Source organism: Balaenoptera physalus (genome assembly GCF_965194825.1).
Source record: "Balaenoptera physalus genome assembly, chromosome: 4".
In the NCBI taxonomy this organism is placed as follows: Eukaryota; Metazoa; Chordata; class Mammalia; order Artiodactyla; family Balaenopteridae; genus Balaenoptera; species Balaenoptera physalus.
Genome location: NC_138891.1, coordinates 114509434 through 114581522, shown reverse-complemented (window position 1 = coordinate 114581522; position 72089 = coordinate 114509434). Strand labels below are relative to the sequence as shown.

Genomic DNA, 72089 nt, shown 5'->3' with positions numbered 1-72089 from the left:
TCTCATTAACATCACAAGTGTACTTCATACTGTTAAATTCAGGGGTGATTTCTCAATCCTTTTCCTACTTGTCCTATCAGTAGAATAATCTGATGTGCACTGGAGAGTCCTGGTTTATACTTTTTTTCTTAGTGTAATCAAGTATCTACAGGTACACCTTATTTTGTTGCTTTTCACTTTATTGCACTTTACAGGCACTGTGTTTTTTGCAAATTGAAGGTTTGTAGCAACCTTGTGTTGAACAAGTCTATAGAAGCCCTTTTTCCAACAGCATTTGCTCACTTTGTGTCTCTGTGTCACATTTTGGTAATTCTGCAATATTTAATTTTTTTTTCGTTATTATATTTGTTATGGTGACCTGTAATCAGTGATCTTTGATGTTACTATTGTAATTATTTTGGGGTGCCCATATAAAACATTAAACTTAATTAATGAATGTTATGCTCTGACTGCTCTACTGATCAGCTGTTCCTCCATCTTTTTCCCTCTCCTCAGGCCTCCCTATTTATTGAGACACAGTAATAATCAAATTATGAAAATTAATAACCCTACAATGGTCTCTAAGTGTTCAAGTGAAAGAAAGAGTCCTACGTCTCTCACTTTAAATCAAAAGCTAGAAATAATTAAGCTTGGTGAGGAAGACAGTCAAAAGCCAAGACAGGCTAAAAGCTAGGCCTCTTGCACCAAACAGTTAGCCAAGTTGTGAATGCAAAGGAAAGGTTTTTCAAGGAAATTAAAAGTGCTACTCCAGTGAACACCTGAATGATAAGAAAGCAAAACAGCCTTATTGTTTTGGCTGTTTTGAGAAAGAAAAGAAGAGAAAGTTTTAGTGGTCTAGATAGAAGATCAAACCAGCCATAACATTCCCTTAAGTCACAATCAAGTCCAGAGCAAGGCCCTAAATCTCTTCAATTCTATGAAAGCTGAGAGAAGTGAGGAAGCTGCAGAAGAAAAGTTTGAAGCTAGCAGAGGTTGGTTCATGAGTTTTAAGAAAAGCCATGTCCATAACATAAAAATGCAAGGTGAAGTAGCAAATCAGATGTAGAAGCTGCAAGTTATCCAGAAGATCTAGCTAAGATAATTAATAAAGGTGGCTACACTAAACAACAGATTTTCAACATAGATGAAACAGGCTTCTACTGGAAGAAGATACCATCTAAGACTTTCATAGCTAGAGAGGAGAAGTCAATGCCTGGCTTCCAAGCTTCCAAGGACAGGCTAATGTTCTTGGTAGGAACTAATGCAGCTGGTGACTTTAAGTTGAAGTCAATGCTCATTTATCTTTCTGAAAGACCTAGGGCCCTTAAGAATTATGCTAAATCTACTCTGTCTGTGCTCTATAGATGTAACAACAAAGCTGGATGATAGTATACCTCTTTACAACATGGTTTACTGAATCTTCTAAGCCCACTGTTGACACCTACTGCTCAGAAAAATATGACTGCTCATTGACAATGCACCTGGTCACCCAAGAGTTCTGATGGAGATGTACAAGAAAATTAATGTTGTTTTATGCCTGCTAACACAACATCCATTCTTTAGCTTATGGATCAAGGGGTAATTTTGACTTTCAAGTATTATTATTTAAGAAATACACTTTATAAGGCTATAGCTACCATACATAGTAATTCCTCTGAAGGATCTGGGCAAAGTAAATTGAAAAACCTTCTGGAAAGGATTCACCATTCTAGATGCTAGTAAGAACATTGGTGGTTCATGGGGAGATGTCAAAATATCAACATTAAGAGGATTTAATAGGAGTTGATTATAACTCTCAGATAACTTTGAGGAGTTCAAGACCTCAGTGGAGAAAGTAACTACGGATGTGGTGGAAATAGCAAGAAAACTAGAATTAGAAATGGAGCCTAATAATGTGGCTAAATTGCTGCAATCTCATGGTAAAACTTTAATGGATGAGAAGTTGAAAAACTTCCTTTTGCATTAGCAAAGAAAGTGGTTTCTTGAGACGGAATCTACTCTTGGTGAAGATGCTGTGAAGATAGTTGAAATGACAACAAAGGATTTGTAATATACATAAGTCTAGTTAATAAAGCAGTGGCAGGGTTTGAGTGGATTGACTTCAGTTTTGAAAGAAGGTCTACTGCGGGTAAAATGCAATCAACCAGCTTTGCGTACTATGGAAAAATTATTTGTGAAAGGTAAAATCAATTGATTCCACAAACTTCACCATTGTCTTATTTTAAAAAATCACCACAGTCACCCCAACTTTCAGCAACTACCACCCTGATCCGTCAGCAGCATCAACATCAAGACAAGATCTTCCACCATCAAAAAGATTACAACTTACTGAAGACTCAGAAAATGGTTAGCAATTTTTTAAAAAATAAAGTATTTTTAAATTAAGGTATGTCTTTTTTTTAGACGTAATGCTATCTCACACTTAATAGACTTAGAGTGTTGTGTAAACACAACTTTTATATGCACCAGGAAACCAAAAATATTGTGTGACTCTATTGCAATATTTGCTTTATTGTGGTAGTGTAGAACCGAACCCACAGTATCTCTGAGGTAAACTTGTAATTTTATCCTCAAAGCAACCTGATTTTGATGTTAATTGTATAGTCATCCTACTTGATAGCAGCATTAGACAGAGTTGATTGATTTTTTTCATCCTCCAAACATTTTCTTCACTTGACTTACATTCTTCTGACTTTCCTACTTTCTTAATAGACACTCCTCAGTCTCATTTATTCATCCCTCCTCTTCTCCACAACCTCCTAATGGAGGAATCTTGGGCTCTGTAATTGGATTTCTTCTCTTCCAGTAGGTAGCCACTGTTGAAATAGTTAATGTAATTACACTGAAAATGAAATGATAAAGTACTTAGACAATGATTTATCACATAAGGGAGTCATTTCTCTTTGATGATTTTCCCTTTGTAAATGAGACTAAAGCAAATGGATTTTAAAAATATATATTTCAAAGGGTTTGCAAAAGTGTCAAAAATTATTTCTGCTTTATTTCTTTTCTGTCTTCCATCTTGGCTCACCTTCTCATTTCCATTCATAAAAATAAATATTTCTAACACTGTAGTGGTCAAAAATTAAAAATACTCTGTTCAAACAAATGGAAGTATAAGATCAAGCTCTAACCTGACCAGTCCTCCAAGAGTGTAATTACTGATACTAAATTTCACTGTAAGTTTCTTCTAATAATGGATAAGCAAAAGGCTTAAAAGAAAAAAAAAAAAGCTATATATGTATCTGTAAAATGCAGATTGGTGCTTTGAATATTATGTATAATCTGCAACCTCATTCTCTCTAACCAGAGATTTTCACATAATGAAAAGAAAATTGGTAGAGCATTGATTGCTCCAATTCTAAAGCAAGTACTTTTTTTCTTTTGTTTATTTTGTTGGTGAAAGGATAAGGGAGGCTTTAAGAGAGAGGCATGTTGGAAAGCAACCCTTGAATATAAATGTAAATTACAACATTCCCACAAATTGTAACATATCATTATCTCGCCCATTCTTTAAAGAAAGAAAAACAAGGCTAATAATCATCCAGTTACATATTGCAATACAAGAGTTTTGGGTTTTTTATTAGACTATTATATTCACTCATTTATGAATCAAGATGTTTGGAGCTGGAGTGGCCCCTTCTGACCTTTTGGATGTCCTAATGAGAAGGTTGCTACTCATTACTGGACAAGTCTATTGTCAGTAGGCTACTCCTTGTCTACATCTTTTGTATTGCTGTTTCTCTGTATTTGGATAGTACAAGTCTTGCTTCATTTCTTTACTGACTTGAGTCTATTCAGATACCAAATAATTTCATCTGAAATTGAAAGACAGAAGTCCAATATTCATTCCTTCATAAATGTCACCAACACAGATCAGAATATCACATGGATTAGATGCTTCTTAATTCGTAACTGTGGTCCGTTAGCACAAGGACTGAACTCTCTTTATATACATTAAATCTTGCTCCTTCAGTCGTATGTGATGTTTAGCTGATCTGTCAAAGTCTTTCTTTTATCACATTCCCACTGTCTATTTTTCGTACAAAACCTCATTGTTGAGCTTCTTTTTTATTGATGCAAAGAAATCTTACATGCAATTTCCATCCCATTAACTGTTTGAAGGAGATAATCCACATTCTAATGGTGCTGAACAGTAAACCACAGCCAATTCTGAGTTGCTGTCTGATCTTTTGTTGAACTGTCTTTTGACCCTCTTTGACATATCAGCCATCTTTCTCTTGAGAGCCTCCACTATTTGCCTAAAAAGATACCGGGCTAGTTGTAACCTGTTTGAAAGGAGAAATAGCTGCTGTGTTCAAATTATTTGCTATAAAAAGAGGTACTTTCAAATAGGATTTCAGTGGCTAACTCAAGTATTATGAATGTGAAATATCTGTGCTTATTACCAAACTTGTTGTTAATCGAGATGTTATAGATGTCATTAAAAATAGGGAAATTTTAATATTGATGTCTCAGTTTTGAAATCAGAGAGTCCTACCCTAGGTTTATAATTTAATACCTCTAAGTCATATGTGGATATATGTGGGCAGCTTCTTCATCTATCAACATATCATCATTCTATCATCATAGAATGGATATAAGAGGAAAATTAGTTAAGGTATGTAGAGCTGAAAGCTTGACACAGTAGGACTCCCAGTGACATTGTATTTATTATCAGTAACTAAAATTCCAGGTCAGGGGACCCTAATACTGTCTTTCAGAAGTTCAGTGTGGACAGCATTTTAATTGCTGCAAGTATTATTCTTTGTCATTGTCCTTTCTATTTGACCAGTTTTTATGATGGTATTGATTTATCCTGGGATGAAAAGTATTGCTAACATGACGGTGTGGGCCACCCAGGCTGTGACTTTGTAATTGTCTCTGTGCAAACAGGGACTTCTTGGCTTCTGCTACCATCCTCTCCATATGTATTTCTGCTCATATTTCTGATGTAAGAACACTTGCATACATCTGTAGCCAACATTTTATATTGTTCAAAGTAAATTTCCAATTATACCATCTTATACTGCCATAAATATATAATATGCTTGATCATCCAAGTATTTTTTTCCTCTTATAGAGCTAAACCTCAAATTGCATAATACGGTAGATCTCAGTTCAAATATTCTGCTGACTTCGACTGCCACCATGAAATATCTGAATTCACAGGCACATTGCCTTTTTTTAAAATAAATTTGTTTTATTTTTGGCTGTGTTGGGTCTTTGTTGCTGTGCGTGGGCTTTCTCTAGTTGTGGTGAGCAGGGGCTACTCTTCATTGCAGTACACGGGCTTCTCATTGTGGTGGCTTCTCTTGTTGCAGAGCATGGGCTCTAGGTACGTGGGCTTCAGTAGTTGTGCTGCACAGGCTTCAGTAGTTGTGGCTTGCAATCTCTACAGCGCAAGCTCAGTAGTTGTGGCTCGCAGGCTCTAGAGCACAGGCTCAGTAGTTGTGGCGCACGGGTTTTAGTTGCTCCCCAGCATGTGGGATCTTCCGGGACCAGGGCTTGAACCCATGTCCCTGTGTTGGCAGGTGGATTCTTAACCACTGTGCCACCAGGGAAGTCCAGTCTTTTGTTTTTTAACAAAAGGTAAATTACAGGTTAAATGAGTCCATTCCTAAGTAAATATATTTTATAGTTTTAGATCTCAAATCACCTACCTAATATTGTTTAGCAATTGAAAATACATTCAAGGTATATCAGAGAATTAGTTCTTTCTTTGTATTGCTGCCAAAGTTTCAGTTAGTAGTTCATGACATCACTAACACCTAAAACTGTGTGGAACATATGGAGTCAGGATGTGGTTAGAAAGAACAGAAGCAAAATAAACCAATTACAAAGCTAGTCTTGAGCTCCATTTACATTTGAAAAATTAAGTACTTTACCAGCAGACTTCTGAAATCACTGAGTAACCTTGCAGAGCTGAAGCTTTCAAAGGAGCAAATAAATAAGAAGATGGGCAAAGAGGAAACATAAAAGAAAAAAAATGTGAGAATTTCCAGGGAAGCAATAGACACAGTAAAAGCCAAGGATAAAATGTGCCTTTAAAAGGCATCTTGAGATTAAGATTAAGAAGTTGTCTATAAATAAAAATGTTTTCAAAAGGTGGAAGAACATTAAATATCTGATTTATTTCTTCACATTTCAAATGTATCTGCTGCTGTGAAGACAAACAAAGTTTATAATCAAAAACTGGAAATTTCAGATCTAAAAAGGAACTTAACAACTAAACAGTTTAGACCCTTTTGACAAATGAGAACTTTAATTATTAAAAATGGAAGTTACTTACTTAGGCCATGGAAGCCATTGTCAGTTCTCCAAGATTCTCTATGACTTCCTTCCTTCTAACTTCTAATCCTACCCCCCCATAGTGAGGCCAAACAAACTGAAATGTCAGAGTTTGGAGCAGAAAAAGGTTTATTGCAGGATCATGCAAGGAGACAGGTGGCTCATGCCCTAAAAACTGCGAACTCCGGAGGGTTTCAGCAAAGCATTTTTAAAAGCCAGGTGAGGGAGGGGGGTTGCAGGGTATGTGATCAGCTCATGCACAATTCTCTGATTGGCTGTTGCTGAGGTAACAGGGTGGTGTCAGAGAGTGGTGTCACATTATAAGTCCTTAGGCTCCAGGAAGCCTGGGGCTATGTGCTCATGGTCATCAAGTAGTTAACATCTTCCATTTGGTGGTGGTAAGGGGTTTTCCCATTTGTAAAACAACTCAGGAAATGTGCATCAGCTACTGTTACCTAGGTAACTCAGAGAGGAGCTAAAGCAGAGGATATGGGGAAAGGACCTGTCCCAGGAAGGCCCCATAGGGTTCTGCTCAGTTACAATGCCACATTCCCCTGGTTATAACAGTAGTCCAAATGTGACTCAGGAAGAATCAATCAGATATGTCCTGGGCTTTCACTTTGGACATTGAAAGAAGGAAGTTTTTCCTCCTGGGTTGCAGTCTTGGAGCTGTTAACACCCCTAAGTACCCAATCACAGGAGGTAACCCACCAGCAGTAAAGAGATAAGGCTAACACATTGACTTTTTGTTTTGGGATTTTTTTTTAGCCTTTGTGTTCTGTTATGCTTGAAATCAGAGTCACCCTGACTTGCAAATGTAAGAGCTGTTTATTTCCCTTTTGATTTGTGCAATTTTGGATTGAGTTTCTGTCACTCAACAAAGCATCTTATCTAAATGTGTGTCTATTTGCAAGTACATTCTGAACAGCATTTTTATAGCTACAAATATGTTGTCTTTGGCACCTTTCTTCTGACTCACTTTATAATAGCACTGATCTATTCTGAGATGACTCTGTGCCCATATAAGTGTTTCCAGCTAGTTTGAGAACATAGGTTTCCTAAGGTCATTATCCTTTCATTGCAGAGCACATAGTCTCTTCCTTCATGTTGTAGGGTGTTTCAGGAAAGAGTGGGTGCAAGAGTATGGTCACATCCCAGGTTTCAGGCAAGTCCCTGGGATGGCTTCTTGGCTTTGTGCAGGAAAGAATTTAGGAGCAAGCCATAGTAAAGTAAAAGAACGTTTATTCAGGGAGATACACACTCCATAGACAGAGGGTGGGCCATCTCAGAAGTAAAGAGAGGCCCCACTGTACTGGGTTGTCTGTTTTTAGAGGGGTGGGTAATTTCATAGGCTAATGAGTGGGAGGATTATTCCAACTATTTGGAGAAGGGCAGAGATTTCGAGGAATTGGGCCACCACCCACTCTTTGGCCTTTTATGGTTGGCCTCAGAACTGTCATGGCACTGGTGGGTGTATCATTTAGCTTGCTGATGTATTACAATGAGCGTATACTGAGGCTCAAGGTCTAGTGGAAGTCGATCATCTGCCATCTTGGACCTAGTTTGTTCTAACCAGTTTATGTCGTGTCCTCAATGGCTATCATTCTTTTAAAGGTTGTGCCCTGTCCCCTTCCTATCTCAAAGGGAGGAAATCTTTTTCTTCTATACTTCTAGTTACCTGGCTGGCCTATGAATCATACTGATCTCAATGAAAAATCAATCAGTCCATCTAAGAAAGAAATGGAAAACTTTCTTCAAGCGAAAATGAGGATTATAACCCAGGAACAGCTTCTCAGAAAGCTCCGAGAACTGTTCCACCTGTTAGAGGTCAAAGTACAATTATATAAGCTTTTGAGACAGAGGGCTATACATTAAATGACGTATCATTGGCAGTTTACACAATCTAGATCTACACATACAAAACAGTATTGGTCATGGGTCACTATGGCCCCTTACAAAATTAAGAATGACAGTTATCTCCTAAGGAGTTGTGATCCTTCATGAGATTAAGAAGGAATGTTATCTCCTAAGGGGGTCTAGTTAATGCAGATGCACAATACACACTAAAAGGGGGGGTGGGGTGGGGGGGGGTGGAGGATGCCCAAACTGGCAAAGAAAATTTTTATGTTTAACTTTTTCTTGTCTTGCTATAAAATATGAATTTTATTTCATCGTTGACAAAAGGCACATGAACAAGAGAGGGGAAAAAAGTTTTAATTATATGCATATACAGGAGACTTTCACAAAGAAATGAGACTCAAGGAGATGATCAGGTGGTTGAGTTTTATATAACATATTAGGCTAAACAAAGAAAAAGGAGGTTTTGGCTTCTGGATGAGGGAGGCAAGTTATTGAAACTCAGCAGAGCCGTGGGGTACAAATCCTTTCCATGTCTGCTGTTTCTTGTTTGTAGGAAAGAGGCTTTATTCAGCCTCCTTGACCTTCCCTGAGTTCCAAAGGGCAGATTCAAATAATTGCTAATCAGAAAAGTGAGGGAATGCAGAAAAAAAGGAAGAGCAATCAAGAAACAATAGTGCCAGTGCCGTGATAAAGCAGGGTCCTGGTTCCTCCTCAAGGAATATACATAACAATATCTTTGAGTTCTTCTGCAGGAACTAAGGCCCCCCACCCAAGTGGAGGAAGGTAACTTCAGGCTGAGCACAAGAGTCCTGGAGTACCAACCTGTCACCTCACCACTAACCAATCAGAAGAAAGTCTGCACACAGTGGAAGATAACAAAGACTCTGACACCTTCCCCAAATGATTAACTGCAATTAACTCCCCCTTTTTCCCTTTAAAAATTTTCAAGGTTGAGCAGAATCTTTGGAATTGGTTCTTGAACACGAGCCCACCTTCTCCCCAGGTGCTGACCTCCTGAGTAAAGCAACCTTTCCTTTCTAACCAACACTTGTCTCTTGAGTATTGACTTTTGAGCAGCAATTAGCTGAACTTGGGTCTGGTAACATTATGGGAAGGTGAAGGAAGGAATGTATGATAGATGAGGGATGTCTTGTAATGCAGACAGGAGTTTCTCAAGTGTTAAGAATTGTTTCAGGAGTAGGTCTCTTCCTGACAAAGAGACAGTTTTACAAATGTAAATTTCCTTTACAAAAGGAAAATTTTATATTTTTAGTCAGTTAGGGAGAGATAAAAAACTTTTTCTACATCTGCTCATTCTCCATTGCCTTTAGCTCAAAATAATCCTTATGCCAAAATGACATATTTTGGTGTGGCATAGTCTGGTGCCCTTCAACATCTGAAATTCATAAAACTCTCGAGAACCCTTCCTTGTCAATCTCAAAAGTTGAAATTGGTCAAAGACCCAAAATTCTAGCTTGGTACTAGGTTTTTTCAAGCAGACAATTTCTTATGCAGGTTTTCTTGGTTAATCTTCTCAACAGCCTTAATATATATTATAGATTGATCATCTCCATTTTAAATGTAGAATACCAAGATTAAATAAGTGAAAAAGTTAAAATTGACATTAAAAAAATCTTTCCCTTCCACTATAGCATATATAGGTCTATAATTTCTACTTTTCTATGACATTGTAGGAAAGGAAAAAGAAATCTTTTTACTTTACCCTTCTTAGGTTCTCTGGCTAGGTTCTTATAAATTAGAGTGGTAATGATAGATTAAGAAGAGAAAAACAGAAATGCATTAACATGTGCATCATGCTGTACATATGGGAGCACTCAGTGATGAGTAGACCTTGCACTTTTATACCATTTTAGGCTAAACAAAGGAAAAAAGTTTGGGCTTCAGGGGAGGGGGGTGGGGGGAGTAAATCATGAGAAGATGACCAGAAAAAGTATAAAAGTATAAACAAGTGTCATTTAGTATGATTTGTTATGCAGATTTAAGTCATTGCCTTCTCCATGGATGAATTGTTAAGGGTTCTCCTCTTTCTGGTATGGGAGAAGACATCTTTACAAATGGAAAATCCCTTTACAAAAAGAAAACTTGTGTCCTGTTTTTAGAGCTTTTTCCCGCATCTGCTGATTCTCAATGGCCTTTAGCTCAAAAGAAATGCCAAAGAGGTGTATTTGGAATAGAATAGCATATTCCGGTACCCCTCAGTATGATATATAAATATGAATATGATTTTATAATTGAATCTGGTTATGTATCTTCATCATCTAAAAGACTCATTATAATTGCATTTATACTTAATTCCCCCCCTTTCTATCAGTAAGTTGCTTAAAAGTTCTACCACATTAAGTCTTTTCATTGTTAGGTGAAACAGCACTGGACTCTCAGGTGCTGCATTGTTTAATTATATCTCCTAAAATTCTAAATTAAAACCTGTCTCTTTCTGAAATGTGATTCTATTTTCTCAATACCCTATATGTTATATTCCACTAACATAAGTTTAAAGATATATCAGACTAGGGATAATTTTTAGCTATCTGCTCTTAACTCAAATTTATCTCCCAGAGAGATATACTAATTTTTTTATTCTATCAATTTGTATCCATTCCATTGTTTGTATATACAAGACCAATTTTATAATGTGTATATACATATATGTATATATATGTAGTATATAAATATATATTATGAGACACTTTTTTAGTGTAGAGTTTTATCACATAAACAAGATACAAAGAATTTTCTATAAGCAGATATCACTTTTCAGTTGTTATTCATCTGAAAAATTATGAAATAAATGTTACTTATCTACAAAACATACCATTTTTTAACAGCCCATAGTTTGTAATAGTGAACAAGTATTTACTGCACAACCTCTAGGAATCATCAAATTTTACTAGGAATTTGAGGTGACTTTCTCAAATCAATGTATGGCTTGTGCTGACTAATAACTCAGTTCTCAGCCCTGAAGTAAATGTTTCTGTTTTCTAAATAGAGAAAGTGAGTACACTGATCATTGGCATTTGAAATAACTTTGTTGTCATTAACTTTCTCCCTTAGATTAACATCCCTGTCATTATTTTTCTAAAACAGAACTAAACTAAGTCCTCTTTGAAAGGCCAAAATCTAATGTCTACATGATTAGACTTAAAGTCATATTCAGTTTAACTACTCTATTCTAATTCTAATGAAAGACCTCTTTGGATTTGTTTGTTTGTTTTTATTTTAACCCATGCAGTAACAGCAGGTGGTTAAGTATAAAATATTTTTAGATCTTCTACCACCAATGTTATTTAATAAGAATTAAGAAAAATTAAGGGAGAAATTCCAGAAATATTGTTAATAAGATGTATATAAACACCTAGAAATTTTAAGTCAAATGTTATAACTATCATTTCAAATTAACAGTGAAGCTTATAAGAAAATTCGGAAAATATCCTAGGATTATAAGTAGAAAAAAAGTGTTGAAAATCACAGCACTAAATCTGGTGGGAAGACTGATGGTCTGTGTCAGTCCGGGTCATCTTTGGGCTTCTGCAAGATGGAAGTTTGGACTCAAGATTACCTACAAAAATTCCATACTCCCCCTCAATTCTTCTAAGTGCTCACTCTCAGTAAAAACTATAATTAATAAAAAAGGAAGGAAGGAAGGAAGGAAGGAAGGAAGGAAGGAAGGAAGGAAGGAAGAAAGAAAGAAAGAAAGAAAGAAAGAAAGAAAGAAAGAAAGAAAGAAAGGGAGGAAGATGACAAGGAAGTTGTCACTCTTGGCCTGGGTTCATAAAGGAAAAAAAAGTCTCAACTAGGATGCCATAATCAGAGATTCAGCCTAAGAATCAGACTAAGGATTCAGACTTAGAATTTATGTAATCTACATAGTCAAGAAATTCCCCCAAGACAGTAAGCCAAAAAAAAAAAAAAGTTCCAATCTGGTGATAGCTCAAAGGCACTTAGCAGAAACAAAGACAAAACTCTTTGGAGAAACATGACTTCAATGCAAACTTCAAGAATTCTAATAAATAAAGTTCCACTTAAGAAGCGTATACATTCTTTTAGTCCCAGACACTGTGCTTGATATTGGGGATGTACAGTAAACAAAGCAGACCACAAATCAGTCCTCATGGAATATACTGGTCTTTTATTTTAAAACAATTAATCTAGATTTTGTGTCCAAAATAGATTGGAGAGAACCAAAATAAGAGGAGAAATTAATCAGGGTCTACTGTAATAACCCAAAAAAGAGAAGACAGTGGCAGGACCAGATTAGAGATAGTGAAATTTTAGAAAATATTTTGAATATAGAGACAATAGGATATCCCTCCTCTGTTGAGCATGGGACACCAGAAAAAGAGAGAAATTCTTTAAAGATGAAGTCAAGATTTTTGATTTGAACAATAGGTCACAAAGGATTAAGTCACAATTAACTTGAGACATGGAGGAAAGGGAGAAAAGTAGATTTAAGAGGAATAAAACTGAATTTCAGAAATATGTATTACATTTGAGATGCTGAGTGTTATGCAAGTAAATATGTTGAATGAGCATTTGGATATGTGAATTTAGAATTAGGTGAAGAGGTACAGGCTGGAGATGGAAATTTGGACTCATCAGTGTATGAATGATATTTAAAGTCTGAACACGACCATCTGGGAAGTAAATAAAGGTATAAAAGACTCAGCCTGATAAGTAGCCAGGAAAGTGGGAAAAAGATCAGATTTTGGAGACTTGTAGGGAAGAGGAATTGATCAATTACAGCTAATCTTGCTGATAAGCCAAGTAAAAATGAGGACTGAGAACAAATCATTGGATTTAGCAATGTGAAAGTAATTGATGACCTTCATAAGAGCTGATTCTTTAGACTGCCGGGGGAGAAAGCCTTTTCATAATATAATCTAAAGAAAACTGAAGACAAAATAAGAAATTAAATGTAGACAACTTTTTAAAAACTTTTACCAAAATGAGAAATGGGACAGTAGTTGAAGAGAATTGTGGGTCAAAGAGACCCTTTCTTATAATGAGATAAATTATAGAACACTTCTATGTTGATAGAAATGATTTTATAGTTAAAGAAAAACTGATTAATCCATAGGAAATGGAGCAATTACTAAGGCCATATTCTTAAGTATGCAGAGGAAATGGGCTCAATTGAACAAGTAGAAAGGTTGGTCTTAGCTAAGAGCATGTACAATTGAACCATATTGTGAGGTGAGAGGGCCAAAGCATGTGGACTCAAACATAGGTAAGTTTGCATATATAATGGGGAAGCTTGTGAAAAAAGTCTGATTAATTACATTTTTATAGTGAAATAGAATGCAAAGTCACTAGCTAAACTGAAAATAGATTGGTGGGGGGCAGGGGTTGTTGAAAGTTTGAAAAGAAAAGAGACTATATAAAATAGTTGTCTAGAAGAGTGAATGGATGAGGGAAAAATGTTGGAAATCTGTCTGGACCCACTTGAGATTAGTGGCCATGATTTATAGTGAGACCATGTAACACCGTTGTGTGTTTGGGGGTTTTTTGTTTGGTTGGTTGGTTTTGTTCTGTTTTGGGGTGTTTTTTTTTGTTTGTTTGTTTTTTGTTTTGCCAGCCATATTTAGCTGTGTGGCAGAAGTATGGAATATGTAGACAGTAAACTTAATCAAAACTAGGGTTTTTCTAGGCAAGTGTAACTAAACAGCAAGAAGAAACAAGATAGATGAGGGTATGTACAAGGGAGTGAAAAGTGGTTATCATATCATGATATACCATAATTTAAAGCTGGGTAAGCAAAGTGAATTTATGAGGGTGATAAAGAAGAGTAAAGAGTTATGAAATCAATTTATTTAGGTCCTGATGACACTGTATGGTTTTAGCAATTAGTATAATAAGGCAATGAGTTGGAAATTCAGAAGGTGATAGATTTAGAACAGGATGATTGAAACTGAGATTATGAAATCCTTGTAGCCACTAGTAATGGTGAAACTTGATGTATAGTCATTAGGTGAGGTTGGGTGAAGTATGAAATTAGTGCAGAAGAGGAAGTCAAAAAAAAGAGTACAGAATATTGGAAGAATCATCTATGGGAATAATGAAATCATCAAGAACAGCAACAGGAACAATGATGGAGGGAGTAACAGAGTCACAAAAGTTAAATTCTGTGAGGAAAGGGAAATGATAGCAGTAGATAACAACAAAAATGAATGCACTGGGTGTACCATTTACAGAAAAATATAGGACACCCAGTTTAATTTTAATTTCAAATAAATAAAATATATTTGGGGGGATATAATTATATTAAAACTATTCATTTATCTGAAATTCAAATTTAACTGGGCATCTTGTATTTGTATTTAGTCTTCATCTGGCAAACTTAACTGGGTGATATAATTTTATATACAATTCAAAGTTTGAGAGTTCTAGGGAAGAGAAAGCACGAATGATATGTAAGCAGCCTTAAGGATCAATGAAGACAATTTCCCCCTCTCTGGCCCAATACTACAATGAATTTGTGAGTAAACATTAAGAACCAATTTTCAATTAGAGCAAGAGGGTAAAAAGATCCTTCAAAGAAGAATCTGATGATGTAGGATATTTGGGGAATGACAAACCATGAGTTCTAGAGATCAAAGTGGAAAGGTTTAAAGGGTTGAAAGACATGTAAGATGAGGTTAATAATAAAGGGGATGGCTTGAGCAAAATGGAGATTTGAATCCAGGGAATGACCTTAGAGTCCAGTGTTTCTTGTGGTGATGGATACAAGCGAGGTTATAGATAACAGTCATATTATTCCTGTGGGTTTCAAAGAGTTGAGGGGGAGAAGGGGAGAGGGAAAATTCTTCCCAGAGTGTGTAGTGTTCTGGGTGTCATCTCTTCTCCTCTGGTAATGTGGAAACTGAAGAGAAGGTGGAGTTCTTGAGCTTTAGCTCTTGGTGGAGGAAGGGGTGATCCAAATGAACTCATGGAATGGAAAAGCAAGATGGCCAGCTCTGTCCCCAGGAACCAGCCTACCCTGCACAATAAAAAATTAGGATTGATTCTCCAATAATTTTGGATAATTGAACAGCTTACTAGAAACTCTTAATGATTGTGATTTTGAGATACATGAAATTAATGAGAGGTTAATTGTCTCCTTCCTGACTAGAATGTCAGGTCCATGAGGGTCGTGGTTATGTCTGATTTGCTCAACAATTTTTCCTTAATCACTAGAACAATGCCTGGCCCTTAGTTTGTAATGGTTAAATAACTATTTAATGAATTCAGTCAATGAAGGAACCAACTGAACTATCCAAAAAAATGTTTTTTAATTACAAGATATGAGAAGAGATGCAGGTTTTGAGACTGTACCAGAAAGAACAAGTAAAAATGAAAAAAGTAGAGACAAATTTATAAGCAAAAGTTTTAAAAAGAAAATCTAACAGAAAAGACTAAACTGAAGATTAAACACCATTGAATAAATGAGTTAGTAACTTGGTAGATAAACCTAAAGAAATTAAATAGTATGTAGAACAGAGAGATGAACAGTTGGAAAACATAGAGGTGAGGTTGAGAGGCAAGAAGTATTAAAATTTCCAAATCACATAAAATAGATACTTCAGAGGAAGAAAATATGAAAGAGAAGCAATATCTAAATATACAATGGTTGACTTTTTCAAAAAATTGGTAAAAGATAAATCCTCAGACTAAGGAAGAAGATGGGATCCTGAGAAATATAGGAGAAATTTATTCCACATTATACACATGGTAATACTGCAAAATACTAAAAGAAAAAAAAGAGTACATTTTTAAAGTAACCAGAAAGAAAGAGAATAAGCAAACAATCATTATCGCCAAAGAAAAGGCAGCAATAATGACCACTGTCAAAGAATCAGGAAAATGCAAATTAAAATGAGATACAATTTACATGCACTACACTGGGAAAATTAAAGTGTGACAATTTCAAGTTAAAAATAGAATGTAAAGAAATTGAAATTTTAAAATATAAATGACTAAAATTTCTTTTAAGAGTAATCTGAGAGTAATTTGACCTTATAACTCAGCGCATCCACATCTAGGTATATACTAATTAATAAAATTTCATGCACATGTACACAAAATTTGTGAACACAAATATTTTTCTTGCAGGACCATTATTCTAAGGGGAAACAGGAAACATCCTAAATGCCCACTAACATGAGAAAGGATAAATTAATATGAAAATATTCGTGCAATGGAATTATATGGAATTACATGCAGTTAAAATGCATGAACTGGAGCTACATTTATAAAAACTTAAAAACTCAAAAACATCATGTGCATTTATATATATATATATATATATATATGCAGTACTTGCCTATATATATGCAATATTAGATCATTTATATAAGGCATTAAGACATACAAAAAAATTATATATTTTTTTCTAAATATGCACGTGGTATGTAGTATAGACATTTGGTATAGTGTAAGAACATCCACAGGAATGCTTCAGGATAGTAGTTACCTGAGGAGACAGAGAGGGGAGAAAAGGGAAGGATACACAAGGAATATCACTCTGTAAGGATTTTTGTGGGAGAAAATCTGAAGCAAGCATGGCAAAATATTGAGTCATCAAAACAAGCTGGTGAATGATACTGATGATTGTTGTATTATTCTCTATACTTTCTTAATGCTTGAAAACGGTTATAACTTTGTCTTAAATTCTTCATTATGAAAATTAAAATGTCAACAATTTTCATGAATTGTATGCATCAATCTTTTGACTTTTTATTTCTGTTCCATTTACAGTTCCTAGACTATGAGAAAGGCTTTTTAGTCTGTTGACTCTCAAGAGTTCAGTTACATTAAGTGTTATTAGATGGTAAAAGTTACTCTCCTTTAACACCTCACAAACTATGACCTGTTTCTCTTCCATTTTTTAGAGGGTAATGTAGTTTAATAAATATAGGTAAGCTCATTAGACTATTTTTTGTGTTGACTCAATCAATACATCGTAGAACTTAAAAACCCTGGCAATTCTTAATGCTGCATTCCCCTTTGAAAGTATCTATTTTAAAAATCTAGGTTTGGGGCAGAATACATATTAAGGTTAAGAGGTAATCCAGGTACTGGCCTAAGGGCAAGAGATTACTTTATGGCATGTGACAATTTCGAGCTTATTTTGTGCAAAGGCTTGATGGTTCAGACTTCACCCTATGATACACAGCATGCTTTTAACTTAGGATGGTTAGAGTTTAGTGGTGCTAGCAACATGACCTTTGCCTAGTTTCTTGAAGAACAAAACAAAACATAACAGAGAAACAAAATTGTTTTAAAGAAGTGTTCAAGTTCCAAGCTTATAGATCCCAGATAGATGGGGAATCTCTATGACTGTTTCCAGAGGGTGACTCTTGAGACAATTAAAGCAGATGACAGTGAAGAATGAAATAGAGGGATTACAATAGTGACAGATAAAACGATCTTCCCAGAGAGACCTGCCATATCTCTAGCACTGAATCACGTTATTCAGTTACAAAAAAGCCTTTTGTCATCAATAATTCATAAACAAAACAACTTTCCTTCCACTATTCTCTTTTCCTATTTTTTCTTTTTTCAGTTTCTCCCTGAATAATCTTCATTTATCTCATCATTCTATGTCCTTAAAACAGACTGTTATGTAATTTAAACGTTATCACATAAATTTTTGTAGACATAGACATACTTACTCTAAAACTTATATGGAAAAGACACATGCCCTAGGGCTTCCATGGTGCAGTGGTTGAGAATCTGCCTGCCAATGCAGGGGACACGGGTTCAAGCCCTGGTCCGGGAGGATATCCCGCATGCCACGGAGCAACTAGGCCCGTGAGCCACAATTACTGAGCCTGCACGTCTGGAGCCTGTGCTCCGCAACAAGAGAGGCCGCGATAGTGAGAGGCCCGCGCACCGCGATGAAGAGTGGCCCCCACTTGCCGCAACTGGAGAAAGCCCTCGCACAGAAACGAAGACCCAACACAGCCAAAAAAAAAAAAAAGACACATGCCCTAGAAGAACAGAAACCGTCTTGATACAGAAGAATAAAGTGAGAGAAATCATCCTATATACCTAATCGTAAGGCCTACTATAAGCTACAGTAATCAAGACAGTGTGACACTGGCACAGGGGTAGCCACATAGATCAGTGAAACAAAACAGAGAAACTATAAATAGACTAGCACAAATATGACCAACTGATTTTTGACAAATGGGCAAGAAACAATTCAATGGTGGAAGGACAAATTTTTAACAAATTGTACTGTAATAATTGGATTTCTGTATATGCAGAAAATAATTAGTAACCTTAACATTATACCTTATACAAAAATTAACTCAATATTAATCATGGATTTAAGTGTAACATGTAAAATATAAAACTTTAGGGAAAAAAAAGAAAATCTTCAGGATCTAGGGCTAGCCAAAACATTTAAGTGTTTTGAGACTAGAAATACTAGAAAATACTAGAAAATATTGACAAATCAGATTTTATTAAATTAAATAATTTTGCTCCTAACAAAAAAAGAATGACAAAGCAAGCTACAAACAGATATTTGCAAGCCACATGTTCAATAAGGGACTAATATATGAAGAACTCTCAAAATTCAGCATTAAAAAATTTAAAAAAGCAATTCAAGTCCAAACTGGGCAAAAGAAAAAGACATGAACAGACATTTCACTAGAGAGAATACTATATACAGATAGCAAATAAGCACATGAAAAATGGTTCAAAATCATTAGCCATTACAGAAATACAAATTAAAACCACAATGAAATATCACTAGATACCTCTCAGATGACCATAATGAAAAACAGTGACAACAAAATGCTTATGAAGATGCAGAGAAACTGGATCAACCACACAATCCTGGTGGGAATATAAAATGGTACAGTCATTCTGGAAAACAGTATGTCAGTTTCTTATAAAACTAAATATGCAATTACTATATGACCCAGCAATTGTACTCTTGGGCATTTATCCCAGAGAAATGGAAACTTATGTAAATACAAAAAGCTGTACTGTCTGTAATAGCCAAAAACTAGAAAGATTACATATTTCCTCCAATGTGTGAATGGTTAAAGAAACTGTCATCTATCTAGACCATGGAATAGTACTCAGCAATAAAAAGGAACAAATTATTGATACGTGCAACAACTTGGATCTATCTCTGAAGGATTATGCTGAGTGAAAAAAAAAGCCAGTCCCCAAAGTTAACATACTCTAGGAATTCATTTATGTTATAGTTTTGAAATGACAAAATTATAGAATTGTAGAACAGATTAGTGATTGCCAAGGGCTAATCACAAGGGAGAGGGCGGGTGGAGAGGGATGTGTGGTTTTAAAAGAGTTAACAGAAGAGATTCTATTTCAATGGAACTGTTCTGTGTCTTGACTATGGTGATGGTTACAGAAACTGACACGTGAGATAAAACTGCATAGAACTAAATACACACATACAAACACAAATAAATACCAGTAAAATTGGGAAAATCCAAAAAAGACCAGTAGATTTTTATCAATGTTAAAATTTTTGTTGTGGTATTGTACTATAATTTGCAAGATGTATTATTGAAAGAAACTGGGTAAAAAGTACACAGAATTTCTCTATATTATTTATATGTGAGTTTACAGTGATCTCAAAAAGTTAAAAAAAAAAGCATGTCTGATGCTATAATTATAAAAAAGTCATTTTTCTTTCATAACTGAAAGTTGCCAACACTGGGACATATTATGGCAACTACTTGAGATGGTTCAAAATACTTCCTTACATCACTCACTTCTATTGGGGTCAAGTATAGTAACAGTAGAATCATTGTGAATTTGCTCAGTGAAAGAGAGCTAGGATCCGACTGTGCTGACAACTTTGAAATAACCTTGAGGCAGAATACTGTGGTTCTTTTGAGAAGACAATCTGTGCAAACCCAGGCAACAAAGTGTTCAAATTTAGGTGTGCTACCAGCAACTTTTGAGAGTAAAAGGGAGTTGATGAAAGAGAAATTAGAATTGATGAAAGTTGCTAGGGGCTGTCCAAAAGTCAAGACTATTTTATTAGTTATAAACAAGTCACTGAGACTGCTCCTTTCCCACTTCCAATTCAGAAAGGAACTAAAGTGGCTCCAAAAAACAAAGTTGCTTTTGTGACTACTGTACCAGTGATCACTCCAAAGCTATCGGTCATCTGTCCATAAAACGAGCAGATGTCTTCCACAGGAAGCCAAGAATTACATATTTATGTGATGGGAGTCAACTTTCATGTAAAAGGATCCAAAGGTCATTGCCCAAATAGATTCTGATGCAAACTGTGAGACGGACAAGGGCACTGCGTTTGGTTTCAATACCCAGTGATGGCTTTCCAGGTACTCCAATGATACTTCCACTGATTTCAGTGCATTCATAGGAGGATCAAAATGCCTGCTGGTTTGAATTAAGGTAATGAAGACGCATTTACATGTAGTTTTATATATGACTTCATGTCAGTGTTTTTAGAGCATATACTGTGGATGAGGACTGGAATTTATAGTACGCTTGGACTTAACTCTCATAACTATTTCATGATAGAGAGCTGAAGTTCATTTGTAATTGTTACCTAACATTTAAAAAATGTTCTTTGATGAACTTATGTTTACCAGGGGGGAAGGGTGGAGGGAAGGGATAGTTAGGCAGTTTGGGATTGACATGTACACATTGTCATATTTAAAATGGATAACCAGCAAGGACATACTGTATAGCACAGGGAACTCTGCTCAATGTTATGTGGCAGCCTGGATGGGAGGGGAGTCTGGAGGAGAATGGATACATGTATACGTATGGCTGAGTCCCTTTGCTGTGCACCTGAAACTATCACAACATTGTTAATTGCCTATACTCCAATATAAAATAAAAAGTTAAAAAAAAGTAAAAAAGGAACAGTCTCTAGGACCTTATGAAGTAGCCAAAGACCTTGTTCCCCCTCACACATTTCTTAACTATCTTTGACTTCTGGGTGCCTACTAATATTCCTTGATGACAAAATGGAAAATAAAATTCTCTTAGGATACCAAAAAAACCAAAATGTTCTTTGTTCTGACTTAATTTATAAAAGAAATGGTTTAGGGTCCTTCTTTAACAAAGAAAATGTCATCACTTTTTATTTTCTTATAGGATCCTTAAGTAATTGTCCATCAAATAAGTCAGTGATGATCCTTTTTCAGAAAAATCTCTTGTTTCCACCTTTAGCATACACATTTGCAAATAATCAATTTCTACTTAAATTTAATTGAATGAGAACTAAATAAGTGGGCCCTTTATTTTTTTAATATATTTGCTATACTTTGGGTATGTCACATGAACTTTTTTTTTTTAATCTGAAATCATGCAAATGTCTTTCTTTAAAATACTGGAGATTTTACTCTCCTATAAAATTTGCATTGTTAGGAATATATAGCATAAAAAGAACCAAATGCTATTAAGGTTTTTAAGCTGTCAATTAAATTCTGCACACTACACTTATTCTGTTCCCATTTGCTAACAAGGAAAAGTGCAAAGTCAAACATGTTCTTACAAAAAGCACTATAAGCTGCATGTAAATGAGCCCACTTTTCCTGAGGATCTATCTTCAATTTGATGGTACATTTAAGTGCTTGCTTTCATTTAGAATAGACTGAAATATACATATAGGAATTGAGAGCAGTGAAAATGCCACTTATCCAAGATTTTCCCCAGGAATAAAAGAATCAAAACAGATTATGCTGTCTCTTTAAAGCAGCTACTTGATTAATTAAACAATTAATTTCTATCAGGATATACAGACAGTAAATGTAGAAGCAAATGCTGCAGGCAGTAAGTGACCAGAAAGAAATACTAAACTGGCAATTTTATTGAATAATTTTGCTGTTAAGTGATTCAGTGTCTCTCTTTTCTTTCTTTCTTGGTTCAAATACAATACTGATAACTGCAGATGAGTTAGACTCAACAACTATGGCTACTTACCATAAATTTGTAATTTTCCAAATAGTAGGAGCTCTGTAGGTATGTAATTCAAACCAAAAAATTCCACTCATTCTTTCTTCTTTATTTCAGGATTTGTGGACACAACCAAACATTGTAATATTCGTCATTATGGCATGTTTTATCAACATTACCTGTATCATAGCCATCTCTACAGTGGTTTCCCAACTGGAACCCATTTTGGACAAGTGACTTTGACAGGCATGGTTACATAGAGGCTAAAAAGCATAATTTCTGCTGTCAGACTCACCTAGGTTTAGATCCTAAGTCTCCCCGCTAACTAGCTATACCACAAAGGGTAAGTCACTAAACTACTTTTGTAACAACAGAACTAGCCCAAACTGGCCCTTGTCCTGTTTCTAACAAGATGCTGTTTTTCAGAGACAACAGAAACAAAACTGCAAGTCATGCAGGTGAAGCATGAGCAGATGAGAAAATTTTGAATTCAAATAACACCTGGAGTCAAATTTTCTCTACCTGCCCCGTAGAATAAAAGAACTGGGACATGACCAGAACTTGAACACCGGAACCCTTTCAGAAGCAAAGGGTCTGTGGTTCAGGAAGATGTGGTGCTAACAGGCCCTTTTACCCTATCTTACCATAACGGCCAAGTTCCAAAGCCCTCCAGTTGAAACCTGCCTCACCTGTGTTTCTGCATACCAACCTTCCTCCCCTAACTCATAAAAACTGATCGAACCCCAGAAGGGGGAGACAGATTTGAGCAGTGCCTCCTGTCTCCTTGGTGGTTGACCTTGAAATAAAGCTTTTCCTTTTCTCAAAACCTGGTGCCATAGTGTTGACTTCTGTGCATGTCCTGCAGCGAACCCTTGCTGGGCTCCAAGCTTGTTTCCTTTTCTATACAATAGGTATGATCTTACCTAACTTATCAATAAAATAATATTTATAAATTTCTTTTAGTCCCGAAATTAAAAAAAAAAATAATAGATGTCAGCTCTTTTTATTTTAACTTGCCTCAGCTGTGTGTGACATCCAATAAACTCTGAAGAGCAACTCTGTGATGAAAATAATTTTAAGTAATACTAAACAGGGTAGGTGAAACTTACTTTGTGTATCAGATTGTATATTGCTTGCAAAAAATTGGCCCGTTTCTTTTCTGTGAGAGAATACATCACCCCATTGAATTTGGGTTAGGTCACTTGACATGCTTAGGCCAATGAACATGAGCCGAGATAAATAAGCTACTTTCTAGCAGAAGCTTAAACAGGCGTCAAAGCTACCACAAGCTCCCTTGATTTTTCCTTCAGACATGAGAACTGGCATGTCCCTCATAAAGGGACTCCTTCAGCCTATGTCCTAGAGCAGAGCTGACCAGAGATAAGCAGCAACCAAAGTACAGTAGTCAGTATATAATTAATGTGAATGAGAATAAATGTTTGTATTGTAAGCCACTGAGATTTTGGTATTGTTTGTTATTTCAGGAAAACTGACTAATACAAAAATTGATACTTAAAAGTAGGGGACTGTATAATAAAACTCTAAACTATGTGGCTTTGGCTTTGGGGTCAGGTGTCTGTACTGAGAAAATTGTTATTGCAGTCTGGAAAAATAATATCTCATAATATGCAATGGCAAAACAACTTGGATGGTGAATGATAGGTGTGATAAATCTGGCTTTAGGCAAAGAATTTGCAAAATTCAATGTTACTAATATCCCTTGGTTGCCAATGGTTGCTTTTGACAAAGCATGACAAAAAAGAGGTGTTCTCAGATCCATCATTTTTCAGGAAACAGTGAAAGGTGGGAAGAGAGAATTTAGGTTATTTCAGGACTTGTAGAAAGATGCAAATATTCATCTTTTGAGCAGTAAAAATTGGTTTAGATTCAGTCTTTGGGCAAAGACCAAATCAAGGGTGAAATCTTCAAACTCCTTTTAAAAGGCTCTGATTGGATTAAGGTGGCCCCTAAGAAATCCTTTCAGTTACACTGAATGGCTGAGCAAAAAGAGACAAAGTATGTGGACCACGCAATATGTGGCCTATAATTATCTTTAGAAAAAGGACTGTCCCAAAGGGGCTGTGGATTGGCCATTGGCACATGAAGCTGATTGGAATCAAATAGATAAAATGAAACACAAGAAAGAAAGACTGTGGCTGTTTGAAATGTAAAATGACCTTTGGTTTCCAAATTTTCTCAGGCAGGAAGTAGCCTAGACAACTGCTCAACCTGTAAAGAGAGTGTATTATACTAACCCCTCTTATGATGTAGCCATGAAAAATAATATTAGAAACTACTGTCGGGTGGATCCAAGCAAATGGAGATCAATGGAGTAGGAGTCTACTCCCAGCTAAGAGAACCACCAGGGCCTATTCAAGAAACATTGCCCATGACCAAGGTAAGTGTTCCAAACAAGTTTTCCCAGAGGGATTTTTTTTTCAAATGGCCATGCATCAGTGACTGCTATGCATCTTCATTTCTTCCTCTATGAAAGGAAGTAATTGATGTAGTTACCCTCTCTTTGTTTTGCCATTGGATATGAGTTGTAAGGAAGCAGAATTTTCCACCCTAAAATATGGCTCTTTAGCATATTGTTTGTTTGTTTGGCTGCACTACACGGCATGCGGGGATCTTAGTTCCCTGACCAGGGTAGAACTCATGCCCTCTGCTGTGGAAGCGCGGAGTCTTAACCACTGGACTGCCAGGGAAGTCCCTAGCATATTGTTTTAAGCTGGTTACTTTCTGAGAAACAGAAGACATCAGAAAGGCCCTAAAAACCAAGTAGGAGTTATCATTTTTGTAAGAAACATTTACATTCCTAAAGGAAATCTCCATTTATAAAGGTGCCTCCCTCTTTTAATTAGAAGAGGAGGATGACCAAATCTCTAAAAACCCTTATCAATGCAGAAGGCATTGACTTAAATCTGCATCACAATCATCCTTGTTTGTTGTGCTTTTCCTGGTAACCTCCCATAACTGACTCTCCTCTCCCTCAACATCCTCTTTTTTCTTAGCTAAGAATGCTATATAAGGTGAGAGTTTTGGCCATTTTGGTGAGTTGCTCAGTTTTTCTAGGTCTCTCCCATGTATACATGTTATTAAACTTTGTTTTATTTCCTCCTGTTAATCTGTCCCATGTCAATTTAATCCTTAGGCCAGGCAGAAGAACCTAGTAGGTTAGAGGAAAATTTCTTCCTCCCCAGCAGGGTGTTGGACTGAGGGGAGGTAAATAATATGTCTTTTCGGGTCATGGGATTCTAGATCATGATACCTGATATAAAGGTTGCCATGAGATCCCAGAACTAGAATTTGATGTCATGATTGGATGAACCTTTTGGGTATTCTTTTGGGGGGAAGATCTGGGTGTGTTTTGAGTGCAGAAGGGAGAAAAATAAATACTTATAACTGAAAAGACAGATCACAGTAGACTTCAAATACTTAGTGCCTTCCTCCCTGTGGGAGAAGAATGTCTTGACTCTACTGATATGTATTTGGACATGTGATGTGCTTTGCCAATGAAATGTGTTGTGCTGTGCTGGGCAAGGAAGAACTTTTCCTCTACCCTTCAAGTTTCCATACGTCTGGTCTAAGTATTAAATTGACATGAGACAGATCAACAAGAGACCTTGCATTTTACTTGTAATAAAGTTGAAACTTCTTACGTAGCCTAGAGAGTCCTACATTATCTTTCCCTCTCTCTCTCTGATCACAAATCTTTCCATTCTCCCACATTTCTTCCTGGGCAAGATGCACTAGGCTGTATTTATTTATTTATTGTCCTTCAAACTCACTGAATTTATTCCCACCTCAGGGATCTTGTACTTCTGGGTATAGTGTTTCTCTCCAAAAATTCACATTGCACATTCTAGGTCATCATTAAGTTCTGAACTCAAACGTCACCTTCTCAGTAAGGCCTTTTCTAACGCCTTCCCCAGACATGTTTTGGTATATTATACTCTTTCATCTTCCTCATAGTACAAAGGTATTTATCTACTTGTTTATTGTTTTTCCTCCATCAACTTGAACGGAAGTTTTAGGAAGACAGGGTACTTATCTAATTCACTTTCACAACTTGCAGGGCCTAAAATAGTGCTTGGCATATGACAGACACTCAAATATTTGTGATGGAAATTCCTCCATAACTAATGCATGCTGTGTTAAATTTACAAATTCCCTAAGTGCAAATAATGAGGAAACAATTACTCATTCCCTAAACATCTGAGTTTATTAGTCTCTTGACATAGTATTCATAGCACTAGTGGCTGTGAATACACCTGCTGGGAAAGTTAATAGCCAAAATAATAGGGAAACTGCTGCATATGTTAATTTCTTTGCTAAAGGTATATATTTAATGACTAGCAAGTCTGTTAATTCTCAATTTCAATTAGTATGCAATAAGTATTCCAAGAGATGAAAATATACTAGCAGTTTTTATTTTATTTAATCCATAAAATAGAATATATATAGCATACTATTTTAATCTTCTTTTAATGGAAGATAAAGGCCGAAAAATTTTCCTAAATGTCAAATTTGTTACTATATATATTTAACAAAAGTTATTCAAATAACTCATCAAAACGAAATAAGACAATAAATTAGGGGTAGAACAGGTAATTAAAAACTACATAAAATTACATAATTTTCCTGAAACTACAAATTATATATGGCAAAGAAATGATGATGAAAATACTTTGTTTAATATAAGACTTTATATAAAAATATTTTTAAATACCATGGCACCATAATTCTATTAGGGTTTACCTATTAATCTCTATTCCTAGACAAAAAGAAATTTTTAATGTTTCTTGCATTTGACATCTGAGAAAGGCCCAAGGTTATTTAGTAATTCAGATGTGAAAAATTATGATGAAATCAACCCTGACTTTCCCATTGCAAAAGTTAGATTCGCACAGCATCAAGCGCACACTTTTCTTACATGTAGTAGTTGCTCAGTAAATATTTGTTGAATGAAGGTTAATTGAACACTTAATGAACTGTCTAAAAGCCTGATTTTAGGAATTCATTTTACCCTCTTTGTCTGTGAAATCTTTGAACTGGTAGCAGAGAGGGCTTTTTTTCCTCTCACAGCAATGCTAAGAAGTGGGAAAATAAATCCAAATGCAGTATAATTCAAAGAGTCAGGTTCAATGTCTCTCACATGAATTTGACACTAAGGAGATCTTTATTTTATTATTCCACCTTTTTTTCCCCCAATGGCTTTGTGCGTAAGTCTTTTTTTTTTTTTCTAATTACTTTTTCAGTTGCAGTACACAAAACAAAAAAGAAAAAAAAAATGTCTTTGGGGTTTAAGCCCTCCATATATACGCTTTCTTGATGCTACCATCAAACAAACTTCCATTCTCTCCTGTTCATTTATTGAAGATTTTGGGGCCAGCTCACAGTCTAGTAGACCTTTTTTGCTCTCTCTTAAAGAGATTTATATTTCCATGTATACACAATCTGATAAACTCACCTTGATATTTCTACAACTTCTTAAATTCAGTGGCCTCACATATCGTCTACATCAATCACCCATCCTCTGGTCCACCTTCCTCTAAGATGTTGTTCTAACACAAAATCTGAAGCTCCAGTAGTCCACTCCCTTACCACCATTCATTTGTCTTCCTGCTCAACTCCTGAGTTCTTTCCCATCCCCCCCAACCTCAAGGACCTCACAGGGACCTTTAATACTTTGACCCCTCCATTTTCTTCTTTGTGAGCAATTCATAAGCTCTATGATCTCTCAGTTTTACTTTAGCCTCTATTTCATCCCTATTTAGTTTGGACCTCAATTTTATTATAAGAACAATAAGCCAAGCTATATAGAAGTATGTCTATTTTTGTTTGTTTGTTTTTACACCTTCCTACATCTCCTTTTTTTCATCCTCCCAGCAAAACTGCAAGGTGGTTAAGTACTGCTAGGAAATCACACAGCTCTAAATAGAAGGATCTCTATACATTCTTGGCCTCCAAACCAACTTCAATGGGGCTCTAACAGGGTTTTCTAACTGCTAATCCTAGAAACATTGTATGACTCATTTCGAGGATCTCTCTGCTTCCTTTAACTAAACTGATTATCTCCACTTTCTTCAGATTTTCTATGCTATGGTCTTCTGATATTGCATTCTTCAGATTTTCTTTGTGTCTTCCAACTTTTCTTACCTTCTCTTCTTGGCAGACTTCTATCCATACCTTTAATGGTAGTATTTCTCTCTTCCTCAGTCCATGCTCTACCCACCATACAGGTTCTCCCTGAGTAAGCTCATTCATTTTTTACATAATGGTAAATTACAGATCTATGTTTCCAACTGAGATTTTACCGTGAATTCAGACTCGTATATCCAAAAGCATGCTGAATATCTAGTTCCACCTAGAAGGTCTGCAATACCTCAGACTCATCACACTTTACCTGGCTACTACTCCAATATCCATTCAGTATTTTTGGCTGGTACCCTGAAAGGCACTTTTGGCTCTTCCTTCTCCTTCGCCTCCCATATTCAAGAAGTCAGTAAGTCCTGTCAAATTATTCCTATAAATATTTTCCTAATCTTTGTCTTGTCCATTTCTACTGCCTTCATACTGTCTCAGTCTTTCTTCTCCTCTGGCTTGGCAACTATTATATGATCATTATTTCTCCTGTCTTCTCTTTCTTCAGAATGGTCAAAACGATATGTGTAAAGAATGGTCTGGCCAAGTCACTTCTGCTCCTAATATATTCCCTATGGGGTAAAGTCTAATAACCATATTTGCCCCCTGACTAACTTTCCAGACCTTTTCCTCTCTTGCTCTTACCTTGTACACCATACAGATATATACCAGGAGTGTTATTATATACTATGTAACCACACACCCTCTCCTATATCCAGTCCTTCTTCTAGCAAATTCTGATTCGGCTTTTCTAACTCAGCTCAGAAATCACCTTCTCCAAGAAGTCTTACCTGACTTCTCTATGGTTTTGTCTCAGCCACATGGATTAGGTGCCCAAGTGGTATCCTCAGTGTCCTGAGTATACGTTTATTTTTGTATTTGCCACATTGTGCTATAGTGTCATATATATATATATATAGGCCGTGCTGGGTGGCTTGTGGGACCTGTGTTCCAGGACCAGGGATTGAACCCAGGCCTCTGGCAGTGAAAGCACCGAGTCCTAACCACTGGAATGCCAGGTAATTCCCTACATTGTGCTATAAACATATGTTTTATGTCTATAGCTGTAAACAGAAAATTTGTTACTTCAGGGTAAGTACTGTTTCTTATTCAACTTTGTAGTCTGAGCACTTAACATAAAATGTGACAAAAGTAGAAGATTTTAAAAATATTTATTGAACTATTTAATACTTCAAGCATGCCAATATTCTATCTGGACAGTCTGTTCAACTATTCTCTCTCTACGAATATGCTCTGTTTTGGTGGATTTGGGGCTGCCTGGCATGTTTTTTCCCCATCTTAACTCAAGGTTGAATGTAATTCAGGCTTGCCTAGTCATGGATTGTCTTGGACACAATGGTTTGTTCAGAGATAGCTGCTTGACTAAACTAAGGCCAACCTGAATTTTTCCCAGACTTGAGATATGAAACTAAGGGTGAGTCATTCTTTTCCACATAGGCTGCTAAGTTGGTAGAATGTGAATTTGTAGCTAATGGTAATAGCCATCTCCACCTGCCACACAGAGGAATTCTTTTTGCAGAAGGAGACATGAAACCAAAAATTAGAAGGAAGCAGGGCTGAGAAACAATGAGATACAGTCCTGTTGATCTTGTGTGAACCTTAAAAGCAACTGTGTCTGAAATCACATTCTCCCTGATACTTCCCTGTTATATAAGCCAATAACATCCTTTAAGCTAATTGAATTTGTTATTGATAATTTAAAGTAAGACTGACATCTAGAGCATCATTTGAAGCATGCTTTGATCCCCGAGTCTTCTCTAAACCTCTTAGCCCACAATATATAACTTCCTCTGGATTCCATGGATCAATTTTCTATTGGCATCTTATACATAATAATTAAGATTGTCCAAGTAGAGGCAGAGTCAAGAGATGAAGCTATAGAATCATATCATTTCACACACACTTAAATCTATCCATACCAGGAACCAATGTATACACCTTGGTCTTCACCTTAGGTGAGGCAAAATGTGTTTACTTGTTCTATTTTTCTTCTTTCTTAAAATAATTTGAGTTGTATTTCTGCCTTTCACTTACAACTGAAAGAGTCCTGATAAGTATGCATGGACCTCAAAAGCTAGAGCCCCTGCTCTCAAGGAAGTTCTAGACCACTGACCATGGAGGAGAAAGACCTGTACAATGTACTACAGTGTTCTATTCAAAGCAACATGTGAAATGAATTGAGAGCCTAGAAGAAGAATTGATTATTTAAAATAGAGAAACGATAGATAAAAGTTAGAATAGAGGAACTATGGATAAAAGTTAGAGTTTAGACACAAAGAAACACAGTAAATGCATAATTCATAGTTTTTGAATTAGTAAATAAAACCTGGAAAAATTGATTTAAGAGGAAATTATCTGGTTTTCTTTCAAAATCATTAAACTGTTTTCACTGAGAGAAGAGTATATAGAGAAAGCACCTCCTGTCATACAAGTGCTGTTCACAATTTCAAGCAAGGTTGTTTAGGTCAGTGTCTTAGGTGCTAAGGAGATGTGCTACAAAGACATCAAAATCAAGTAAATATCTCATCATGAGTTATTGTTTTAGCAGAAACCATTCTTGCCCTACATAACGTGCTTTTGGGAAAATAAAAGGCATAATGAATAATTTATCTTTGGATAACCTTGCTATATTTCTAAGTTCAAGGAACAGCCAGATTCATAAAATTCATATAACCAGATTACCTCAAGGAACAAAACTCTGGGCATAGAGTGGGTCAAAAGTAGTCCTCCCAAGTGGGCTTCTTTTGCAGTTTTCTCAATATATCTTAAAAATAACAGTGCCCCTGCAGAAAATATATAGCTCTTAGTACATCTGGTGACAGGAATTGTCATAGCTAAGGAGGAAGACTATGTAAGCCTGTCTATTCTCATAGGTCAAAACTAAACTAACCACCTTCCCCCCCGTTCTTTCTTCTGTATTTTCAATCTTAGCAAATTGCACCATGGTGTATTTGACACTAGAGCTAGAATATTGGAAGTCATTTTATATCCTCCCATTTCCCTCTTTCCCCATATCTGTTTTCTAACTGTAGTTTGTTCATTTCAATGCATCAGCATGAAAGCAGCAATATCTTCACAACCCGTTTCTATCCATTCCTATTGCCTTAATTCTGAGGTCACCACCTCTCTTCTTTGTCTAACTGCATTTCCAGAGAGAAAGGCTTGCAAGAGCAAGCATGGATGTTTGTGAGCTAGACCAAGGGTAAATAACAAAAACCAAACAATACCAGAAACAATTGTTTGGAAAGAAAACACCCAGGTCAAATTGGAAAAAAAAAATAAGGTGAGGCAATGTTTTAGTTTGGATTTAAGCATGGAGAAGGGGGTAGAGCAATGTAGGATTAAAGATATGGAAGCAACCTAAGTGTCCACTGACAGATGAATGGATAAAGAAGATGTGGCACATATATACAATAGAATATTACTCAGCCATAAAAAGAAATGAAATTGAGTTATTTGTAATGAGGTGGATGGACCTAGAGACTGTCATACAGAGTGAAGTAAGTCAGAAAGAGAAAAACAAATACCGTATGCTAACACATATATATGGAATCTAAACAAACAAAAAAAAATGATTCTGAAGAACCTAGGGGCAGGACAGGAATAAAGACGCAGAGGTGGAGAATGGACTTGAGGACATGGGGAGGGGGAAGGGTAAGCTGGGACGAAATGAGAGAGTGGCATGGACATATATACACTACCAAATGTAAAACAGATAGCTAGTGGGAAGCAGCCACATAGCACAGGGAGATCAGCTCGGTGCTTTGTGACCACCTAGAGGGATGGGATAGGAAGTGTGTGAGGGAAACACAAGAGGGAGGAGATATGGGGATATAGTATATGTATAGCTGATTCACTTTGTTATAAAGCAGAAACTAACACCACTGTAAAGCAATTATACTCCAATAAACATGTTAAAAATAAATAAAGATATAAGAATGAAGAAAACAAGCAGTAGTTATTCTCTGAAGAATGCAAATATGAGGTGATCTGGATTAATTCTGGGGCTGGTGGCATTAACTATGGGGACCCATATGCACTTGCGTAATTGAGCCACATTCATTAGTGTCTTGGATAAGGTGGACCTGCAGGACCTTTGTTTCAATCCCCCCACCTCCACTGAATTTTCCACATTACTGAGAGTCTTGCCCCTCAGTTATCTGTTCATATTTCTCTCCTATTTAAGACCACTGATTGGTTTTCTAATGGCCACTCTCAGCATGAAAGCCATGCTAATAACTGTCAACTGATCTTGATCCTTAGCGCCAGTGAAACAGAAAAGAAGGCACTGGCAACATCCAAGACAGGAAGTAGTATCAAGAGTCATCAGTCTGTGCAACACACTATGTGTACAATCACTGTGGCTAGAATAGCCAGGTCTATAGGAGAAACAACTGCATTGACTTGACCATAATCCTCCAGCTCCCTTGCACTGGTCATGCAGGGCTGCTATGTGAACATACTGCATCTCTTATTATGCTTGCTACATTTATGTCCTTAATCAAAACTCTGATTTTTTTTTTCTTCTCCTGAGATTTTATATAATTTCTGTTGGACCACTCAGGAAAAAACTAATAGATGGATTGAGGAGCAATGTCTAGGTCCAACTACCACTTCCTTCAAGAGTGGAGGATCATTATACATTCAGCAGTGGAAGCCACATTAGCACACTAAATAGGGCCAAACAGCCTCACGCACAGGTCTCTTCAGCCTCTTTCCCCATCAGTTGAAAGAGGGTGGTCCCTCCACAGGGCCTGGTAGGACGGTGACTTCGGCACTTGTATCCAACAGAATCATAAAAGTTTGAGTCCCTCCCCTGCTGGAAGTCCCCCAGCATATTCAGATGGGTGATTACTGCCTTTGTCCCTTCTTGGGGACAAAGAGATCTTGGCCTCTTGCCAATCATCTTTCTCCATAAAGCAGCTAAATGTGGATTGGAAAGCAAGGGAGGGAGAAAGTGGCTTTATGCCAGTAAGCATGTACTATTGCCAAATATTTGTGCCCTCTCAAAATTCATATGTTGAAACCTTAATGCCCAATGTAAAGGTGTCAGGAGTTATTACAAGGGATAGGGAGGTGCTTAAGTCACGAAGGTGGTGCCCTCATGAGTTGGATTAGTGCTCTTGAGCTCACTAGCCCCTTTCACCATGTGAGTACATGATCCGAAGTCTGGGACCTGGAAGGAAGTCCTACCTTGGCCATGGTGGTACTCTATCTCAGACTTCCAGCCTCCAGAACTGTGAAAAATAAATGTCTATTTCTTATAAGCCACCTAGTTTGTGGTATTTTGTTATAGCAGCCTGAATGGACTAAGACAGCTTGGAACATTTACTTGTGATTTTGAGCTGAACTGGGACTGCTGGTGGTTCAATTAAAGAAAAAAAATGTTCAGTACTATCTGTTCATGCAAAGACTTACATCAAGAGGCAAGGTCATCATTATTGTCACCATCTATGTCAGTTTTGGGGACACCTTGACTCAATGACTACAGCCACACTGCTTTCGGCTAGAACTACGGTGTTTACTCTTTTGGGTTGACTCAAGCTTGACTTACACTTTTTGTCAAGGAGTGCACCTAACTAAGGTCATTTGCTTCCCACTGTCATGATAGCATCTCTTAAATATCACTTGGTTTTAATGTACAGACTGGAGGGGTTTTCCAGGGTAGCAGCCCTGACCACAAGAACTTATCTAGATGTATTTGGGTCATTTCTCATTCTCCAGTGGGTGACCTTCATCAGTATTATTGATACAATTCTCCCCTGGAGCCTCGGAATACTAAGCGAACTGTCATTTATGGACAAAGCATTACTTATCTTAGAACAATCTCCTTAAGAAGACCAAAGCTCCCTTAGAGCACACAAGATCCCCCTGCCCAAAACCCTGAGACATGATTTTAGATAAAGAGTTCAAGGAACGCCTCAGTGAGGAGATATTTTAGAAGGATCTGATTAAAGTATGAAAATGAACCATGTTGGTATTTGGGAGAAGTGTGATCCAGAAAGGAAAAGAGCAAGTTCAAGGATCTTAAGGCAAGAGCTTGCAGGGTATATCAGAGGAACAACAAAGAAAGTGGGACTGGAATGGTGTGAAGGGAGAGCTGTGTGGTAGGCAATTGTTAATTCCAATACAATGTCTAAAGGATGAACTATCAAAATATCAATCATCATGAAGTATGATTCATGATTATACTTCAATATTCATCCATTAGAAAGTCATAATGTTGTATGTTTTTTCATATTTATTCACTCATATCTTCTCACTCTTCCCTGTTTTACCCTTCTCTGTCTCCTTCTCTTTTATTTTTCCTCTTTGGTCTTAACCTTTAACCCTAGTAGGGGATTACGCTTTATTAAGTTTAATATTTATGGTGTATTTGCTCAGAGTGTTAAATGCACTTTGTTCCAATATTAAAAATGGAAAGAATATGCCCACTTCCTTTTGAGAATGTGGAAGAAGATGTCAGGAGATGCAAAGTTTAACACGTATGTGAAATCAAGAAGGATTATACTGGCCACTGAGTAAACAAAGAAAAGGAGACAACTCTGCTCTCTTATTGTAATTGCAAATTTATTTTTTATAGTTTCTACAGTTTCTATTTTCCTTTAAACTGCCTTAATCTGTCTTCCTGCTGTGACCTATTTCCAGTAATGCATATTCAGTATAAAAATAGTAGATCAAATCATATCAGAATTGAAGCTACTCCTTGTCGTGCAGAAACATGTACTTCTACATAACACTGAAATCACTTTCCCTCATACTAATTATTTAATTTCCATAAAACACTGAGAGTATTCTGCCATTAAGTCTTCACATTTAAAACTTGTTTTGTAATATTTTAATAGTCCTTCTAAACAACATAGTGAGGAAATACAGTTACTATTTTATAGATCCAGCAATTGAGCTGTTGGAAAGTTAAAATATTAATCTAAGGCCATACAATGAGGTTATGTTTATGCTTATAACCAGAGTATCATTTCAGTTCAAATGAGAGTTGACTGAATGAAAAATTAATCAGTCAAACTGACATGACCAAAATGATCAACTGTTAGGACTGACCATTCCAGGCTGCTATTTCTCAAACTGTGGCCCACAAATTGCCTGCATTGAAATCTCTACAATGTTGATTAAAGCACAGATTCTGCTTCTTACCACAAATCTACTAATAAAAAAATTTCCAAGGCTAGGGCCCAGGACTCTGCATTTTAAACAAGCATCCCAGATGATTCTTGTAGATGCTAAAGTTTGAAAATTATAGTTGTTAGCAAAGTGCAATTAAGGTATTTCTTGAACTTCACTTTTTGGGAAAGTAACATTATAATAAGACCTGGGGGTCTAGTATCCAGTCAGGTGGAAATTACTGATGCTATGTAAGCCGTGGAGGAGTGAAGTAGAGCTTGCCAAAAGTTTAATAATTCTGGATGTTCTTTCAGACATTAAATGCAGCTCTTCAGGCTTCCTGCAGAAATCTGAAAATGTTCTCTTTATTTTGATTTCATATATGTAACAAATTGTCCCCAAGGAGCCAAACTGTGGTTTACATATATGTGTATGGGTAATTAAGGAAAAATAAAATTCTGTAAACTATTTAATTTTTTTGTGATTCAACTATTTAATAAGACCACAAAATGTAAAAAACAGAGATGATTTCACTTTTTCCTTGAGGAACATCCAATGCAATTTCCCCAGTAATTGAAGAATACTTTTGACAACATCTTACTGGTAGTAAGAGCTAATAACAACTGCAACAGTAACACTAACGTGTACCCTGGTCCTACATGAAAAGTGCGTATCATACTTCACAATGCAGCCCATTCCACTGTTTTACAGTTCAAGTTATTAGGAAGTGCTTTGTTATATTAACCTAAATTTGATTGCTTATGATTTTCATGGTACTCTGGTGGCAAATAGAAAATGCTAATTTCCTCATCACCTCTCAGCTGGAGTGTTTCCACCACAGGCTCACTCCCACCCAATTTTCCAGACAATGCTGACCAAGACAGGAATTATATTAACAGCCACAGTCCCCAACAAACGGTCAAACATTACTGCTGGAACTATAGCTGTGAAGTGCAGTAAGTGTCTGTGATGAGTCCTAGATATCCCAGACCACTTGTTCAAAGCCTTTTAGCTCGCACCCTTTTTATCTCCACTGAAGCTTCTTGTCCTCATTAGGATGTCTGTTGCCTTCATACCACTCATGCTTTCTCTCTCTCTCTCTCTCTCTCTCTCCGTTATTCTTCCTCCTAAGTTTACTTCTTTTCTTAGCTAAACTGGACATGTTCAGTGTACCAATTCTTTCTCTTACCAGGATATTCATGATTCCCTACCTTGAATCAATACAACAATCTTCTTTTTAACTCAGGTAAGCAATCACTGCCAATTTAGAATTCTACTGCCTGATGGGAAAATCGCTTCAATTACCATATTCACCATAAAAATTCCTTTGTTTATTCATTTATACACTCATTCAATAAATGTTTACTGACTACCTACTCAGTATCTAACATGCCTGAGGCAGACCTCTGTATATTCTCAGATTCTCCTGCCCATCACTTCCTTTTTCAGCAAATGACTTAGACTTCTTTGCAAAGAACATTGATGGTAGCATGAATCCTGCTAATTCTATCTATTCCCCCCAACCTATCACCATAAATTTAAATACAGTTATTTCTGTTTTTAAAATGAGAATTTGTTCCAACACAATTGACACATTAAGAAACAATTTAAGCATAGCAAATTTTATGTTTGCTAATGCATGATTTCATTCATGAGAAACACCAGGTAAGCATAGAAAGCTGCACTAAGTTGAACAGAGCTGCACTGAAATAAATGAAATGCACCCATGAACACATCTTGAACATCTATCAGCTCAGTTCCCCCACTGTGTTATAAGCCACACCCATCCACATCTGGCATTGCTACTTTTAGGCCAAAGTTAGCTAAACCTCCTTCCACCACTTCACAATAACTCTCAAGCTGCAATCCTTCCAAAATCTACTTCTACAATTTCTTTTTTTTTTTTTTCAAGGTAAATCTGTCATATTTATTGTAGTGTCTTGTGGGATGGTCAGTTTTATATGTCAGCTTGGTTAGGTCACGGTAGTTGGTCAAACACAAGTCTGGACATTGCTATGAGGTATATTTTAGCTAACATTTATATCAGTAGACCTTTAGTAAAGCAGATTACCCTCATAATGTGGGTGGGCTTCAACCGATCAACTGAAGGCCTTAAAGGAAAACAGACTGAGGTTCCCGAGCAAGAGAGAATTTGGCCTCCAGACTGTCCTAGAACTTGAGTTGTGACGTCAACTTTTCCCTGGTTCTCTGGACTGCCAACCTGCCCTGCACATTTTAGACTTGCCAGTCTTCTAAGAGAGAGAGACAGACAGAGACAGAGAGAAACAGATAGATAGATATATACTATTGGCTCTGTTTCCCTGGAGAATCCTGACTAATATGGCTGGTGACTCTCAGGAACATATATGAAAGATTACATTGACCTGCCTGCATCTCTGAACTCATTCTTACTGTTTTCCAGCCATTTCCAAGAACTGGGCACTTCTTTTGTATCAGACAAACTTTTTCATCTCTGTTCTATATTCCATCTCTTCCTATTTCCACTGGAATCTTGCCATTTCACTTTTTCTTCTTTCCTATCGTGTTTCTCTCTTTCTTTGCTAGTTCCTTTCCTTCATAATGTAAGTTCAAACCACAAGGGCCAGAAGTTGGAGAGGAATGGAGAGCTATTAGGATAGTTTTATCTTAGCTCATAGAAGATAATAATGTTATAAAAGCAAAAATAAACAAATGAGACCTAATCAAACTTACAAGCTTCTGTACAGCAAAGGAAACCACAAACAAAATGAAAGGACAGCCCATAGAATGGGAGAAAATATTTGAAACTGATGCAACAGACAGGGATTAATTTCCAAAATATGAACAAACTGTTCATATAACACAATTACAAAAATACAAACAACCTAATCGAAAAATGGGCAGAAGATATAAACAGACATTTCTCCAAAGGAGACTTACAGATGGTCAACGGACATGTGAAAAGATGCTCACTAATTATTAGAGAAATGCAAATCAAAACTACAATGAGGTACCACCTCACACTGGTGAGAAGAGCTATCAATAAAAAGTCTACAAATAACAAATATTGGAGAGGGGGGTGGAGAAAAGGGAACCCTCTTACACTGTTGGGGGGAATGTAAACTGGTGCAGCCATTATGGAAAACAGTATGGAGGTTCCTCAAAAAACTAAAAATAGATTTGCCATAAGATTAAGCAATCCCACTCCTGGGCATATACCTAGACAAAACTGTAATTCAAAAAGATACACGCACCCCTAAATTCATAGCAGCACTTTTTACAATTGCCAAGACATGGAAACAACTTAAGTGTCCATCAACAGATGAATGGATAAAGATGTGGTACATATATACAATGGACTATTACTCAGCCATAAAAAAGAAAGAAATGATGCCATTTGCCACAACATGGACGGACCTAGAGATTATCATACTAAGTGAAGTAAGTCAGAAAGACAAAGACAAATACCAGATGATATCACTTATATGTGGAATCCAAAATATGACACAAATGAACACATCTACAAAACAGAGACAGACTCACAGGCATAGAGAACAGACTTGTGGTTGCCACAAGGAGAGTGGTGGGGGAGGGATGGATTGGGAGTTTGGGATTAGCAGAGGCAAACTAGTATATACAGGATGCATAAACAACAAGGTCCTACTGTATAGCACAGGGAACTCTATTCAATATCCTGTGATAAACCAGAATGGAAAAGAATATGAAAAAGAATATATATAGGTATAACTGAATCACTTAGCTGTACAGCAGAAATCAACACAAGAGAAATTCTTCAGCTTTAGCTCCTTAATGATCTTTCCTCTGAACACTTAAAAATTTATAAACCTAAAGGTCATAGAGTCAAATGTCTTCCAAACAATATAATGGAAAGTTCTGCTTTCTCAATGTACTCATCACTTCCACTACAGCAACAACCTTTTCAGTGTTGATAAGGATACCATTCGGCCACAATGTGTAGCACAGCAGACCTTGATGATGCCAATGAACTCTTCATGGATTCTTAATATAGCCCACTGGGTTTATGTGGAATCAGCAAATTAGAAAATTACTGTAACATTTAGTTGTATTAATTCCCTCCAGGCTGATTCAATGGCATATATAGCAAGATGAGATTTCCATGTGACACAATCAACAGTCACAATGAACTGAAAAAAATCAAATTACCCTAAACCTTAAAACTCCTAAAATTGATTACTAACTTCCTCAGCTATGCTATTTTCTGCAATGAAAACAATAAATACCTCTTAGCTACCAAATCCATAAAAACATCTTTCATTTCTCGCTGAGTGAATTTTCTTTCTAAAGAATAACTGCATATAATGCTGAACAAAAATAACAAAAACTTGATTTGAACCCTGGCTTTACTATTTACTAGCTGTGTGACCTTGAACAAGTTACTTAAATGATCTGTGTCTCTTTCTTTATGGATAAAATAGGGAAAAAATACTTATTGTTAGGGTGGATGGAGGATACAAAGCAAATGTGTATTTTAAGTACCTAATATAGAGATTAGTATTTATTATGTACAAAATTAAATAGCAGAGTCTTTATAATGTTCAAAATATAAGTACATACTATATTTGTACTGTAAAATCATTTCCAAAATCAATGTATGAAATCTGATGTATACTTCAAATGAAAACATTGTTACTTTCTCTCATAAAATCAACATATGCATATTATAAAATTTTCACAGAATTCAGAAGTGAATATGAGTAATAAAAGAAAGTCTGTTTATATCATTCTCAAGATGATAACCACTATTAACGATTTGCTAAAAATGCTGTCAGATATTTTTATGAGTACATTTTCTGCTAAAACAGGAGACACGTTATATGTATTATTCTGTAACTGTTTTTCACTTAATTTGTAAAAAAAATTTCCTAGTCACTTAGCCATCTCTAACAGCAATTGAGTACTTATTTGTGTTTATCACATAATTCAGGAAGAATTTCTGTCTTTGTTTGTAACCAGCGCAAGAATCCTAGGAAGAGAGAGAAGGCAGCCTTTGCTAAGAAAATGCTACAATAACCCCACTGTAAGACGGAGAGTGGCATCCTGGCTGTCAGGCTGGCAACTGGAAGTCCAGAGGAAGAGGGCATCTCCCCTCCCTGAGAAGGGAAGAGAACATGGATGTCCTGGAGAGGTGAAGAGTGAAAAAGGCCAGATGCAAAGAGGGAGGAGCTAGCAGAGCTAAGGGGTGTGTGTGCACGCACGCGCGCGCGCGCGCGCGCGCGTGTGTGTGTGTGTGTGTGTGTGTGTGTGTGTGTGTGTGTGTTGGGAGGGGGGAGTACGCAGAGAAGACCTGCCTAGCAATGTGGAGATGTGGCAGAGAAGAAAGGAGAGACATGTCTAATGGAATGTTTCAGTAACTCATAGGCCCTGTGAAGTAAAACTAAAAACAGCATAATGTGCTTTATATGATTATTTTGTTATGGAAACTGGAAAAGGGATTGGTGAGGGGTGGGAAAAATGATAGCCATGTGTATATTGGGGAGGGGAGCTGATATCTGGATAATCAATTGGAACAGTATAATTTATTTAAGTGATGTCAAATAGATGACACACCAGTCAAAAAAAGTCCTTAAGAAGGACACTTTGAATATGTATCTTTGCATTTACTTCTCCCATTGGTTTATTAGGTTTACACAGCTAATTGACACACTATTGCCCTGTAAGTCAGGTTATATACCTTTCCTACTATCCAAGAATTCCCAAAGATGTTCAACCTCTTCCTTCCTATAAGAATTCCATTCTAAATAAAAAGTTCATTCTTTGTTTCCCAAATACATCATGAAATTTTTATCTTTGAATTTCTTACTCATGTTTAACCAAACATTTATGAATCTAAATTTTATGAATTTCTATGAAAGCAATGAATTTAAATTCTACACTTTCTTAAAACTTAAGCTTAAGATTTATTATCTCCATGAGTCCATAATGATTTCTTTCTTCTCAAATTCTTTATCACTTGTCACTTGCTACCCCTTGATTTGGGGTGCTTGTCATATTCTACAGATTTCCTGTCTGCAAAACTGGACCATGAAGTTAGAAATGCCATCTCATCTACGGGACTTATTTTAGTACTCATTCAATGAAAGGCTACCATAAATATTTATCTTAAAACACTCATATTTTGAATTTCATATTTAATAATTTCATATGTAAAGCATTTCAAAAAGGAAACATATCCTCAAATTGCGGAAACATTATGATTGCCCCCAGAAGAAAATTTCTGAGTTGAATAATAGTTTGTATTTTGCTCCACACAATTCCTGTTATGAATTCAGGTTCTGAAAATAATGATTAAGAGACAGTTAATAATAACTGTATATTTACTGCCAGAGACTATTCTTAAATCCTTATATAATTATTATATTTAATCCTTACAACAGCCAGTGAGATACGCAATACCATTTACTGAAATTTATTGTTGAATATACTAAGGATTAAAATATTGTAAATAACATACCTAAGAATAGACAGCTAGTAAGTAGTAGAGTTGGGAATTAAATTCAAGAGTGTTTGACTCTAGATTTAAACCACTCCTGCAACTAAGCTTAAATTGAACTACACTTCTTAAAGAGCTTGTGTTGACTCATTCTTCAAATAATTTTTTAGATTAATTTGCCCTAATAAAATAAGAGGCTGAAGTTAGTTTTGCTTTGTGAGTTAACTTAATGAAGCAATATCCTCTTGAAAATCCTCTAGGATTTTAAATAAACTCTAGGTAAAAGGCAGACAAATTAGCATAACATTCATATTAATGCCTCCCAAAGTGTGTTACACAAGAAGTCAATTCTTTGGAATCTATGCAGTGCTAGATATATTATTTTCAAAGGCGCTTTGGTTACTCATTATGGTGATGGATGACTGTGATGAAAATATCAACATATGTCTAAGTTTTTCCTTCAGTATTTCTCCCATAAATATAACATAGTGATATAGAATGAAGATTATTTAATGAAATAAGCAATGGGATTATCTGCAGTGGTTGCAAGTAAATCTGATTTTCAAATCGTAAAGTGTGACATTCCTCATGATATTACTTACTGATTTTATTTGACCTTACTATTGTTAGAATTAAGAAATGTCTGAACAGACAACAACCAGTTCAATAGTTTTCAATAAACTGACCGTGCCTCATTATAAAATGATGTATACACCCAAGGGAGACAATTTTCTTAAGGAGAGACAATTTTTTTAATCCATATGACTAATGGATTAGATGTAGCAGACCGTCAGTACACAGCCTAGTAGGTGTATAGAATTTGTCATCAGCTATCAAAACTATACTTAATTATCTAACACACAGATACCTCAAATATGAGAAAATGAGTACAGAAAAATTCAATTTAAATATATGATAAGAAAAAATTTTGTAGATATAATTCTTTCTACTGTGCTTTGTACTGTGCTTTGTACTGTGGTTCAATTGTCCTGAACATCATACATAAGTGGGTTGAACTTGAAGGTGCACAAGAGGATAAGGTGAACTATCCACACTTGCAGTTAGCAAAGTTGAGCACATTTTATATTTTACATAAAGAAATACTGTATTTCTAAGTAATACATAATATTAAGTTCCAAGGGAGGTTAGGCAAGAGCTAGAAAGTGGCACATCCAGCATATGCAGTATGGCTTCAAGTTCCATACTTGTAAATGCTCTGACACTGCCCCTCCTGAATAAATTTAACCAATTACTGTTCAAAGTTCTAGGCCGTCCTATATGCTCAAATTATTCAGCCCTCAATTCATTAGAGTCAGAATTTTGCCTCTCTGAACTGTTAGTAAATTCCTAATTGAAAATTCTATGTCTAAGCTCCTGTCTTTGCGCAGCAAATACTCTGGAATATTGGATTTTGAGGAAAGGCAAATCATCTCTAAATGAGTTTCTTCACCATAACCTTGGTCAGATAGGAGGCTGGTCAGAGACTTCTTCGAAACGCCAAGTTCATCTTGGAGTAATCAGTTAGAATGTGAGGCATGGTAGGAAGAGCTATCTAGTGCTTGGGCTGCAATTGACGACTTTCCCACTTTCTGTGTGATCTCAAAGAACTTAACATTTCCTACCTTGGCAACAGTCATAAGTGAAGCATATGGTCCAATATCTGATAGGCATTAAAACGACAGCTTCTGTTTCTCAAAGAGTCTCTGTGTTAACAGGGCTGACCTAGGACCAAATTAAGATTAACACTGAGTCTTTATCATATTCAAATGTCTAATAATTTGAGGATGGATTGATACATATATTTTTCATTTTTCTTATAAAAAGAAAAATTATTTCCTAAAGAATTATGATTCTATGATATTAATTTTTGAACAAAGGAATTTACAAGAGGAATGCTTGTTCCTTTAAGCACAAGGAAAACTATAATATAATATAAATCTGTGAAACATACAAGTTTGTTGAAAAATCATTGTTGAGAGCATTTCTCTTTGGCGTTTTGAATCCATGTTAAGTGTACTTTCTTTCTTTTTTAAAATAAATTTATTTATTTATTTATTTTTATTTATTTTTGTCTGCATTGGGTCTTCTTGCTGCACACGGGCTTTCTCTAGTTGTGGCGAGCAGGGGCTACTCTTCGTTGAGGTGCGTGGGCTTCTCATTGTGGTGGCTTCTCTTGTTGTGGAGCACGGGCTCTAGGAGTGCAGGCTTCAGTAGTTGTGGCACACGGGCTCAGTAGTTGTGGCTCGTGGGCTCTAGAGTGCAGGCTCAGTAGTTGTGGCGCATGGGCTTAGTTGCTCCGTGGCCTGTGGGATCTTCCCCGACCCGGGCTCGAACCCGTGTCCCTTCATTGACAGGCAGATTCTTAACCACTGCACCACCAGGGAAGCCCTTAAGTGTACTTTCTATCTCTAAACAGGAAGCAGTTGTTTAGCCAGGTTTTTCACAACATATATATTCACAAAATGATGCAGAAATAGAAACAGTCTCTTCCTTGTGAAAGGAAATGTTAAATATAGTTACTAAGATGAGCCCTGGATCAATACATCAGTATAGTTCAGGTTTCCTGATTTCCAGAAAGATGTGAAGCCTGAAGTGAACTAATACATAATTGAAGTTATAAAGAGAAGCCATTGTTATTTAGGGGCATTTTCCTCAGAAAAGTATTGTTTCCTCTCCCACAAATCATGCCTACTATGTAGTTCTGAAAAGTAGCTTTTGCCAGCATATCCTAATGATCAATTTAATCTCTAAAGACCCTTCCTCACCTTTCATTCCTGTTAGTTAAAGTGATTTTATGTGTCAATTTGACCAGGTCACAGGGTCCCCAGATAGTTGATCAAACATTATTCTGGGTGTGTCTGTGAGGGTGTTTTGGATGAGATTAACATCTGAATTAGTAGCCTGAGAATAGCAGATGACTCTTTTCTCCAGTGTGGGTGGTACCCATGGAATCAGCTGAAGGCCTGAATAGAACAAAAAGGTTGACCCTCCTGCAAGTGAGGGAAGTCCTCCAGCCAGACTACATGAGCTGAGACACTGGTCTCTTCCTACTTTCAGATTTGAACTGAAATGTCGCCTCTTCTTGGGTCTTGAGCCTATCAGCTTTCAGACTAGAACATCAGCTTCCCTGGTTCTCAAGCTTTTGGACTCAAACTGGAACCACACTATCAGTTGTCTTGGGTCTCCAGCTTGCTAACTGCAGAGGTTGGGACTTCTCAGCTTCCACAATCATGTGAACTACCTTATAATATATATTTTTTATTTTATAATGTATATCTATTTCCTCATATAATTTAAAGAAATAATATAATAATAATATAATCCTTATAATTTATATTTATACAATATATATTTCTCCATACATATATCGCCTATTGGTTCTCTTTCTCTGGAGAAGCCTAATACAGTAAGTTATAGATGCATTTAAGTAAACATGGCTACATAACAGAAGAATTTCCTTTCATCAGATAACTTGAGATAAAACAGCTCCTTGTTCCCAAATATGAGTTTAATTAATTTGTATTTTTGTCCAATAATGTGATCTTTATTTCGGAAAAATGTACCAGTTTAGAAAATATTACAGTTTATTTATTTACCTATATGTAGAAATTTATTGAAAGATTGGATTCTTCTTGCCACCCCACTTCAATCAGTTTTTCTCCCTCTTCCCCATCAAACTCAAGGGTCTTCAGGAGTTGCAAAAATGGTTTTTACTATTAACCCAAGAAAAACAGAGTTTTGCTCTAATGTACTTAAGAGCTTTTGGAGCTATTGGCTATTTATTAATTCTATGCCCTACCTAAATTATTATAGATTGATAACTACAGTTTAATAAATAGTTACTGAGCCCTCCTTACTTACATATTATGGTCTATAGTAGAAAATAAAGAGAAATTAGACAGAGTGTCCACATTCAGAGGCTGTATTTATCAGGGTTCTCTAGAGAAACAGAACCAATAGGTTATTATTTATTTATTTACTTATTATGAGGAATAGCTCATGCAATTATAGAGGCTGAGAAGTTGCACCATCTGCCATTTGCAGTTGAAGACCCCAGTGGTGTATTCAGTCCAAGTCTGAAGATCTGAGAACTAGGGGAGCCAATGGTGTAAATCCCAGTCTAAGGGCAGGAGAAGATAAGATGAGATATCTTAGCTCAAACAGTGAGGCAGGGGAAAAGGACACGAATTCCTTCTTCCCCTGCCTTTGGTGTCTTTCAGGCCCTCAGTAGATTTAATGATGCCAACCTACATTGAAAAGGGCAATCTACTTTACTGAGCTAAAATCTCATCTGGAAACACCCTCACAAACATACCCAGAAATAATGTTTAATCTGAACACCCTGAGGCCAGTCAAGTTGATACATAAAATTAACCATCATAGGAGGCTGAAATAACTTATTACCTAGTCTCTCCTCACTCTCATTTTTATTCAGTCATTTGATTGCTTGATTGTAGTAAGTGTAATAAGTGAATTTACCAAATTCGCAATACGTAGAAAGAACCCTCCTTCACACCGAATCCCTAAAGACTGGTTGATGAATATGGGCAAAGGAGGAGAGTCAAGATTTTGTTGCTGAATTGACCTGGGCACCTGCCAATTGTAGAATATGCCTGCAGTACCTGGGGAAATGTGTGCACCTTACAGACAATGACCTTCTCACAGGGGCCAGTGGCAGCAAGACTTTCTCTTAGTAAGTTTTTCATCAGTAGACATGAACAAATGGGAAAGAAAAAACTAAGCTGAATTTGTCTTTTATCCATAAAGATTTTTATTTTCTTTTTCTTTTATAACCTTGTTTTTGTTTCTTTACTCTTGGCTCTTTATATTGTTTTGGTACCTGTTACAAAATTCATGTGTTACATCTAAAAGTGTTGAGTCAGATTCCAGGTTGTAAAGGATGTCTGTGGTCTGTATAGCAGAGTGGTGAAGTACAAGGGCTTTCTAGTCAGATGAACATGTATTTGAAAGATGATTCTACTTTTTTTTGCAGGTAAACCTATACTTAGGTTTCTAAATTAAGATTGGAATAAAAATATTACTAACCTCAGGATTGTGGCAAAGACTACATTCAATGATATAAAAGGTGATGGGGTCATTCTACACACTGGTTATTCTCTGATTGTAGGAGGGGTGAGATATTATCCCCTAGTAGAGTGTTCAGAAGGTGGGGAGAGGGGATGAGTGACTTATGTAACTTCAGTTGCCTTTCTCCCTTTGAAATTTCATGCCTTAGACTCTGATTTCTACATTATACCAACACAAAGATAGGGCTTCAGATAAACACCATAACTAAATAATATTTAGTTACTTATTCACTTTCTGGATAAGATTGAAAGAGAACAAAATTCATTTAATCTTAAAAACACAGTTAATGGCACTGTTTGCAGATGACATGATACTATACATAGAGAATCCTAAAGATGCGACTAGAAAACTACCAGAGCTAACCAATGAATTTGGTAGAGTAGCAGTATACAAAATTAATGTACAGAAATCTCTTGCATTTTTATACATTAATGATGAAAAATCTAAAAGAGAAATTAAGGAAACACTCCCATTTACTACTGCAACAAAAAGAATAAAATACTTAGGAATAAACCTACCTAGGGAGACAAAAAACCTATATGCAGAAAACTATAAGACACTGATGAAAGAAATTAAAGATGTTTCAAACAGATGGAGAGATATACCATGTTCTTGGATTGGAAGAATCAATATTGTGAAAATGACTATACTGCCCAAAGCAATCTACAGATTCAATGCAATCCCTATCAAACTACCAATGTCATTTTTCACAGAACTAGAACAAAAAATTTCACAGTTTGTACGGAAACACAAAAGACCCTGAATAGCCAAAGCAATCTTGAGAAAGAAAAATGGAGCTGGTGGAATCAAGCTCCCTGACTTCAGAGTATACCTCAAAGCTACAGTAATCAAGACAGTATGGTACTGGCACAAAACCAGAAATATAGATCATAGGAACAGGATAGGAAGCCCAGAGATAAACCCATGCACATATGCTCACCTTATCTTTAATAAAGGAGGCAAGAATATACAATGGAGAAAAGACAGCCTCTTCAATAAGTGGTGCTGGGAAAACTGATCAGCTACAAGTAAAAGAATGAAATTAGAACACTCCCTAACACCATACACAAAAATAAACTCAAAATGGATTAAAGACCTAAATGTAAGGCCAGACACTATAAAACTATTAGAGGAAAACATAGGCAGAACACACTTTGACATAAATCACAGCAAGATCCTTTTTGACCCACCTCCTAGAGAAATGGAAATAAAAGAAAAATAAACAAATGTGACCTAATGAAACTTAAAAGCTTTTGCACAGCAAAAGGAAACCATAAACAGAATGAAAGGACAACCCTCAGAATGCGAGAAAATATTTGCAAATGAAGCAACTGACAAAGGATTAAGCGCCAAAATTTACAAGCAGCTCATGCAGCTCCATATCAAAAAAAACAAACAACCCAATCCAAAAATGGGCAGAAGACCTAAACAGACATTTCTCCAAAGAAGATATACAGATTGCCAGCAAATACATGAAAGGATGCTCAACATCACTAATCATTAGAGAAATGCAGATCGAAACTACAATGAGGTATCACTTCACACTGGTGAGAATGGCCATCATCAAAAAAATCTACAAACAATACATGCTGGAGAGGGTGTGGAGAAAAGGGAACCCTCTTGCACTGTTGGTGGGAATGTAAATTGATACAGCCACTATGGAGAACAGTATGGAGGTTCCTTAAAAAGCTAAAAATAGAACTATCATATGACCCAGCAATCCCATTACTGGGCATATACCCCGAGAAAACCATAATTCAAAAAGAGTCATGTGTCACAATATTCACTGCAGCACTATTTACAATAGCCAGGACATGGAAGCAACCTAAGTGTCCATTGACAGATGAATGGATAAAGAAGATGTGGCACATATGTACAATGGAATATTACTCAGCCATAAAAAGAAACGAAATTAAGTTATTTGTAGTGAGGTGGATGGACCTAGAGCCTGTCATACAGAGTGAAGTAAGTCAGAAAGAGAAAAATAAATACCGTATGCTAACACATATATATGGAATCTATAAAAAAAATGGTTCTGATGAACCTAGGGGCAGGACAGGAATAAAGACACAGACGTAGAGAATGGACTTGAGGACATGGGGAGGCGGAAGGGTAAACTGGGACAAAGTGAGAGAGTGGCATGGACATACATACACACTACGAAATGTAAAATAGCTAGCTAGTGGGAAGCAGCTGCGTAGCACAGGGAGATCAGCTCGGTGCTTTGTGACCACCTAGAGGGGAGGGATATGGAGGATGGGAGGGAGACGCAAGAGGGAGGGGATATGGGGATATATGTATGCATATAGCTGACTCACTTTGTTACACAGCAGAAACTAACACAACATTGTAAAGCAATTATCCTCCAATAAAGATGTTTTAAAAAAAAACACAGTTAAACAAGTTTTCTACCTTCATTAAATACACTATCCTAAAACAATCTCAGAGGTAAGTTAGCATACATAAACAAAACCACAATTAAAAAAAAACTTATTCTAATCAAATGTAATAATAATCCAGATATCTTCATCTAGTTCAACAATATACAGGAGGCCTAAAATCAACTACCAAAAAGAGCAAGAAGACAGCTCTGAATAAGGGCTTCTGCCATATCCACCTACATCATAGATATCCTTAAGGTGAAGGGATTGGGGGAAATCTGGGGAGAAGCCAAGAAAGGGAAGGAATGCCAACGTTTTTACTCATATATCAAATCTGACTCTCAGAGTGTAATGGAGAATAAATGATTCACTTGTCATCTGATTGACAGTTGACCACACCATGGTAAGATTTGTCAGCTCAGGACTGGGAATGGTAGTGTTTGGAATTGGGGAGAATGGGGGGAAATCCCTTAAGAAGAAAGCTTTTGTTTTTGAATCAGACGGCACTGAGTTTTCTAAATGTTGCATTGCAATTATAGGAAAGGTTTTAGCCTACATGGTCTGATACTACAGTTGGGTGAGATGGGCGAAATCTGGGGGAACATCCTACAGAGAAACCATGGAAAAGAGTAAAAGGAAGGCATGGGGCATATGGCAGATGAAGTGGCCAAATGAGGACCAGACAAGATAGATACATGCAAAGACAAACATTATTTTAAAAGTTTTGCATACCTGGCTCTTTTCAGGTGCAATTATTATGTAAATGTAACTAAGATAATCTAACATGGAATTATTTTTTCTTCTTGCTATACATTCATTCATACCATTTCTATGACTGCTTAATCATAAGAGGTGGAATACCAACTGCATGGATACAAATGCCACTCTGAACAAACTGAACCTGTGCTGAAAAAATGTCTACCCCTGGACTTTTCAGGTGTATCCTTCCCTCTAAAAGAAATTAATTAGCAAATCAGAGCAAGACTTACACGATTGAAGATCCCACTGACCTTTTAAATCCTGACAATTTGATCTTTTCTGGGTATTTCCAATGGCACTATCACTATTAGTAACCTATTAGAGTCATGTTTTATACTTTGTTCTTAGACTCTGTGTCTGACATATTTCTCTTTAATTTCTAACCAACAGAAGGCCCATAAAGAATGTTGGGAGAAAGGCAGCTCTCCTCTGAGACTTGGCATTAGAAGAAAAGGTCCGTTTTCGGGTCAGCCACTCAGGTAGAATTACTCTCCCAGGGCAGCACTGTTTCTCTGAGGGAAGGTGCTTCTTCCCCTGTTGCCCTTCCCGGGAGTAACGAGATACACAGGTCTGCAGCGCCAGCCACCTTTTGGGCTCACCACCTAGTTTATCAAGGGGAAGTTTACTATGGGAGCAACTACAACTACAAAAAGGGAGCTACTCTGATTTAGATGGTGCTGAAACAAAGGCGAGGGCTTCTCCCTCCTGCCTCATTTGATCATTTTTCATGCTTTACCTCTGCGTCTAGGCGCCAATTTATCTTCTTTTCTCCCCACAGGCTGTGCTTTAAGTGTTTTCAGTTCTAGCTGGAACGTGTCTTTGAACCAAGAGGATTTACTTCTCTCCTGGCTCGTTTCTTCCTCTCATTTCTGTTTATTTTCTCCCTGGTTCTTACAGCTTTCCCCTTGATAATGTGAGTGCTGCCTCTATATTTTCATCTACCCTCATCTCCTGCCTGTGAACTCCTTTAATAAGAAGCATGTAGTGTAGTAGAAGACAGGGGGATTTGGCTGAAAGATCAGGCTGTGTGACCTTTGGCATGCCAATTAGCTCCTTTAAACAGATTTCTCTTTCTAAAATGAGGCTGTTAGATTCAATTATCTCAGTGATCATCCCAGCTCTAATTTGCCGGGATTTCGTGTGTTCTCACAGTGCTCAGTCTATCATGCACGCTCAGTTCATGTGAACTTGTTTCCAGTTGCTGCTGTAACAAATCACCCCAAATGCAATGGCTAAAACAAGACAAAAATTCATTATCTCCTAGTTCTGTAGAGCAGAAATCCAACATGGTCTCATTGTACTAGTATCAGGGTGTCGCCTGGGCTGTGCTCCTTCCTGGAGACTCTAGGGGAGTAGCTTTCAAGAATTCAAGTGACCAGATGGGGCACATTTTGACAATTCAAGATAATCTCCTGATTTCAATGTCAGGAGACATTAACCTTAATCACCTCTGCAATGCCCCTTTTGCCACGTAAGGTGACATATTTACAGGGTGTGGGCATCTTGGGGGGCCATTATCCTGCCTACTACAGCACGTCACTTGCTAACAGAAGCATTTTCTGTCTGGTAGCACCAAATGAAGCCAAAGCAATCAGATACCTCTTCCCTTTTCTGCTTTTCTGACCCAACTCAGCCTCAAACTAGCAGTGTCTAGAGTATCCACTTTTGAAGCCATCCCACACTGTCTTTCAGATTAGCTCTTCCAAGAATCCCCATTCCTGCCTAGAGCTGTCCTGAATCTCTACTGTCCCTGCTCAGACTCACAGTGTGCTGCTAAATATATTCCAAGGACTGCCTCTTCTGTACCATCTTGTCAATATTCCAAATTAGCTTTCCATTATTGGTTTCCGCTCCTTTTGATCTTTGGTCACTCTAAGTGGCTGCTGCTTTCTGATGATATACTCTATGTCCCTAATGGGGACAAACCTTGACGCTCACATTTTGGTTTCCTGATGGGCTTCTAAACCCTTGAATAAAAACAGCAATTCTTACTTAGCCCTCTAAACTTTCTCTTTTGAGATTCCTGCACCAACCATGCACTCTTTAATCCTTTCCAGTTGTCATTATCAGTTTCTGGGCCAACTTCATGGGTGATGGATCAAAGCAATCACACAGGGTCTCACATTCAGAAGGGGCCTGCATGCTAAGGATATAAAGCTGTTTGTTCACCATCTTACAATTTTTAATAACTCCACTTTGGATTTATATTTTGTTAGTAAAGTCTGATGGTGCAACTGAAGCATGTACTGATGGCTTAGAGCCTTGGCTCACTGATGTGCTGATTCCTGCTGCTTCTCTACCTCCCTGGGATGGGTTCTCTGCCACCTGCTCCCCCATCCCTGACCAGTCACTTGTACCATCCTTCTCCCTTGGCAGAGCCTGGATGTGGGCAAAGAGAGAGTTGACGTCAGAGCCCAGTTGTTGGGTGGAACCCTGGACATCAGTGAGGACCTGCAGTTGCCCAGCCACTAATCCTGCCCAAGGAAAGGTGACTTTCCTTAGCAAATAAAAACCACCATGACAGGTAAAGTAAGAGACAGCCAAAAAAAAAAAAAAAAAAAAGGGAAAAAACATTTTTTTCCTGCTTTTTGGACATGGTACCCTGCATTTTCATCTTGTACCGGGCTCCACAAATTATGTAATTTGCCCTAATATTTTAGCTCAAGATTTCTGAATTTCAGCACTTTTGACATTCTGGACAAGACAATTATTTGTTGAAAGTTACTGTCCTCTAAGTTGCAGAGTATATAGAAGTATCCCCTAGCCTCTACCCACTAAATGCCAATAGTACCCCCTCTGAGTTGTGGCAACCCAAATGCTCCCTGGGAGGAGAGTAAAACTGTCCCAGTTGAAAACCACCGGTTTGGTTTCTGGAAACTTAATTCTCACTTTTGAGCTTCCTGTTTGATGAAAGTGCTGATACCTGTGCTCTAAACTTTAAGTCAAACTATTCTTATTATCTAATATTGAGTAACATCACAGGTTCTAGAATCCAGCCTGGATTTGAAACCTAGTTTTGACCTTGATTAGTAGTATTACTGTGAGCAAGTTACTTAATCTCTGCAACCTAGTTTTCTGACCATTAATTAAAAACAATAGTAATAACAGTAACTACAACAAAAGTTTGTTGTGAGAATTAAATGACATAATGTATATAAAATTCTTAGCATAGTGCTTGGATTGGCACATAGTGAGTAATCAATAAATGGTATTATTATTATTATTATTACTATTAGAGTCAACTCCATCAGTCCTAGAAAACTTGACAGTGCTGGTTCCTTGGAAGTAAAAACTTCTTCCTTTCACTGATTTTCATTGACCTGTCATTGTTCAGCACAATCACTAGTATTTTTGTCCTTAGATAACGTCGGTCTTCTTTGTTTATTGTTCTAAGCTAACTTTAGAAGCTTTCTTAGAGGTCATGGGGTCCTGATAGCAGAAGCCAACATAGTTGTATGATTTCTTTCCTGCAGGGCAGCCCAAATGCCATCTCATCACGTTTTATTCCATTTGAATCTCCTGCAGAATTGCTGTTTACAGTGTGAGGGCTGACAGCAATTCTCAGGTCATTTACAGAGCAGAAACTGGCTAAGACCAGTCTAGTGAGAGTCTTTCCATTTCATCCATCAGTCTCCTCCGATTCTCTCATAGGGCTCCTTCAAAAGCCTCCAATCCCAAGAAAGGCCACTTTCGTAAGATAGTAATTCAAATCATATGAAAGCAACTGGCTGTTACTTTCAAAAAGAGAAAATGTTGATATCCTCACATGCATAATAAATAACTACCAATAAAATCATGTTGACAAAGCCTATGTGATGGCTTAAGGAAGAACCTGTGAGGATATAGCACAAGAAAAATCCTCTTACAAATTACACCACTTACAGATGTGCAGAAAGTTAAAACTAATAGTGACTTAAAGTAACATTTCTCAGATAAAGCTGCAATAACATATCATTCCTATAAAAGTAAATATCTGGATTAAATATAGACATCATCATCTTTACACATGCATACACACAATGTAATCTCAAATCTTTTGGATAAAGCATCATTATTTAGAGCAATAAAAGCTTCAGCTCCCTCTTTCTGGCTTTTTTAGGCCAAATAATGGGCTGGAAGTTATTCAGACTGACCGAAGCACTAAGTCATTTAAGGCAGTATCTTGAATCAATTGCTCATCTTCAAGTTCCTTGCACATTTTTTTACAACAAATTGAGGTTTTAGAAAAAGGAAAACTTTCAACTCAATAAAACAAACTGATTTGGCTAATCGCTTAATCTCCTGAATGGTTTACTATTATATTCATAGAAGGAGCAGAGGTTTTGTTAAACATGTTGGCAGGTGGATTCAGCTGAGATTTGTGTGTGCATAGCTCTCTGCACATGACCCATTATTGCACTCACCAGTTTGTACTCTAATTATGTGATCAATGTCCATCTGCTGCACTGGACTGTCATCTCCTCATGCCAAAGTGCCTGGCATAGGTTAGACCTCAAAACATATTCACTAATTTGTGAATTATCTATGCTTCAACAATTTCCACCTGGTTGAATATTTAAAAAAAACAAACAATATTAATGTAAATAGTAAAAAAATGGAAAAAATCAAAGGACTATAATGAAAAAAACCGAAGGGCCATAGATAAGTCATATACCTGTTATTTTGAAAACTGCTTATAAACTCACTTGAAATGAGGATATATGGCTCAGATTTTTTTAAAAAGCACTAATACAGAAACACAGAAAGCATTTTTCCTTTTGAAGCATAAGAAGAAATTTGATCATGAACCAAAATGCTTGAATGGAACTGAAATATGCTTTTTACCTGCTGCTAAAGAATGAGCCTATATCTTAAAAATTAGAATGTAAAATTAGAAACCTCTTATTATTAAAAAAATTATACTCATCTTGGTTGTATTTTGGGTAAGAACTTTTTCAAAACAGATGACGTTCCCTTCATAACCTAAAATGTTTCATGCATATTCATTTAGATTCCTAAGAGGATCTCATTATCTCATCCAAAAAAGAATTAATGATCCTTAATGGTTTCCAATGACACTTTGTCTTTGTCCCTCTCTCAACTGTGCAGATGACTTTAAGCATACAAATGTTCCTGCTCATGCTTTGACCTCTAAAGTCTCTTGCATGATCACAGGATTAAAAAGAAATCATTTTTCCTACACTGACATGCATTTTGTATTCTTCTTTTACACGTGTTTAAAAAAATGTACCTGGGCTTACTTTATACATTTGTACCACATTTTTAGAATAAAAGAACAGCAAAATAAGAAAGGGATACTTGTTTGGTCATAGAGAAAAACAGGGTACTGATTATAAAGGACCCTCTAAGCCCTTATGGGGATTTGAGATCTGTTTCTGAGAGAAAAGGGAAATCACAGAAGAGTTATCAGAAATGAGCAAATCAAACAGACCTGGGTTTAAATACAGCTTCAAGTCCATACAGTTTCCGCAACTCTTCAATGGGCATATAAATAGTAACTCGCTCAATAGATTATAAGAATGAAGTGAATATAAATGATTTACATTTATATGACACCTAATATGCATGTACACATATTAATATATCCAGTTCAACAGTTTATTTAGAAGTTCATACTATGTGTAAAAATGAACCATTGATGATCGAAAATGATTTGGAGTGGGGAGAAGACACGATCTGATTTCATTCTTCCTCTCACTCCACTACATTACAGTAGAGAGTCTATCCTGGTCTGATTTTGAAATGAAAACAATGGCTCTCTCTCTAAGTCCTAAATCTTTTGTTGTTGGTTGGTGGTTAAGGGGAGGGAAGACAGGAGATAGCTGTCTGCTTGCATTCCTGGGCATCTGCTTGGATTGGGACGGCATTTCTCGTCTCACACTAGCTGTTTTTATCTACACCTGGCATGTAGTTTCATGGTAGTCTCAGAATGTGTGTGGTTTTCTTTGAGCGGATACATTTTCACTTCACTCCCATTCAAAACTGAGTACTCCCTCAGAGAATGGCAGCTACACCTCTGTATGGCCTGACAATGGTCCAACCCCCAAGTCCTCCACGGATGCTGTGTTGCTTTGTTCAGCTGTCACCAAGAAAGTTCAAAAGCTTTTGCTTTTTCCTTTATCCACTGTGCGCCTTCCTGTAGAAACATGTCAGCTGCTAAGGTCTTTTTAAGAAACCTGGTGTGGGAAAGGCACTCTTTTCTTCCCAGGCACTCTACACCAAGTTACAAATTACTGGGGGAAAATTTCCCTCCGACTCTCCCAGCTTCGAAATCTTTGGGTAAGAAGCATGAACCATACTCTAAATTCACACACATCCCTAAAGGGAAGCTACCAAGCTTGCTCAAGAACTTCTTCATCCTGTTCCTCCCTGTTATCATTTGAGTAGGCTTGCAGACTGCAACACAGAAAGCATCCAGCCTAGGGCCAAGAATCCAGTCTTCCCTTCTTTCTGGGATCTCTAATCTCTCTTAATGATTCTCCCTGAGCATAAGTTCCACTGACTAGTGAAAGTGTAGGGGTAGGAGAGGTTAGATATTTTCTCACTGAATAGTTCACTTCCTTCAAAGCAGATGATACCAGATTCTGATTCTCCTCTCCTCTTCCCCACCTTCACGTACCTCCTTATATGATACAGGAGGGATAGATGGTAAGGAGAGCAGGGCCTGTTCTGCCTTGTTCTGATGAAAATATGGAGAAGTTTTCCACCTAGTCATTTTTGGAGTAATTGAGCTACTTCTTCACCTGGAAATGGAATAATCTAGTATGCAGAACAAATATAAAGAAGCAGCTATAATTTGGGCAGTGGAAGAGAACAGAAAGGAGTAGGTTGAATTTTTTCAGCTAAAGCAATGGCTCACATCAGAATTAGGATAAACAACAACTAACCAAAGGGGAAGACAGGAGCATGCCACCTTAATAATCTGTTTTTACTCATTTGGGCTTGTGAACAACTAATTTTTCCAAGGCTGCTTCACTATGTATACAATATAGCAAAGACATTTTAGAGTTAAGGAGTATCATCAAAATCCATATGCAACATTTATTCCCTTTCGCATCATGAAGACATGGATTCCATGTCACAGATGAGACTTTCTTCATCACTTCATTGGCTTTGTTTTGGGAATCCTGCTGGTTACTCATTTAATTGTTGGCATGGCTCCTGCTGAATGCTAGAGCTGTGAGGGGTGACACAGTCATACAAGTCATACATTTTTCTGTTAGAATTGCTTTGTTTTCCTAACAGGAATGAAAGCCGAATCATATATTTTTAAAATATACTTATGCAATCATATTTCAATTTCTCTTTTTCTTCATCCTTATTTGGGGCTTTTATTATTTAATTTCTTAATATCTCAATTTGCTGACTTGAAACTGTCACTGGCAAACCATGTATTTACAGTTGCAAGTAGTCAGGGAAAGTTACATTTTGTATTATCCTTAGGCATTATAAATTCCTGAGTGTTATGCAAAGCATTACTAGAATGATTCGCACAACGGGGGGTTCCGTTTTTAATAAAAGTGACTCTTATTTTTAATTATAGCAATTAAGATCTTCTTACTGGCAGGAAGAATACCGCTTTGCAGTCTTAAGGCTTTGTTTCTGCGATTCCACTGGGCTTAGAATATATCCTACTCTTTTGGGTATGGTTATTTCCAAGTCTCAAGATAATTGAACCTAGACAAGTAATATGTAGAAGGCAAATTCTTCAAAATATGTCTGAGGAACTGTTTTTATCTAAAGAGGCTCAGTTTCTCATCATATCTTATGAAAAGAAAAGAAAAAGCAGCAACGCCTGAGGAATGAATATGTATCTCTGTGGAAACCTTGGTTGAAAATATTTTGTCACTATAACATATTGCGAACGGATATTACACTTCAGGTTGGGTACATACTTAAACAATATGTTTTAAACAAATGACATTCATTTTTTTCATTCTCTGTATGTGGTCCTCTTAAAGAAGAAAACTCTTACAGGAATTAAAACTGCCAAAACGCCAAGTCTGTGACAGTTCTATTTCTGCGGTAGACCTAATTAAACCTGAAATTTTCCAATATTTTCACTGACATCATTTATGTTGTAATTAACCATTTTTACTGATAAAGACGGTTGTTTTCAGATGAAGTCTTTTAGCTTGTTGTGTTTAAAACTACAAAAGTGAAATCATAAATCTATAATTACAAAAATTTCCTAGCCACAAGTTCGTACACGAGACTGCTCTACACCTGAGCAAAAACAAAAGGTACTTAAACGCAGATGGGTGTAAGACTGCAGAATCCTAGAGCACTGCCTAGTGTTGCTATCTTTCTGGTATATTTTAACAATATTTGCAATTTGGCAAGCTATTTAGATGACAGCATTATTCTAAACCTATAAAAAAATGCATCTTTTTGAGCAGGTGGTGCAGCAAACTACAACAGTGTAAATGATGAGGAATCAGAGAACTATATATAAATATTATGATGACACCTGGAAGTCTGTAAAATTTATATGAAGTAGCATAACAGTTGGGAACATGAATCTGTAGTCTGACATATATACACACACAAACACACACACACATCTTCTTAGATATAAAGTGTTGGGCTAGGTAATATCATACATATTTAATGGATAAAGTAATCAAACATTTCTTAATATTACAATACTTGCAATGTATTTTTTTAACTTCCATGTTTTACCTAAATTCATTTCAATAAGAAATATTATGAAGAAATAGAGCCCCATTTATAGTAGTTTTCTTTTAAGTGGAACAAGGTTGGAATAAATGGGAAAAAAATTGACATTTCACCTTATCGGTCATGGTAAAAAATAAGAGAAAAAGACATGGCTGCTACAGAATGATTTGATCTGTTGTATTGATGGGTGGAGATAAAAGTGCTGAGAACCATACCTCAAGTTGGCACAGCTCACTGAAAGCAAATTTGCTGTGAAAGATGATAATTTGTACTGAAAGAAATTAGTGCCAATTTGATTAGGAATTGCCCTTCTGTTCAGACTGCAGTGGCTCATATATCCTGTCGCAGTTACAGCTTTATCTAGAATATAGGAGTAAAACAAAAAGAGAGGAAAGAGAATGATGACAGAGAGCATTCTACTCCTTTGATTTGTAATTTTTGGGGGAGCCAAGAGGAGAAACAGAAAATAGATGATATTTACATTTCATGAAAAACTATACATTTTCTCCACCTGCAGGGCATTATGATAATTTATCTTAGGCTCAATGCATGAAATGAAAATGTTTCTAGCTCTTGTTTTCCCTTCATCTTACAAATAAGAATAATTGATCAATTAAAAAAATACTAATACAGAACATACTATAATTTGTAAAGTGCTTTCACAACTTTTATTTTACTTAATTTTTACAACAACTCAAAGTTATAGGAACATTGACTCACAGAATCCAAGTCCTCATGACAAGTACACTTTACTATACTAAACTGTTATGCATGTCCCACCTAGGGGAATGAATCACCATTCCAGCTCTAATTTGCTCTACTTCCATCAATAAGTCTGCATGGATCTAAGTTTTTGAAGAGATTGTATAAACAAATCTCACTCAATACATTCTTAACCATTATATGTCTGTGATAACAAGAAAGTGTTGACCTTCCCTTTATTATTAGATGACAAAGTTCTTATCCCTCTCCCTTGAATTTTCAAATATAATTTATGCATATTTGATTGAAGCCTATCCAATTTTATTCAATTTGTGATATAAATCAACTAAGAAATCAATCGATCATCAATCTTTTCTTAAAATATTGTGCAGGGCTTCCCTGGTGGCGCAGTGGTTGAGAATCTGCCTGCTAATGCAGGGGACACGGGTTCGAGCCCTGGTCTGGGGGGATCCCACATGCCGCGGAGCAACTGGGCCCCTGAGCCACAGCTACTGAGCCTGCGCGTCTGGAGCCTGTGCTCCGCAACAAGAGAGGCCGCGATAGTGAAGAGGCCCGCGCACCGCGATGATGAGTAACCCCCGCTTGCCGCAACTGGAGAAAGCCCTCGCACAGAAACGAAGACCCAACACAGCCAAAAATAAATATAAAAATAAATAAATAAATAAGACCCGGCACAACCAAATAAATAAATAAATATTTAAAAAAAAAATATTGTGCAAGGTGGGCAAGGACTAGGTGGTGGAGAAGAGGAAGTAAAAAATAGCCTTACCTGGGCATTTATAAGTCTTACTTTCTCCATTTATGTCTCTTTCAAATAGCATCTTTCCAGAGAGGCCTTCAGTTGCCACTCTAAATAGCCTAGAGTCATACCTTCGCCCTAACCCCTGCCAAGAATACACACACCATATACTCATCCTTTTTTTATTTTTCTTTAGAGCAATTATCACAACCTACATTTCAATAGTACTTATTTATTTGCTTATTGTGTCTCTACTAGAATGCTTTCTCCATGGGGTTAACCATTTTGTCCTACATTTAAATAATGCCTGGCACATGTTACTACCAATAACTAGCACTCAAAGAGTGCTCACAACATCATTCATTTACTTACTTTAGAATGAAATAGGTACTACTAGCTGCTCCATTCCAGATATGAGAAACCTAAGGCACCGAGTGGCTAAGTAATGTGTTCAAAGTCACACAACTAGACCTGGTAGAGCTGGGAGCTGAACCTAAAAAGCATGGCTCCAGAGTCTGTACCTGGAGCAGGCTCTGAAAATATATGCTTGATTAATAAATTGATAAATACAATCTTATTACTAGTGAAGTTTTGAGTATATAACACACTTTGTTTAAAAAATACAAGTATCTTTCACCTATGACCTTAGCCAAAGAACCTATTAATTAACTTGGAACCTGAAAAGAGATGACAGTTTATTCAGATAATTTGTTTAAATTTTCCCTAAGCCACATGGTCAAGAAACTTTATAGTTGGTGTGTGTTTGTGTGTGTGTATTTTCCTTTATAGACTTAACTAATCTCCTATAAAATGAGAACCACTGTTAGCAACTTGTTAATTAGGGTCATGTTTACCGTGCTAGAAAAAAAGGAAACAGCAACTTGATTATTTAGAGTTATTACTTCCCATGGTAAAAGTCCAAGAACTTGAATTTCAAAACTGGCAAATTATCTTGTAGGTCTCTGTCAGCATTCTACTTGCAGTCAGGATGGAAATTGAGAAATTTAGTGGACATTATCAGTTTTCACAACAGAACTGCCATCGGCATCCAAAGACTTGATGATGAGTTTTTCTCTTTGCCTGGAGTTCACAGTTTAGTAATAGCAGGTGTATGATATATGTGTTAACTATGTACAGGTTTAAAATCAAAAATACATTGTTTTAAGTGCTTATAAAAAATGTGATGACCATTGCTTTCTCCTCTAACCAGATGCAGTTTTAAGACATATTCAGCTTTACTTATCAACAACTAAATTTTAAGGGGAGTCTAAGCTTCCAGGTGAATCTCATTTCTGAAAGTTGCTTATCTTTTGTTGTTCTGCCTTCTTCCTCTGAAGCTGGAGTCTGTGTGATGTACTTTTCTGGGCTTTCAGCCGTTGATCTGCTCTGCTGCTCCAAACAAGATGAAAAATGAACTGCAAAATCTTTGAGAGTAAGGGCTACCTGGAGTTTTATTTATTCAACTTACAGCTCTGACCCAAAGGAAGGCCTTAAGGATTGGAGAAATAAATTTTTTAAAAAAATAAATAGAATATGCCAGTTCCTTCCACCATAAGTCTTATTCACTATTATCTCAATAACAAGGGTTTCTACTGTTGATGTTTTACTATTTGGAGTATTCAGTCTATAAAAGCTCTGATACATTAAAAAAGTAAAAATGATGGTTTAATATTTAATATGGGATTATTTATTTATTTTATAACAAAGTGCCCACTGCCCATGTCTTTAGATAAAGGGTAAATAATACATTTTATTTTCAGTATAAATAAATCATATGGACTCAATTCATACTACATTTTACCAGTAACAATATGACTATATTTTAAGCTACGCACAAGGCAGAAAAGCTAACATTTGCCAAGTTACTCTTTACATCCAAAACAGTTCTTTAATATAGTACTTAGTAAAAAGGCTTAAAAGCATCTGGTTCAGAGCATGACATTTCATAGGACCTAAACATACAATTTTGAATTGAATTGGCTGAAAACACTACACACAGAGAGATTTTTTTGAATGATAATTTATTTCTTGTCACTGAAGGAACACTTAATCTCGAGCAAACTTCTAATGCATTCTTCTTTCTATTTACACAAATTAGCGGTAGTGTAAACACACACAACACACTTTAAAAGAAAAAGTAAGAATGGAGTAAAAAGTAAATCTGCTAAAAATATTTTAAATATCTTTAGGCTGTTTCATTTCTTTTTTTTTAAGCACAGCACTCAGTCATTTAAAGTAAGTTAGTATTGAGTGTAATTCATTCCTGAGCTTATCCCAGGTTTAATAAATAGGGCACTGCTGGGACGGAAGGCTTCAGAAATACAAATTGCCCTCTTGAAACAAAGCCATATTCATTGTTCTGACTCCAGTAAAAGATGTCATAAAGGTGATGGGTGTGGATTCAGAAATCTCATCTTCAGCAATAAAAGCTTAGACCAGAAACCCATAAGCTTCCAGCTACCATCTGTAAAGTCAAGTCTACCAGCAAGTAAAGAATTATAGTCCCTGGGACTTCCCTGGTGGCACAGTGGTTAAGACTCTGCGCTCCCAATGCAGGGGGCCCGGGTTCGATCCCTGGTCAGGAAACTAGTTCCCACATGCATGCCACAATTAAGAGTTCTCATGCCGCAATTAAGAGTTCGCATCCCACAACAAAGGAGCTGGCGAGCCGCAACTAAGGAGCCCATGTGCCGCAACTAAGGAGCACACCTGCCACAAACAAGATCTGGTGCAACCAAACAAATATAATTAATTAAATAATTTAAAAAAAGAAGAATTGTAGTCCTGTAAGAAATTATTAAACTTCTATATTTTTTTCATGCTATTTGTGATTTTCTGTTTTCTCATAGTAATCAATAGAAAACTCTTAAGTATTAATTGTTAGCATTTTTGAGCATTTACTACATGCTGGGCACTCTTCTAAGACACACACATTAGCTTCAGTTCTTATAAAAACCTTATGAGAACATTTAACATACCACAGGCTAATATTCAAAGAGGATGAATAAGGAAAAAAATCACCAGCTCCTATTCAATGCTGGCTATCCTTCCTTGGGTCACTTCTGACTCCATGACCCTGCATATTCCTCCTTTAGTTTTGGTAATATACTCCTGACCCCCACACGTTGGTTCCTGGCAAGAAGTAAACACACAGCAGGCTTGTCTGGAGATGCAGCATCTCATAGTAGTATTAATATCACATCATGTCCTGCAAAGTGACTAAATTCTTTGTAACAACTGAGGGCTCTGTGAGCAGGAGGACCCAGAGAAAAAGAAAGAGAGAGAGAGAACGAATGTACCTTTCTACTTTATGTTACATCTGGCATCAGGCGGGCTCTATCTAATCCCACCTAATCCAAAAGCTGGATCACCAGCTCCCTCTCATCTTTGGTTCCTATGCAAGTCCTTTCCTACTTTGCCGGGCACATGCAGACCAGTTTTCTCCTGGCTTTTTTCTGGCTCTCCTTTCCCTCCTCCCTGGCGCTATCTCCAGGCATCTGCTCTGCCAAGAGAGAAGCAGAGTGTTGCCTGAGAAAGAAAACTGAGAGAAAGAAATGCAAGTTGCCAGAGAGCCCTCTCTAAAGGGCAGAGCAGTTTTAGTGAAGGCAGAAGAAACCAGAGTTGAAGAGTGGTCACCTGTCAAGTTAGACGCCACCCCTGTTGCACTAGCCGCAGCCCCAGCTCCAACCCCAACCTTGGCCCCCACCAGGTCATCCAGTGTGACTGACCCTGCTTCTACTAAGCCCTCTGCAAGAGGACACAAAGTTTCTAGCTAAGAAGGGAGCAGCCAAGAAGGAAAGAGAGAGGAGGAGGAGGGAAGAACTCACAAGACAAAAGAGAGAGAAATTGGCTCAAAGATGGTTGAAGAGCAGACTCACAGTGAGGAAGAATTCTGGCATTGAGAAGCTAAGGAAGCCAAGAGAAGGAAGAGCAACTGCAAAGGCAAGCAGAAGAGAGAGAAAGAAGCAGAAGGGAGATGGAACACATTCACAAATAGAAAGAAGCAGTTTGTGTTCCAGAAGAAGAGAAGATCCCACCAGAAATGACAGAAGCATTTCTAGAGAGAATAGGAGGGTATGAAGACAAAGAAACAACTTGAGCAGGTTATGAAAAGGACTAGAAGGAGGGAAGCTACAGATAAAGCTGTCAATCTAAGAAATGGACATATAGGCAAGGGAGCTAGCAATGGAGGAACAACATCTCCACTTCCATGTGAGACAAACTCCAGGGAATGGAGAAACCGTAGCCATCTTAGAGTCACTGTGTTCCAGGTACTCCCCAGGCTATAATCATAATCAAATGCATCCAAAACTTTTCATGACGTTTGCCTGGTGGACAAAAAATATCTTTCAGATATTGTTAAATTTAAGATCAAGCCAAATCAGCAGGAAATTATCCAATGGGAATCTTACAAAAGCAGTTTCAGCAGAATTAAGAGACAGAAACAGGATAGGAGCTAGTTGGGGGTTCATCTAATGGTAAGGGAACCTGTGACAAGATTATTACTTTGAAAAATGTGAATGAGAGAGGAGGAGGTAGATACTAGACTGAGGATGTAAACTCAAAGGAGAGTTCTGTTTCTTTGGTTTGGCTTGGTTTTTAGAAAAAGAAGAGGTTTAGCATATGTGTGTAAGTTAAAGGCAAGAAGACAGTAGAGAAGGAAAGATAGAAGCTACAAGAGAAGCAAGAGTTAACAGATTGAGGAAGATTCAGGAAAAAGTAGAAGATGGGTACATGGGGAGACTGTCTTTGAATAGAAGAAAAAGAACTCACTCTGTGAATGATTCTATGAATCATTCTATGGTTCTGGACAAAAAGGGCTGTTAGAAAATCTGAGGTAGATGATGGACATGAATTTAATAGAAGGCATGCTTATGTCTTAGTTTTCTCTGTGGGCTGGAAGGCAAGGTCATCAGCTAAAGGAGGGGTGGGTGGGAGTCAGGAAAGGTGGAAATGTTGGGAATACATGCTGAGAGAAACTAGATAGGGAGATGGCAAAAGACAAGTAACAATGACAAGCAGTATTAAAGTTTTAATAAATATTATTGGATACAACAATTCATAATTTATACATATATATTACCCTGTGTCATTAGATATTAGGTAATATATTTCAGAATATTTGGTAAGACATTGACTTGGATTTGATACAAATACGTAGACTATTAGGTTACTTCTTTGACATGATAAAACTGTCTGTAGGGCTTTACACCAAAGATGCCTTTCTTACTACCCCAATTTCCTCCATTAATAATTCACTCATTTGTTATGAAAAGCTTTTCAATTCAAATAATTTCCCCCTAAAATTCCCCTAAAACCTTGCGCATTATTAGCTGAGGACAAAGTCCTGGAGTAATGGGAGACTACTGTCTTCAACAAAGAGCTCATCCCTAGGGAGAGAAACCAGGTGGGCTTTGAAACAGGATTTTGAGGGATAGACCCTGAAAATAGACAAATAACACTGTATTTTGATGGGGGCTACTTTGGTTTTCAAATCTTTTACTTCTGTGAAAATCTGAGGTTCTTACCTAAGAACAATTTGATAAACAGTTAACACACTGAGAATTTTTTTTTTTAAGGTCAGAATTATTTTTCCCAGAGCTTATCCACCCCTGTTGAAGTCATGGATATATTTGTCTTTGGATTTCTTCTATCGTGTAGATGCTACTAAGTGTCATCCGTGTGTGTGTGTGTGTGTGTGTGTGTGTGTGAGTGTGTTTCTCTTCACTGAATCTACAATACAGGAAACATTGATTTTGTTGTCTAAAAGAATACTATGTCCTCAACAGAAATGATAACTTGCCATTTATTATGAAATCTGACCTCTGTGTTACAGCAATGAAACTGCTGAAGATCAATGTGATATCTTGAGGAAAAAAAAAAACATTAAAAATCAAAGCTGATGAAGGTCACTCTATCTTATAATTCTCCTTTATACTATTTCCAGTCACCAGGAGAAATTAAGAAAGGAAAGACTAACATTTTTATTTCTTCTCTGAGAAACAATGACCCTAGACCAGACTTCCTGTTTTAGCAGAATAAAATGGTGAGTCTATGGCTATCCAAAGCAGGAGAGCTAAAAGACTTTACACAGTTAAATTGGGGTGCATCCCAGAGAACAGGCTTGGGAGATTTAAGGATGAGGCCAAGTACTTGGGCAGAATCAATGCAAAGGCAATCACATTTGCATTAATGCAGAGCAAAAAAGTGAGAGCAGCCTGAAGAATGAGATGGAAGTAAAACGGAATGAATTAGAAGTTGAAACATGGAGTAAGAGGGGGCCTTGTGACTATAAACCTCTAAAAATCACATATATTGGGGGATGGCCTTCTCACAGTACTGGGGTAGTGGACCCAGCCCATTTTATTCCAGTGTCATAGGGCAAGATGACTTCAAGTGATATCTAGGTTACTTCTCTAAGTTATAAGCTTCATGAAGTTTTAAATCACTAAAAAATTTTAACTTAGTTGGGATATCAGTGCCTTATTGATATCATATTTTACATATTTTATGCTACTTTCTAGTAGCCCCCTTTTTTTCATGGGGGGGAGTCACTATACTACACATTAAAAATGCAAATGAGTATTTATGTGGCTCATCTCCACTTAAGGAACGTTAACTCCTCAACTCAGCTTCAGCTCACATGTTCTGTATCTTGGATCTCATTGCAATGACTAGTGAGTGAACTGAAGAATTTTCTGGAATGTGGTTAGTTTAAATACAAATATCTAAATACTATGTCTAACATAGACTTCGGTAAATGTTACCCACTAATGAACATCATTATGCCTCGTGAGAAGTGTGTGAAATAAATGGATCCCAAACTAGTTCATATTATGCCTTATTTTTTTTTCAGTGTTCATTACATTGTTCAGCGGGTACTTTAAAAGTGAATATTAAATGTGAATTTCAACAGATTTGCTATTGGCATCTGTATTTCTTAGAGAAGAAGAGAGAATAAAATTTTTAGGTAATTCAAACAAAACATAGACAAAACCATAAACGAATACATTTATTAAAAGTAGCTTGTTGGGGCTTCCCTGGTGGCGCAGTGGTTAAGAATCTGCCTGTCAATGCAGGGGACACAGGTTCGAGCCCTGGTCTGGGAAGATCCCACATGCTGCAGAGCAACTGAGCCCGTGAGCCACAACTACTGAGCCTGCGCATCTGGAGCCTGTGCTCTGCAACGGGAGAGGCCGCGACAGTGAGAGGCCCGCGCACCGCGATGAAGAGTGGCCCCCGCTTGCCGCAACTAGAGAAAGCCCTCACACAGAAACGAAGACCCAACACAGCCAAAAATAAATAAATAAATTTAAAAAAATAAAATAAAAAGTAGCTTGTTGGGCTTCCCTGGTGGCGCAGTGGTTGAGAATCTGCCTGCCATTGCAGGGGACACGGGTTCGAGCCCTGGTCCGGGAGGATCCCACATGCCGCGGAGCAACTAGGCCCGTGAGCCACAACTACTGAGCCTGCGCGTCTGGAGCCTGTGCTCCGCAACAAGAGAGGCCACGATAGTGAGAGGCCCGCACACCGTGATGAAGAGTGGCCCCCACTTGCCAAAACTATAGAAAGCCCTCACACAGAAATGAAGACCCAACACAGCCATAAATAAATAAATAAATAAATAATTTGTAAAAAAGAAAGAAAAGTAGCTTGTTTAACAGTGAAGAAAGGGAGATTTAAAAATTATCTAATCAACTTTATAAAATGACAAACATGACAGATGAGTTTCTTACTACTTTCCTTCGTATTTTTCTACAGACTCCTCCCCCCACACCACCCGCAAATTATGACTCTTTGAAAGAATGCACACGCATTTATCCTCAGTCAAGAGCCTGAGTCAAGTCTGGAAACATAGACTTGGTGGTTGTGAGGTTAAAAAGAAATAAAATTAGTTTTTAAAACAAAATAATAATTTGCTGTGTTTTCTTGATCTAATTTCTCTTAGGGTTCATACCTCATATTACCTCACAGCTAATTAGGAAACAAACGCCGACTCCTATTTTACAAAATTGTAAGCTTGAAATGAAAACACTGCTCAGAATCTCTCAGTGATTAGCTCTACTCCCCATAACTAAACTAAGCATTTAAGATAATGCATCAACTCTTCAAGATCATAGTTTTGTTTAACATACATAACAACAATGCAGTGAGTGATACCTTGGGGATTCCCCATTTCTCTGAAGCACATGCATTTATATTAGAGTATATGAAAAAGGGTTAAAGTAAAACTATCACATAAATATTTATTTAGGAGAATTTATTTTTGAAAGTGGTAAAAATGAAGTCTTATGCTGATAAAAGGGGTGAAAAGCATTAAGTCAACTGAGTCAATATTTGAAGAGGGAGGGTGAATACCAACTGCCAATTTGCTAATCAGCTTTCATCAATGTCCAAGATGACTGTCTTTCATTGAGAATGCATTTCAGTCTTTGTTTATTAAATTTCAGATGGTTTACTAAAACTGCCAACAAGAGGACTAATTGATGCCAATTATAGAGTCTTTCTCAGAGGAATTGGAATGAGTCCACACATTCATTTCACACACATGACTCATCTGCCCTCAATTTAATAATGATGATTAGCCACCTTGATACCATTATAGATAAAAATACAATCCCTGATTTGTCTTGTATAATATCTCATCTGACATTAGATCCAGATATTAGTCATATTGATATAACAGATTTCCCAGAATTTGGATTTAATTTTCAGTTTTCCCAGTATTACCATCTCTGTTAGAATGCAAAATTCAATTTCATAAGAAATAAGAATCTAATTTTAAAATATTATCAAAATGCTACTGTTGAAAAAGTCTTTTTATAGAAAATTCAAAAATAACACAAGCTGTGCTACTATAGTGCACATGTCTGAATTGACAATGCAAGAAGCACGATTTTAGTCTAATTCTGAATGACAGCTGCTATTTATGATGCTGCTTTTCTAATGTAAATAACTGATCATATCCCCAGAAGTTAACGTCCTACTTCACCAAGCCCTATTGAAATACTCACTCCTATATATGAACGTCCTGCTTCTTCAAGCCTTATTGAAATACCCACTTCTATTTAAAAGCTACTACACATCTCTACAACATCACAATGTTTTTATTCTTATAGGCAAAGAATGAAATTCTTAGACTGCAAAAAGAAAGTCTCTCCCTCATATATTCTTAATAAAAATTGGTAGGATTATGCCTTAAAATGAAGTAAAAGAACAGAGGATAAAATCTACCATTTATCATATTCTACTATATGCCAGGCATTACACTAAGTATTTTATATGCATTGTCTAATTTAATCCTCAGAGCAAATTTATGTTGAAGATATGGTGATCTCTTCTCAAAGATGAGGAAATGGAAACTAATTCTCTGGTGACATCATTATGCAATGGAGAATAGAGCATAGAAATGAAAGGAGGCCTGGGAGGATGACTTGTAGCAACTACAGAATTTAAATGGTGGATGACTTTGCTTTGAGTGTAAAGGTTTTCATACGAGTTCAAGTAATTATATACATGCTTAAGCAAATGTAATGTCAATTGGGCTTCTTGTTTTTTACTTGAAAATATGTGAAGAAATTTAGTTTATTTATTTTGGTTCTACATACAGTGTATGATTTTGGTACAAAGGGTAAGCAGAGTTTCTCAGCTAAGTAAAATTATATGTTTTAAATCCATTATCCCACTATCACCCAAATGCCTTCTTGGGAACACAATGTACACAAGCAAAGTCTAGTAAAAAAGGAGCCAGAGTCTAAATTTCTAAACATTTAGAAGAGGAGAAGATCCTGGGGATCAAAGGTGGTCAATGTTACCTGAATAACAGGGAGACTATCAAAAATCATAGTCAAAATTGGTGCCTGCAGGTTACAACCATCGCTTCTCCTACGTTAAGGTTATTTACACCTTCTCTTTTTCATGGGATTTGCAGTAAATTTGGAATATTGAAATGCCTTGTCTCGCTTTGGACTAATGTTTATACTTTATCCTATAGAATAAACTCTTCCTGATAATAACATTGTATGAACTCTCTTGTGACACAAACCATCATATTATCTAAAATTTCTGTATTAGTAGACTTTAATCCATCATTTGAAAGGGTGCACTAATGGGTTATGGCTAAATTTATTTTAAAAAATAATTCACTTCAAATAATCATTGCATATTAATAAACTCCCTAATAGTTATTACCCTTTTACATGTCTCTAAAATAGGTTTTAAATTTTTAATTGAGAGTGTTGAGAATGTCCTTGCAGAGTTCAATGGGTTTGTTAGTGAGGGAGTCAAGTAAATTTCAGTTTATATCTTTCTGCATGCCTCATCTTTTTAAAAGTAGCTCAAAAATATCTTAATAATAAAACAGATATGCCCATAGTATCTGCATGGTTTCTAAAAGAAAGGTAGTGGATAAGCAAAATGAGCAAAAGTCCCTAAGCAGGATAAGTGCTCACCTTACCTATTTCCCAGACACTACAAGATCAAATTGAGTTAAAAAAGATGAACTATGCTTTTGAAAACTTAAATCAGCCATTGCTTTATTTAGAATTTGCCTGTTGGATCAGTCTTGCAAATTCAAATTTGTCACAACAAGAGCAACAAAATCAAAACAACAAAATACACAAGTGCATGTCTTTGACTTTAATTCTAATTTTACTAATTTCATTCAGAGCAATAGTTCACCTACTCTGCTCTTTGCCTGTTATTGGCAGGTGATGGTACCATTTGTGTCCATCTTTCTATTAATGTCCAGCTTAAGTAGAAGAAATCCCTTTGTCCTGAGAACCCTGGCATAAGTTACTGAATGAAGAGTACAGACATACAAAAGGATTTACTTAAGGGTCTAATGAAATCTGACAAGCTTTTCTAGGAATTTCAGGATAATTTTTTCATTAATTAAGATCAAATATGGAAACATTTGCCAAGTGATTTCAAGAGTTATGTTAATGAAGCCATGAAAATATTTGATGTCTCCATAGATAAGGAAAATAATGCTATGATATAGAGGAGGGATTTTTTTGTTGTTTTTTAATGCCATCACACAACTTTCAACAAATGAACCAAGTGAATAAATGAATGAATATACAAAGAATTGAACGAAGATTAAGCTTAGCATGGGAAAAGAGAGTTTTATTATAGTAAAGGCTTTTTAAAATATCAAATATCATAGCAGAGCTGAATAAAATGATTTTCTCCTGAGCTTATTTTTTCAAAGACAATATGTATCAGACATTGTACGTTGTATCCTGAAAGCCTTTTTTTTTTTTTTAATATTACAAAATGTCTGTAGAGAATGAAGCTCCAACATATTGGAGATGTTATTTTTAACTGTGTAGTTTATACACTGGGAATTTGACATAAAGAAAAAGATTTCACTGTTGTAGTAGAACATCATTTTGAATGTCCAAAAATCCTCAAAGGACTTGGTAACAAGAGCCACTCAGTACAAAATATTCCATGTACTGTGATATACTGAGAACTGTTCACGAATGAGAAGCAGAAAATAATAAGAAATAAATGTAGGTGCTTAGAACATTTGTCGGAATCGCCAGAGGGATAAAGGGAAACTCTGATCCATATGTTATGGGAAAGAATAACAAGATGTTTGTCTAAAAGAGACTTTTACCAGAATTGACTTAAAATATCCACCTATTTTACATCTAGTTGTTTCAACAGACTGTTTCACTTTTAAACGATTTCAATGTGAGATCAACATTTATGACAATAAATATCTAAGGCCTGAAATAATCACTTAGCTGGCTAAATCAATAAACAGCAATATTAGTTTAAACAAGGAAAGGAAATATAGTGATGTATGATATGCTCTACAAATTTGCAAGTTATTAACAATTTAAATATCACTAATAAGGATGAATTTAGTGATTATTGAACACATTTACTACAAAATGGGCAGTTTATTTCTAGGAAATACTTCCAC

General features: G+C 36.7%; 1 long non-coding RNA gene across 1 annotated transcript; it reads left to right on the top strand.

Moving 5' to 3' along the window:
* Nucleotides 1-17840: 17840 nt before the first annotated feature.
* On the top strand, nt 17841-41389 carry LOC309659642. The gene is made up of 3 exons (XR_014262899.1): nt 17841-20535; nt 22165-24445; nt 40309-41389. It is a non-coding gene; the product is annotated as an uncharacterized lncRNA (long non-coding RNA).
* The last annotated feature ends 30700 nt before the right edge of the window (nt 41390-72089 follow it).